At 32.7% G+C, this 56,522-nt stretch overlaps 3 protein-coding genes and 3 long non-coding RNA genes across 7 annotated transcripts; 3 read left to right on the top strand and 3 right to left on the bottom strand.

The window, feature by feature from the left end:
* The first annotated feature begins 11,736 nt into the window (after positions 1 to 11,736).
* LOC133701179 (uncharacterized) lies at positions 11,737 to 13,885 on the top strand. Its single transcript, XR_009843520.1, has 2 exons — positions 11,737 to 12,633; positions 13,497 to 13,885. It is a non-coding gene; the product is annotated as an uncharacterized LOC133701179 (long non-coding RNA).
* Positions 13,886 to 18,126: 4,241 nt separating this feature from the next.
* On the top strand, positions 18,127 to 22,758 carry LOC133702145 (pyruvate dehydrogenase E1 component subunit beta-1, mitochondrial-like). The gene is made up of 16 exons (XM_062126385.1): positions 18,127 to 18,334; positions 18,452 to 18,527; positions 18,645 to 18,710; positions 19,015 to 19,095; positions 19,178 to 19,204; positions 19,338 to 19,400; positions 19,508 to 19,594; positions 19,839 to 19,964; positions 20,430 to 20,563; positions 20,641 to 20,713; positions 20,842 to 20,907; positions 21,317 to 21,355; positions 21,442 to 21,566; positions 21,658 to 21,772; positions 22,195 to 22,301; positions 22,418 to 22,758. Exons 2-15 carry the CDS (start codon positions 18,477 to 18,479, stop codon positions 22,261 to 22,263), a joined length of 1,122 nt encoding a protein of 373 aa, XP_061982369.1. The 5' UTR covers positions 18,127 to 18,334; positions 18,452 to 18,476; the 3' UTR covers positions 22,264 to 22,301; positions 22,418 to 22,758.
* A 928-nt stretch (positions 22,759 to 23,686) lies between these two features.
* On the bottom strand, positions 23,687 to 25,612 carry LOC133702365 (uncharacterized). Its single transcript, XR_009843711.1, has 2 exons — positions 24,499 to 25,612; positions 23,687 to 24,347 (listed from the first exon to the last, which is right to left on the bottom strand). It is a non-coding gene; the product is annotated as an uncharacterized LOC133702365 (long non-coding RNA).
* A 6,682-nt stretch (positions 25,613 to 32,294) lies between these two features.
* LOC133701440 (uncharacterized protein At2g33490-like) lies at positions 32,295 to 39,272 on the top strand. The gene is made up of 11 exons (XM_062125356.1): positions 32,295 to 32,649; positions 33,068 to 33,140; positions 34,687 to 34,761; positions 35,497 to 35,558; positions 35,638 to 35,706; positions 35,910 to 35,938; positions 36,098 to 36,302; positions 36,378 to 36,608; positions 36,952 to 37,005; positions 37,570 to 38,581; positions 38,970 to 39,272. Exons 1-11 carry the CDS (start codon positions 32,533 to 32,535, stop codon positions 38,978 to 38,980), a joined length of 1,938 nt encoding a protein of 645 aa, XP_061981340.1. The 5' UTR covers positions 32,295 to 32,532; the 3' UTR covers positions 38,981 to 39,272.
* Positions 39,273 to 39,431: 159 nt separating this feature from the next.
* Positions 39,432 to 42,195, bottom strand: LOC133701441 (leucine-rich repeat protein 1-like). Of its 2 annotated transcripts, XM_062125358.1 has the most exons (7): positions 41,815 to 42,195; positions 41,600 to 41,732; positions 40,909 to 40,980; positions 40,358 to 40,501; positions 40,103 to 40,174; positions 39,949 to 40,020; positions 39,432 to 39,847 (listed from the first exon to the last, which is right to left on the bottom strand). In XM_062125358.1, the coding sequence occupies exons 1-7, from the start codon at positions 41,894 to 41,896 to the stop codon at positions 39,769 to 39,771; spliced, it is 654 nt and encodes a 217-aa protein (XP_061981342.1). In that variant the 5' UTR covers positions 41,897 to 42,195; the 3' UTR covers positions 39,432 to 39,768. The 2 variants fall into 2 exon arrangements, with proteins under 2 accessions (XP_061981342.1, XP_061981343.1); XM_062125359.1 differs by lacking the exon at positions 41,815 to 42,195 and having other exon boundaries at positions 41,587 to 41,726.
* Positions 42,196 to 50,348: 8,153 nt separating this feature from the next.
* On the bottom strand, positions 50,349 to 52,290 carry LOC133700980 (uncharacterized). Its single transcript, XR_009843495.1, has 4 exons — positions 52,059 to 52,290; positions 51,769 to 51,901; positions 51,621 to 51,675; positions 50,349 to 50,606 (listed from the first exon to the last, which is right to left on the bottom strand). It is a non-coding gene; the product is annotated as an uncharacterized LOC133700980 (long non-coding RNA).
* Between the last annotated feature and the right edge of the window lie 4,232 nt (positions 52,291 to 56,522).

The raw sequence follows: 56,522 nt of genomic DNA, 5'->3' as shown, positions 1-56,522 counted from the left end.
AGCAAAACATTTTTTATTTAAAATTTTTTTGAGGTTTTGACGAAAACTGGGTATTTTAATATTGTATTGGTATCTTTACGGTGTAAAAATACAAACCAATATTAAGCCATTTTGATAAAAATATGCAGGAAAATCAACAATATTTTTCAAGGATTTTTCAGAATTTTTTTTTAATTTTTTTTGGATATATATCTATATACAAATAATATAAAAAAACATTATAATAAATAATAAATAATGTTAGGTGGGTTGGGCCGGCCCAACTAACAGGGCTGGACTCAGCCCAAAAAAGGGTTGGGCCGATCTCGACCCAACAAAGTCTCATATTTTCGTCTGATCCGGACCTGGCACAGACAGCAGGGCTGGGCCAGAGTCAGTCTGCCCCACAAACACATCAGAACTGGGACATAACCAGCCTGGTCCAGTGAAAGGAACCCATCAGTGCTAGGCCAGAACCGGCTTGGCCCAGCATTAAAAAACCAACCAGTGGGGGGAATTATTTCCCCTATCCTCCTATATGCAGAACGAACGTTCTGCATGCAGAAAGAAAATGCAGACAACCAAAAGAAATAAAGGGTTCGTTCTGCATGCAGGAAGAAAACGCAGACAACCAAAAGAAATAAAAGGGGAAGAAAAATGTACCTGGTGCGGAGGAGGCGGTGCCCTGTTGGTTGAACTGCTTCTCTGGCAGCGCTGTGGTGGAGGTCGGTGGCAGTGTCGTGGCTCACGGACGACAGCTCAAAGCAATAACTTTACTGTTTCAAGCGGTGGAGAAAGCGGCTCTTATTCTTCCCCTCTCCTTCATTCTCCTCCTCTTCTTCTGTTGCGTTTCCTTTTCCCTTTGTTCTGGTTTCGGTGATGTTTCTTTCCAAGACCCGAACTCATCAGTACCGTTTTTCCCTAACCCTCACGGTCCACTCTCCTTTACCTCTCACTTTCCCTCTCGATCGGTTCTTTCTTTTCCCTTTCGGTTAGTTTTCCCTCTCCTCTAACCCTCACAGTCCCTCTCCTGTTTATGGCTTTCCTGATTTTCTTTCCTTTTTTGGTCTGTTTTCCTCTCTTCGGTTTGTGCCCTTCTCTCTTTTCCTTTTTTTATTTCTCTGTGTCCCTCCCCTCTTTTCTTCTCTCCCTCTCGCGTGCTGGCGTTGGGGGGGATTTATAGGGCAAAAGGGAGCGGGGGCATCCCTATTGCCACCCTATAGCAGCGCCTAGGGAGCAGGGTTTTGCTGCCCTGTCACAGCGCCGGGTTGGCTGGCCAATGGGTGGGGCTAGCAGGGCGCGACTCCCTTGGTTTTTTTTCATCATGAGAGTGCATGGGGGGCGGTTTTGACAGGCATGTGGCATGTGGGGTTTATTGAAGAAAAGAAGAAAAACCTGTCTTCCCCTGCTGCACGTCCATGGGAAGGATAAAGGGGAACAATGTTGCTCAAAACGACACTGTTCTGCCCTCTCTTTTTTTAACATGAAACGGCGTCATTTTATACAAAACGCGTCGTTTCATTTAAAGGTGGTGCCAGCATTTGTTTCCCAAATCAGTCCTTAATTTATCCTTTGTTCTTTTAGGTCCTCACAATGTAATTTTGATTTTAAGAATTAATTCAATTGCATCCCTGCCAATTTCAGTCTCTGCCCCTAGAGTTGGCCGCGCTTTTCACTTCAGTCCTTGGCCTCTAATTTATGCAATTGGACCCTCAATTGACCAATAAACTTCTAATTCCTTCAATTGGGCCCCTGATTTTGTTAATTACAGCCCCTATATTTACGCGCCTTTTTCAATTTGGTCCTTGGTTTCGGATTTCCTCAATTAAGTCCCTAATTGGTCATTAAACTTCAATATTTATGCAATTAAGCCCCTGATTTGACCAAATCAACTCTTAAAAATTATAATTTGACCCCAGAACTTTAATTTCTTCCAATTAAAGCTCAAATTGACTTAACAATCAATTTTTCTTACAATCAAACCCTTTATAAATTCAATTAAACCTTCAATAAAATCCAATTGAGTCCATAAACATTCAATTTTGGACTTTTCTCTTCAAATTAAATTTTCTTTTCCAACAGGGCTCTCATCATTCAAGTATATACTGTAAAAAATTTCACTCCTTGTATTTTTGAACCTCCTTAATCAATTTTTCTGATCCTTTTCTGAGCTCTACAACCTCCTATTATTTTTCTAATTTCTTCAGGCTATATATTTATATTTTTATTTTTATTTTTGTGTGGGGACCCAAAAATGGGTTACAACAACGACATTAGATTCAAGTATTATATTTGAATCAATGGATGTAGCAAATCCGACCATACCTGGGTTGTGATGAAAAAAATCCTCAGGCTCGACACTTTCAGGAAATACACGTTAAGCTCATCCAATTGGCATGGCAGCGCAATAGGCCAAGCTACTGGGCTTGGCAGCACCTACTAGACCCAGATGGTGTATAGGTCTGGTTGGCGCCAGACCTAGGTTACGCTTGGGCTTGATGTACTGTCAGACTAATACACTAGGTCTAACACCATTTGTTAGACCTACACATGAGGTATAGCAGCGCCAATCCTCAATATGAGTCTTGCGCTAGCCAGCCCCAAAAAACAATTGGGTTTAGCCCGTGTTAGTCCTGGTAACCTTTGGGTCTGGTAGTGGCCAGACTCAACGCGATTGGGCTTGACACACTCCAGGCACAACCATGGTTAGGTATGGCTTTGGCCAAACCTAACGTGCCTCCACTGTGTCAGGCCAACACACCTGATAATTCAGAAAAATTATACCTATATGTTTTTCTTGATCTAATATTTTTTGGTAAAGATATATAAAGATATACTGATGAAATCTTAGTTCATCAGTAACCCCCCAGTCTTTTGCGATATATTAATATATGGAAGACTTTAATTAATTTCTTAATTCGGTTAAAGTAGTGATTTTTGCTCATATAAAAAAGGGGTGTAACCCGGAAAAAAAATATGCATCTAGATTGAAAGAAATTTTTTCAGACATAAAATGTCAAAAATATATACATAAAAAAAATTTTAGAGATTGAGGATACCATACCCATCATTTATAAAAATCTCAAGTGATTATGTGGAACCCAATAAGGTTAAGCCATTATCTTAGATACTTTTGGAGTGGTGTGGGACCCCGTGACTTTCCCAGCATTATCAAGGGGCTTAAGAGCCCTCTACTAAAAAGTGGTCACCATGATATTTTTTTTACAGGGTATAAGAGCCCCCCCACTGAGGAGTGGTGATTAGATGGTGTTGCTATTGTATTAAGGAGACCATGTTCATCCCTTGGAGAGTGGAGCTATTGTTCTATGGAGATAGAGTTATACAAATGGCATTAGAAAGATCATGTTCATCCCTTGAAGAGTGGTGCATGTAGTACTTGAAAGACCACGTCCATCTATTGAAAAATGATGTACATAGCACTAGGAGACCACATCCATCCCTTGAAGAATGGTGCGTATACTAGGAAACTACATCAATCTTTTGAAGAGTGGTGCATATAACATTAAGAGACCACATCCATCCTTTTTTTAGGAGAATACACATTCTTAGAATTAATGTTAAGGGGCCTCCAGCAATTAGTTGGAAAGAATACAAAATTATTTTGAATAAATCATTAATATTCAGAAACTTATATTCTTATTAAGGATTATACATCCTGAGTGATATGTATAAGGGAGGTTCTTAAAAGGAACATGTGTTGGAGGTGACACTAAGATTTTTTATTTGACTACCTTGATTACTTTATTTGGAAGGTCATTCACGTTGGTTATCCTTATGAAAATAAAGAGGTTCATATCATAGCAAACTAAGCTCTTAAACCCGTATATGATTTTCCATGAATTGTTTCACTTTGGACAAGTTTTTATCTAGTAAAGCATTAAGTTTTCTCCAAAAGGCATGTTCTTTTACTCCTCATATCAAGGCTTCTAAGGTTACTGACTCAAACAATTCTTTCACCCTAAACATCTCCCCATTGAAACTCCTCAAATATGCCCATGTAAACTCACCATTTTATTAGGCAACACTAAAAAGTTGTGTGGAGTTTTTCTTGGCGGGTATGCTAGTGCTAAATCGTTCTACTAGCTTGGTGTAGAGATCACTAAACCTTTCAATAGAGTTTGGTTCCAAGTTGTTATATCAGGCATACACAGACCATCTGAAGGTTGTAGGGAGTATCTTGCACATCTAGTCACACTCTTGGATGACCAATTTTATGCTATTGGCATATTTTACACATACTCCCTTGAACTAGTCAAGCCATCATAGTTGTCCAAACTCATTTCCATGTAAATGTAGTCCTTGTGAAGTCAAGTATTCCATGTGCATTTAAACAAAAGGAACCTCGCCACTAATGGTAGCCATAGAAATTCTCATAGATATGCTCATGCAAAGATTATCTCCTAGTTCTTTGTTTGTTGAGCTTTTGAAAGCCTAAAGAGCTTGGCGTAGAATAACGATCACGGTGGTTAGTGTCTGCCCCATGGTAACTAAAGAAAGTTTATTTAGAGTATTTACTTTATGCATGGGTGTCACAATAGTGCGAGTGATCCCTTAAGGAACTCCTGTGAATGTCATTATTACTGGTCTTCTCTAGGTAGTGTAATCATATATGAGCTCTTGGTGCAGCCGGTGACCATGATGTTAAAGCTTTGTGTGTTGTTGAAGGTGTTAAGACTTGTTAGGGTGGCAATGTCTAATTTTGCCCTCAGGTCACCAACACAGTCTAGATGAATCATTGCACTTAACTAGTGAGTTGTTGGAGCTCTTGTTGGGCAGAAGCGTCCATGGAAACGAGTAGACTTGTCTTGCATCTTATCCTAGGTAGGCAGTGGTTGCGTGCCATAGAATAGTTTGGAAATGTCAAAAGCAAGCTTTAAAAAGAAACATATGGCTTTTTTTATCAGTTTTCCACAGACGACGCCACTAATGAAATCTTAAAAATCCAAGTAGCTTAGGAACAAATCTTCCAAGTTGGATAATCGATTAATGAATTGGTCCTAACAATCCCATATATTCTTCCTAGCCAATATGGTTGATAGTTTGTATTTGGTGTTTTGTAAATTAATGTGATTTGTGGCTAATACTTGCAAAAAAATCCTTTTTAGTAGAGGTGAGGACTCCCCAATACTTAAATAAGTATTTTGTTAGAGAAAAAAATTTAATAATATTCTAGAGAGAGATGCGCGGATAATATATATGCAATAGAGAATAAAGATTGTGAACATTTGTTCTAAAGATCTCATGGTGTATTTATAACTCATAAGTCTTGTTCTTTTGCGAAGAGGAAGGATTAAAATATAATTTTACCTTTATAATATTTTAAATTGTATTATGGATTATATTCCACTCATTTTATCCAGCTAAAAGATGAAGATATGACAAGCCATGAAAAACTTTAGTACACCTAATAGTGTTGGCGAAGTATATACTTGTTTAATTAAGCCTATTTGTTAAGAAATAAATTCTCTAAAATTTTATATAAAAATCTTTATAATTGAAGTTGTTAGATTTAAGTATTATGTTTAAATCCATGAGTATAGCGAATACGACCATACACTTTCAAGAAACGTGCACCAGACCCACCTTGCTGGCCTAGCAGCGCATTAGGCTAAGCTACTAGGCTTGGCAACACCTGCCAAACCCAGATGGTGCTTGGGTCTGGTTGGTGTCAGACCAAGGTTGCATTTGGACCTGATGTACTGTCAGGCCCACACGTTGGGTCTAGCACCATCTACCAGACCCAAACATATGGACTAGCAACGCCAATCCCCTATATGGGTCTGGCGTGGCCAGACCTAAAAGGCAATTGTGTCTGCCAACACCAGACCTAACAATACTTGGGTTTAGCCTGTGCTAGACTTGCTAACCTTTGGGCCTAGCACTAGCCAGACCCAACATGCCTGAGCTTAGCACACTACCAAGCCCAACATTGGCAAACAACACAAGAAACAATGATAACAGGTTTATTGGTGTTGGCAAACAGGGTTAACTAAATTTTGAATTACATGATCAGTAGGTGAAAGTACAAAGATTTAAAAAATACATAGATTCTTGGGCAAAGGGAGAATTTGAAATTCATATGAGGTCCCAAGTCACCAAAATCTGATGCTATGAGCTTATTAGATTCATAATCGTGGTTTCTTGCACCCTTTGAGAAAATATAGACTTTACAAGTTCGATAACTCCTCTAAAGAAAGGTTTAAAAATTCAAATCCTCCTCGCAAGCCATCAAATAACAAGAGAAAAGATTCCTTATCTATAAATATTTCAAAATGAATTTGTTGGACAGCACCGATCAGTTTTAAACAAAGAGATTCTCCCCCTATTTCCAACTACTTAGCCCCTTTAACTTGTTAATCCCTTGTATAATACTTTTAATAATTCTTAATCAAATAGCCTGCGTTGTACACATGTCATACATGCATAGGCCAAAGACCTGGCTATCGTTGACTTACTCGCCTAAAAACAAATAATGACACTCATTATCTAATCCTTGTCGATTACATTTATGCCATGGTAAAATATATAGCAAGAGAAAACTTGTAAGGGAGATTGCAGAGTACACAGACAAATCATAGTATCTAGATGGTTATATGGGTGGGCTAGAGACACTCCAGATGAGTGACAAGTGCACACTGAACTGAAAAAGAATGACATTTATGAACCTTATTATTACGATAATTAGGCTGATGTCATGCCATAACAGGAAGGCAGAGACAATATTTGAACTAATAATTAGAAAGCTAAGCAATAAGCCGTCTAGAGTTTCTTGTGACAATGGCTAAGCATTAGCTAAGGTTGTTGGAGTTCTTCACAACGCTTTTTCTAGGTATTTTTTTTATTTTTCACGAGAGAGAGGGGTTGCGTTGGGTTGTGGATTGCTAACTTAAGCTTTGAATTGTCAATCACGTGAGGAGCTCGTCGTGGTAAACCGCACACCAAGAGCACCACTCCTGTAGCATCACCTGGTTAGGTCAATCGCATAAAGAAAAAAACCTTACCCTTCCAAGAAGCATAAACACAACAAGGGAAATGGTGTCTCTATCTACGCAGATGGGCAATCTTGACATTTTGAAGCCACAATAACTTGCTGACAAGGTATGTGGCTCTATCAATTATGAATTTTGACCAGTCACAAAAACTAACCACTTTTTAATGTTGTTTTGTTTGGACCAATTCAAGTTTAAAAAGGTTGTTTGGGATCTCTGCAACAAGGACAACTGCTATATTTTTGCCACAATCAAGTTATATGGTATGATCAAATATGAATCTAGCCTAAGAAATATAAACATGTGATGGGTCCCTTGTCATAAATGAATGGCATGTTGCCCTCCCAGTCACACCAACAAGCAGATGTGCCTATCGAATAAGGACCATAAGTCATTTTAAACCTCTGCAGTTAATAAAGAGGGATCCAGAGCCCGAGAATCTCACAGGCACATCTAAGAGGATTAAGCATTCTTGTTTGAACTTACCTAAAGAATTTAAGATTATGTTCAGTTAAGTAGTTATATATACCTTTAAAATACGACAATTAGGTCACACACAACTCATACCCAACGGTTGTAGAAGTCAATAAACTATTATAAGGAAATATGGAGGAGTTCCTTGGACAGTTGAGACTAATGGTAAATGAATGATATTTCAGTGTATTAAAAGCTCGAGCTCATTCACAGATAAAAGCATTAGAGAGAAACATTTTGCATCATCGACAAAGAAAAGATTCTTTATGGGGAGTTGCAGCTTAAGCAGCCACAAAGTATAGATGAGTGGCAGCACTAACACGGTCCAACAACTATAAGAGTATTAAAATGTCAAGATCTTAAATTTCTACCCATATAAATATGCTTTTATGCATGTAAAAGACTAAAGGTACATGGTAGATTGACTAATTATGAGGGATAGATGTGAGTGCGAGTAAATGCAAACTTAAGTAAACGCGATTAAGAATCTCCTTAATTTCTCGGAGGTAAAATGACATGACAAGGGCAATTCAAAACTTTATTCCAATATGTTTGATGTCAAAATCAGCACTCTGGCCTGCAGAAAGGGACTCCAGGTGAGTTTTCAGACTTTCTGTTCATTGGCCTTCGGTGCTCACAATCCTATTTAGCCTCGAAGTCCCTTCCATACATGTATAGGTCATAAAATCTCATAGCAGATTCAGTGTTATCCACCCTGATGTTAACTCAAAGGCCAAAGGTTCCCCAAGAAAAATCATTTAAGATTCCATCAAGCCAGCAAATTTATAGAGGGACTTGAAATAAAATTTTAACAACATATATCTAGAGAGCAACTAAGATTTGCAGGGAGCAGCAAATTTCTAATCCAATCAAAATTTACAAAAACAACACATTAGCTTGCCCAAGTAAAGTTTGAAGCGTCACTAGGCGATATAGAAAATGTTTTTTACCATCTATTTGTGGTTTCGTATTGTTATCAGTTATACAGCCCTGTCGTGATTTAAACTGGGAAGAACATTGACTAAGTTTACCAACAGGCTCAACACTCAACAAATTAGGAGCGAAATAGCGTAGAGGTAAACACTCAAACTTATAAGCATTGTTTAATATTCACATCATTTTCAACCAGATTTACAGTCTAATTAGCTCATTGAAGTTCACAGAGAGAATTGACAAGTTTATTACAATTTTGAGAGTTGAATGAACAAAAATATGTGAAGAAAGTCTAGGATCATGAATGATTCGCATAGATAGTCACAATCTCTATCAATACAAGGATGTGCCATAGCTCTACTTCAACAAAAACGAAGCTAGATATCACAAAGTAGTTTTTTCATATTTGAGTCACATTCTTACTCGTTTATCATGTCAACTTGGTTACTTGTGAGGTCACTCTCACCTACTCCACCATCACCAATGACCAAAGGTTATGGAAGTTATGCAGCATATGCCTTTAAGAAAGCCTTATTTTGTGGGAGAAAAACACGTTTTTTTTTTTTAATATTGAAGTCCAATTACTGGCATGGAAATACATTAAAAGCACAGAAATGTGCTCTATACTATTTGTAAGCCAACAGGGTACACAAGGGTAGATATGTTCAACAAATATAGCAACATATAAAAATGGCAACCTGTACAGGCACCTGTCCTTGTTCAAATATGGTAGTATAAATCTTCAACCACCATCGTGCTTCCTATGAGAAGAACGTAGAATTTAAACACAAATCAACCAGAGCACACAGATAAGTTGAAATGGTGCTTTCACCATATGTAATGCAAACATATAAATACACCAATATGAGAAAGCAATTAGTTTAAATTGTTGGAGTGACAAAATAGGAAAGGTGAGCCAAAAATAGCTTGGAATTGGATTAAAGAAAGTAAAAAAAAAAAAAAAGATTGACTAAGATCACAACACACAGAAAAGTTTGATGCTGGACAGAACAACATAAAGAAGAATGAATTACCTAGGATGAAGTAGAATAAATCAGTGATGATGAAGTAACATGATGCCGGTAATTAAAAACTATACTCAATGTCTTAAAAAACATACAATATCTCTACCTTCTTAGCATTGTCAATGATTTCCTAACTTTCAAAGGCCTTAAAACACCTGAATTTTCTGGTTTAAGAATTAAATTAAGTGGTAAACATAATTAAGTGAATTCAATTAAGAAAGCAAGCAAGCTATAATTAATCGATGGGAAAACAGAATAAGCTGATGAAATGATGAGGTGAGGCACCTGCACATTTCTTCTTAACCATTTTTATTCTTTTGTGCTCCCGGACTGGCTACTGGCTAGTCTCTCTTCTCTCTTTCTACATCTCCCTCGCATCCATCTGGGTCTAGCCGTTTCGGATTTACAAGTTATGGGCTTCTAGCATTACATATTGGGCTTTGAGGCCTACTATTAGTACTTCGACTTTTAGAAATTTCATCAAGTCATTGATGTAGTTCATCACATTTTTATGTTTAATTATGTAATTCTTTTAAAATCATAATATAATTAATGGTTATTACATGATTAAGAGTATCATATAAGGATTTAATTGCAAAACGAATTTGGTTATAAAGAAAATTATAGTTCCTATAAACTACAAGAACAAAAAGTTTTCAAATAAAGGCCATTTTCAAATAAAAATAAAATATAAGGACTAAAATAAAATTTAAAATATATAAAGACTATTATGAAATTTTCTCTAACACTACCAAAAATCTTGCAACTAAACAAATAAATGTAATGAATCATTACTTAATTACATATTTGATTTCAATATATTGTACTATTCATATTGGGGTTTGGTGTAATTACTTCAAGATAGTATTTTCAATAGAATAAGTATTATTAGTTCGTGATCATTAAAAAAATAAATTCTTTACAATTTAAATAGTATTATTTTTCCTTCCTTAATGTAACAAGAATTATTTTTATTTAAGTTGTACATAATTGTTCGTAACCATCATAACTATAGATTAATCAGCTAAAATATGAAAGTAAAGTATTATTTTTTACGGTTTATTAGTGAAATATATTTAATAGTTCATAATTTTTTTTGTTACAAAGTAAATAGTATTATTATACACCATGTGGGTCATAATTATAAAATAATATGAATAATTAGCACAATTATGGGATAACTAATTAAGTTACATAGAGGTAAGATAAATTATTACTATACAATAAATACAAATATTTAATAATTTGTAATTTAAAAGTGTTATAATTATAACTCCTTAAAATAATTAACCATAGATACTGTCTATCCATGCACCCGGGGTTTATTTTGATCCAAGCTAATGGTTCCATGTTAGGTAGTTTATTTACAAAATAATGGTTTCATTTTAATAGTTGCTTAAACAATAAAAAAAAAAAGAAAATCCGGATTAAAAATAATGCGGATCATATTCTGATTGGAATCTCAGATATATTTGGTACAAAATAAAGAAGGATTTAATTGAAGGACTCCCCTCCTTTAAAATAGAGCAGGTTCCAATTCCTAAATTCTTAGTCAGTTTATTTTCATGCCCAAATTGGTATAATTAAAAGTTTTTTTTAACATAAGTATCTGAATTAACTTGTATGTACCTTAACTAATCTTATAGGTTCTAAGGTTAATAACTATATAAATCTTCAATAACCCTGAGATTTGTAAGTTGAAACTAGTAATTTCTATAAAATAAATCTAGAATCTAGTTAGTTGAATTATACATCTGCTAAACATTTGAAGGATTTATTTTTGCTTCCCTACCTGCTGTAGTGTAGAGAGACAAGAAGTTAAATCTACATTTGCAAGTTGCAAGGAGAAAATATTTATAAAATCTTGGAAGTTGTATCTACCTCCGAGCGCATGCAAAACTGGGATAAAGTGCCAAAAACTATACAAAAGCCACCGCCCGCTTGTCCTTCACGGATTGTTAAGGATTTTACTTTATAAATCAGCTCTCACATCTTGACAAAGCAGTAGCCCATTTGTCACCAGTTGTAGCGGCCCGCGTGTGCCCTACATTTGTACTGGGAGCTGTACAGTACATGAAGGAGGTATTTTTGTTTTTATATTTTAAAAATATTTTTGAAAAAAATTAATTTTTTTATTTTTTTATCTTAAATTAATTTTTTTTTATGTTTTCAAGTCAAACGATATCAAAAATAATTTTTAAAAATAAAAAAAATATTTTTTTAATATTTTTTTAAATAAAAATTACTTTAAAAAAAAACCACAACATAAATTTCAAACTACATTAAGCTCTGTCCGATGCACGGCTAAAATTTGGTCCTATCCTGGGTGATAATGCATGCGTTGTGTCCTTTACTCCCCTTGGCTGCCCCTCCTCTCGTGGGCACTACCCTATAAATCGTTATGAATAAAGCAATCCTCGTCCTCCATGATCCAATTCCATTCCTTACAAATAATGTAATTGAGATAGAGAGGGACTAAGGTATAATCGGGTGGGAGAGCCGAGAGCGTGAATGAGAGACGGAAGATTTGCAATTGGCAGAGAAGGGGGTGGTTTTAGACGCACGCTAGCGTTGCGCCACCAAAACTTGCAAGAGGAGTGATGGTGCCACGCTGCGTGCGTCTAAAGTCTTTAACCCCTTGATTTTCTTTTTTCTTTTTCATATAATTAACGCCAATTGAAGGAATTCAAACATCAAACCTGGATTGGAAGAAAAATGGTGAAGAGCTGAGATGTTAGCTTTCCCAAATTTTGTTTGAGTAACTAATTGTTATTACTTGCCAATTTAAATTCCCACCATGTGATCTTTATAATTGCCAAATGATTTTTTATTTATTTGCTTCCTTATTTTGATCATATTCTCCTCGTATTCCTTATTTTCTTATTCCATGCATTTTCAGTACTAGAGCATTTTAGCATGTGCTTGGACACTGGAGTGAAGCCGGTGCTTATATATAGCAATGTTTACGATTGCTCTATTTTTTTTAAGAAGGATTTCATGCTAATTTTCTAGCTAATTAATTTGAATCTTGGTTTTGGAAATTGGAATATTACTGTTTATTTTGATTTTCATTGTTCTAGTTCTCTGCATTTCTATCTTCCTGTTTTTCTTTTGTGTTAGTTTGACCCTACTGGTCTTGAGTTTCGATTGGCAGAGTGAAATGACAGGCCACATGACAAGGAAATGCAACAATGATCGTGCCTACCAAGCAGGTGAGTTCATATGCTCTTACCTCGCACTTAACATGCTTGTTGCTAGAAATCTGAACCATAAGATTGACCTGTCCGAAATCTCAATCCACTAGTTCGGTTCGATTTGAGTTTTATACATGAGTTGCGTCACTTTAAAACTTGGTTATATTTTATTAACCTAAGTATTTTTTTGGCCGAACCCTCTTTTGTGATGTAGAAATAGGAAGTTGTGGATTTAATACAAATAGATTGATAAGAAAAACCATAATTTTTTATTTCTTATTGTATCGAGTTTAAATTTTACTATATAAGTTTATCAGCTTAGTTTTATAATAAATCAACTCAAAAAAAACTCATTAAGGTCTAAAAAACTTAAATTTTTTTTTTTGAAGTTTCTAGGTTTTTATATTAATTTTGATTTTTGAGTTTTATATTGTCTATTCTATTTGAATTAGGATTATAATTTTTTCACATGTTGGTTTTTATTTTATTTAGGAGTGGTAAACCTTTTAAATAAACAAATTCGAAAAATCAATAATAAAGTATGAATTCAGTCCATTCTATCTTTTTAATTGTTGTTTTTTTATATTATTTTCATCCGCGTGACTTTGACGTTGAAATTTAGCGTGTGAAGTACCCTTGACGATCATTTTATTATTATTTTTTAAAGATATTTTTACGTTACATGACTAAGTACATGAAAACCAGAACAGTTTATTTCATGATTTTCATCAGTTCGATTAATTTAATTAGTAAGACAAAACAGGGTGGCTGGCTCGATCTAGTGCAGTACAATTGGCTTGATCTAATATGCTGCGAAATTTCTCTAATTATCGGAGTCGATGTCACATAATTGACTTCACTAATCCTGTTTTATGTTAAAGATAAAAGGCTGGTAGCTGTGTTTGCTTCTTATAGCAAGATATTAAGGTGCAGATCAAGACAAACCAAGTCTCGTGTTCTTCGAAGTTTGAACTTTTCAAAGGCCTCGAATTAATGGACTCTTGTAAGAAACAGAAGACTTGGCACAAATCTTTGATGTTACTTCAGAATTGAACCTGCTACTGCTTCAGCCGCCTGTAAAAGAAGATGAAAACCGTTGCTTTCTCTCTTGCACTGGAAAACGCATTTTTATAGCCCTGCATGACTGACTTTTTTATTGTTTCTGGATCTGTCTCCCATGTTCATAAATATATTTGTTTAGTGATACATGTTATTTGTATAAGGTAAATTTTTATCTAGTTATAATAAATTTATATTTTATTGTTTATAATCATTTGTTATCGCAAGTCAGATTATATTATTGATACTAAAAAGTAAAGGACAACTATTGCAGATAATAACTTTTAAAGATTTTAATTGGAATATAAGTTAAAACATGATAAGGTGAAAGAGTGTTATTTTACTACTTTTAAAAAATAATATTATTTTATCAAAAATTTTAATTTATTGTATTAATTTTAAAAAAAATCCAAGTTTTTCTTTCTATGCCTCTAAGATCTTGTTTGATATTATAGTATGAATTATTAAAACTTTTAATTTACTGTATTAAAACTTTGTTAATATCAAGGTGAACAAATGTTAAAATAGTATCAAAACTTTTAATTTACTGTATTAAAATATTTTTAAAATATAAAAACAAATGAGAGAATAGACGCATAACACTGATAGTAACTTGTGACACGTGACACTTTTCAAAGTGTTTGAAAAAGGTGATTGGGTGTTTAAAAGTGTGGTTATAATTATTTTTTAAAATGTTTTTTTACTTAGAAATGTATTAAAATAATATTTTTTATTTTTTAAAAAATTATTTTTGATATCAGCACATCAAAATAATTTTAAAATATCAAATAAATATTAATTTGAAGCAAATTAAAATATTAAAAAATTAAATTTTTTAAAAATATTTTTAAAACATAAAAATAAATAGGGCAATAGGATAGCCTGGACCACACCGAACTTTCTTCAGTTATCAAAGTGGGCTTATTTTATTCCAAAATTACTTTTTTTCTCTCTAATTTTGTTGCTTTTCTACAAGAATTTTTCGTTGTCAAAATTAGGCTAAAATACGCAATGGTTGTTGACGGTGGTTATTGTTTTTCAAAAATCAGTACTTAATTATACAATGTAAACTTGTAATCAAAATAATATACAACTTGCATTTCAAGAATGTATTAAAACTTATAAGAAGATCAGACTAAAAATCTAGCATGTATATTAATTATATAATATGTTAGACTTAAACTAAAACAATATAGTTACTTATTTCTTAAATCAATTAGAATATAACAAGTTGAGTATAAAAAAAAATTAAGGATAAGTTTTTGTCTTTTAAATTTTATTATTATTTACTCCATACGAACAAGATATATACAACCAACTTTACAAGATTCCAATAAAATTATCTTGTTTAAATACACTTTTAATTAAGATCCATGAATCAAAAAAAATAATTCTCAAATATTTCTTTACAAAAATTGAATTTGAGCTATAAAATTAAAAATTAAAAAGGAAAATAGAGCTTATATAAAAAAAACTAGGTTAAAACCAAGGTGAAGAAAAGTGAGAAATTTTTAGAATTTTATCCAACACACTCCACTTTCAGCTCATTTTTTTAAGAATTTTAGAACTAAAACTAATATGGAATTAACTATAGTAATTATCATAATAAATTTCCTTCCTTGTCAACCTTGATTATTCATCATTAGATATGACATTTTTTTTGTGTTGAAAAAATTATCTAAGTTGATGAAGAAGGAGACTAATTGTAACACCCCACCCCATTAGCAAGATATTGTCCGTTTTGACCTACGGGTCTCACAGATTTGTTCTTGGCAACCACGCATGATCTCAAAACACGTCTTACTAATCAAGGTGAGTATGCTCATATAAGACCCTCCTCTAATTCTTCACCCACCGATATGAGATATTACAATCCAATCCCCTTAAAGAGGCTGACGACCCCGTCGGTACCGCCGGACAACAAGTAAGTTGGGCTCTGATGCCAAATTGTAACATCTCACCCCACTAACAAAATATTGTTCGCTTTGGTCCACGAGCCTCACAGATTTGTTATTGACAGCCACACATAACCCTAAAATGCGTCTTACTAGGCAAGGTGGACATGCTCATATAAGACCCTCCTTCAAGTCTTCACCCGCCGATGTGGGATATTACAGTCCACCCCCTTTAAAGAGCACGACGACCCCATTGGCACCACCGGACAGCTAGTGAGTCAGGTTCTGATGCCAAATTGTAACATCCCACCCCACCTGCAAAAAATTATCCGCTTTGGCCCACGAGTCTTATGAATTTGTTGTTCTAATGTAACACTCCACCCTATTAGCAGGATATTGTCCGTTTTGGCCCATGAGCCTCACATATTTATTCTTGGCAGCCACACATGACCCTAAAACACATTTTACTAGTCAAGGTGAGCATGCTCATATAAAACCCTCCTCTAAATCTTCAACTGCCGATATGAGATATTACACTAATTGTCCACAATATTTATTCATGAGTCAAGAAAAATAATTATTTTTATTATTTTACAATAAATTCAAATTCAAACCTAAGGCTTGGAGCGTGACTTGAACAAGCATGTGATTTAAGCCTGAAACATATTTTGCTTATAAAATTAATTACGGCAATTACCTAAATAAATCTCCTTCATTCTTGGCCTTAACTACCCCCATAATTTAATATTAAACTTAAATTTCTCAGCTCTAAATATGACATGTTTTTGTGCTAAAAAAATTGTTTGGTTTGATGAAGAGGAAAACTAATTGTTCACACGGGGCAACAAAAACAACACTTTTGATTATTTCACAATAAACCCAGACTCGAGCTTGGAACTCGAGTCAAGTACGCGTGTGGTGAAAACCAAAGACTACTTTGTTTATAGAATTAATTATAGTAATTACCGTTATAATTTCTCTTAATTATCAGTTTCTATTACTCGCCACGAAACAATATTAGGCTGAAAAGTTTTGGATTTAAATTTATGTTTTTCATGCTAAAAATATTTGTTAAGGTTGATGAAAAAAAAAAGACTAACTGTTTAGACTTTTTTTATTCATGGGTTTACAAAGAATGATTCTTTAGATTATTTTAAAGCACGCCCAAACTCTGGCCTGGAGCCTGAGCTGCACGCGCATATGACTTCAAGTCTTCAACTCAAAATTCATTTTGCCTAGATCCATTATTTTCTAAAAGATTCGGTGATATTTGGGCTCAATTTTAATGTTTTATTTTTCTCTTACATAAAACAAGAAAATCTTATTTATTTTGCATATAAAATAAAGTTTTTGAATTTAAAAAAAATATGTCAATCAATTATTATTTGAGTTTATTTTTTATTTATCTATAATTTATTTTAATCATAATAATTTTTCTTCCTAAAAGGTTTAATCAATTTTTGTTTATTCTGTAATCCCAAACGGGCTATATCATTTCTCTTAAAATCTAATGGCTAATCAATTCAAACTTTCAGGGAGATTTTCAAATCTCGTGGAATTACTCTGGTGGATTATTGAAATAATATCGAATTAGTTCTGCTGTGGTTTCTAAACTAGTACCGTTGAATATCTGCGGTGGTTGGTGGGCTCGAGCTGCTCGCCCATCTACCGCATGGTGCGCCCACCTACTTCCACAATTCTATATGCAACAATAACCTGTGCACTCACTAAGCATTGGTATTTTAAAATAAATAAATAAATTGTCAATAACCATTGCTTTTTTACTTTTAGCAATTCTTAGTTTTTTTTTCTTTTTGATATTTGAGAATGTTATAAGTTATTTTTTAAAGAATTTTTTATTTATAAATATATTAAAATAATATTTTTTTTATTTTTAAAAAACTATTTTTTCACATTACCACATCATCAAAATAATTTGAAAACATTAAAAAATATTAATTGAAAATATAATAAAATAAAATAATTTTTTTAATTTTTTTTAAAATGCTCTTAAAATATAAAAACAAATAATTGTTTTTAAAATACTCTTAATAGAATTGATTTCAAATATTTAAATAAACTTATTTAATTCGCTAATTAATTTTTTTCTTGAAATAAATTTAATTTGAGTCAGTAAAAATACAATACATCTCTAATTCATATTTTCAAAGAAAAAGGACAGCGCCTCAAAACTGACCACCGGAGAAACAAGTCCCCGTCAGCAAGGATGTATATAGAGAGAGAATCTGTCAGCAAGATTTTTTTTTGAAAAGATGAAGATTATTTAATTGTGAGATCCTGTAACGAGAAACTATCTAGTACTTTACATTCTCTCAAACTAGTAACAGCAAACAATCACCAAAACCATCAGATTAAGACTTCATCATCGCCCGCCGTCCGATTCCCCACTACGACATCATTAGATGATCTCACAACACAAGTGTACCAGCTAACCAGGTTTCCAGTCATTATTCTATTCCAAATAGTAAAGTCATAGTTGTCTTTCGTGGATTCAATGAAAAACTAATATTATTAGTGCCCACCCTCTCAAATAAATAAAAATATCGGAAAAAAGTGCGCGCGGAGTAATTATCATTAATAATAATATAATAAGGAAAAAAAAAAAAAGTAAGTGAAGAAGGTGGTGGAGGTGGCTGTTTTGATCGCATTCCCTCATCTCATCTCACCTACCAGATCATCAGATCCTGCTCTGCCTGTGAGAAAAAAATTATTTATTTATTTCTTGGATCATCGCCTTAAACAAGGTGCTCTCACGGCTTCTGATTTTTTATTTTTTCTTTTACAGTTCTGATTTTATTTATTTATTTTAACTTCTCCTAAACTCTAGGTTTTTAATCATTTCGTTTTGTTTGGGGATGCAGTTTTTGAGATAGAGAAAGAGAGAATATGTTTGGAATTGTAAGGCAAAAGATTAGTTCCGGAGGTTCTCCGCTCCTGGTATTATTATTATTAATATTTTGTGTTTGTATTTTTACTTTATTTTTTGATTCATTTAATTTGTAGCTGTTACATTTGCTATTTTGTTCTTTGTAATTTTTGTTCGTTTGTGTGTAGGCTTTTGGGCAGAGGATTCGCCCTGCGGTATCGGCATGGAGAGGTTATTCATCTGCAGCAAAAGAGGTAAATGCAAAGCCATTTTCTTTTTCATTGTAAATTTATCGGTTGTGTTATATATCAGGAGAATTTACTTTTTTTGGTACCATAGTTGGTAAAATTATTTTTTAATTGATTGTTTGTAAATCTCTTGTTCAGTTTTTCGAAATTGTCTTGTATTGGGTTTTCAATCCCCCCCCCCCTTTTATTTGTTGGCGTTGTGGAGTTACATTTTAAATGCTGTTGTTATCTCTTAGCTAAGGTATGCTTAGTTTTCCTGGAGAAGATAAAACTGAGATTTTGCACTTGGTGAATCTATAATTGTGTGCAGATAACAGTTAGAGAAGCGCTAAACTCTGCGCTCGATGAGGAAATGTCAGCTGATCCTAAGGTCTTTTTGATGGGTGAAGAGGTGAGAATAGCCTCCAATGTTTTAATGGAGTTCTTTTTTTGATGTTCTCTTCTTATGTGTCTTGTGTTTATGTGAAGTGCAGGTTGGTGAATATCAGGGTGCATATAAGGTCAGACTTTCTTGCCAATGATATAAATTTGAGGTTTTCCATATTTGTTGCTATCCCTCTCTTTCATCATTATTATTTTTTTCTGTTGACGAGTCTGATGGTCCATTTACCTTGAAATTTTCATTTTCTGTAGATATCCAAGGGGCTTTTAGACAAGTATGGTCCCGAGAGAGTCCTTGATACACCAATCACAGAGGTTAGTTTTATCGCTGGACTTTATGATGTGGAATTTGATGTTTTGCTTCTATTCTTTGGTGATGGTTGTTCCCTGACCACCATCTGCTTTTCTTACATGTCTAACAGGCTGGTTTTACTGGCATTGGAGTTGGTGCTGCTTACCATGGTCTCAAGCCAGTTATTGAGTTTATGACATTCAACTTCTCTATGCAGGTTTGTTGGTTTCCTATGGTTTATAAATACCTTGTGCAAAGAGATTCTCTGATTCAATAGTGACAAATAAATGTTTGGATGCCAGATAGTACATTGATTGAACATGTGTTTTAGAGTGATGTTGATGGAGTATATTTCTTTGACATTTCAGATCTCTTATGCCGAAATTATATTTGTTTGGGATTTCAGATGGGTTTTGCTGAAATTGTTACTCATTGCTCTTCAATTTTGGCTTTTGATGCAGGCAATTGATCACATCATTAATTCGGCTGCAAAATCAAATTATATGTCTTCAGGGCAGATATCAGTGCCCATTGTTTTCAGAGGGCCTAATGGTGCTGCTGCTGGAGTTGGTGCTCAACACTCTCACGTATGGTGGCTGTGCTTTCTTATCTATCTGCCATTTTGCAAGCTCTCCCATCTTTTGTGTCTCTGTGAATGATGACTTTGTAGTTTGATACTAGAGTATATGGCTTGATGGCTTAAATCATTTTTGTCATGTGGTCATTGGTTGTTGCTCCAGAGTCCAGTGTATTCTGAAAAGAAGCTGCATGCCTTTTATTTTCCGTCTTATTGTTTGGGTTTTATAATTGATCATATTAAATCTTGGAGAGGACAGCAACATTGTTCTTTTGTTTTAGGAGAATCTTGGTTCAAACACAATTATTGATTACAACTGATTCCCAGTATTTGATAGTGGAAAGAGGGAAACATGATTGTTGAAGATGTTGTTTAGCAAGTTCTGTGTATATGCGTGTGTAATTGCCAAATTGTTCAGAGTAGTGATTGTAACTCAGTTTATTGAGGGCTAAATGCTCGATGACACTCCTTTCAGTGTTATGCTTCGTGGTATGCCTCCTGCCCTGGGTTGAAAGTACTGGCTCCTTACTCATCTGAAGATGCCCGTGGTCTGTTAAAGGCTGCCATAAGGGACCCTGATCCCGTTGTTTTCCTTGAAAATGAGTTGTTGTAAGTATCTTGATAAGTGGTGATTATTACATTTTCCTAGGTTGATGTCCATAGTTGATTGATCTTTTGTTATTCAGATATGGTGAGACATTCCCTGTTTCTGCTGAAGTACTCGACTCCAGTTTTTGCGTTCCAATTGGGAAAGCCAAGGTACCCCTCTTTGAAGTCTTAAAGATTATTCCTTTTAATGTTTCTGCAGTTATCTGCTATTCTGTTGTGCTCTTTAATTATTTATTTCTGCATTTTCATTTTCCCTTCAAATTGTTTACTTTCAACAGATTGAGAGAGAAGGGAAGGATGTGACCATTACAGCCTTTTCAAAAATGGTTGGCTATGCTCTCAAGGTTTGTTCTGTGCTTCAAATGTTCTCCTCTCATTGATTTAATATTTTTTTACCATCACCTATCAGGAGGAAAAAGATGATGGCTATTATAGTGGTCTTGCTTCTTTTAATGATGTGGCATTGCATTAATATTCAGGCCCCCATAACTGATGGAGTTGAATTTGGGTGGAGGTTGTGGATGCTACTTTTACTTTAATGTTGTGATGTGACATTGTATTGTTATTTTGTTGAGCCCCTCTTTTGGGAGGCATCCTGTATTTATTTTGTAGTGCAGAATGGGATATGTTTAACATTCTGATATGAAGCCATTTGTTTGGAGAATTCCCTGTGCCAAGTTTTTATATATAACACATGCCATGGACAAAACATTTCCCCTTCCATCTGAAATCACAAGGTTGTTTGTTTCTCAGGCTGCTGAGATACTCGCAAAGGAAGGAATCAGCGCTGAGGTAAACCGTTGCTAGGACAGTCAAGCCCATACAGCTTATAGCACTTTCAGGTCTGATGACAAAAATAACTGATCTTGTTAATGCAGGTGATTAACTTGCGCTCAATTAGGCCGCTAGATAGAGACACAATCAATGCTTCAGTCAGGAAAACTAACAGACTGGTGACAGTTGAAGAAGGGTTTCCTCAGCATGGCGTTGGTGCTGAAATCTGGTTCGTATTCTTTCCACTAATATATTTAATATCTCCTGGAAAATTATTCTGGCTCCACATGTATTTACACATTATGCTATTTTGTGGGCAGCGCGTCTGTTGTTGAAGAGAGCTTTGGTTATCTTGATGCCCCAGTTGAGAGAATTGCTGGAGCTGATGTTCCCATGCCTTATGCAGCTAATTTAGAGAGATTGGCTGTTCCACAGGTCTGCTGTTTCTTCTTTTTTGGTTTTTATATATCAATTCTTCTAGTTTGATCATTTTCTGGCGCGTGCCATAGATGTGCTTACTACCTTAGATGTTTAAATTCTTAGCTGTTTCCACTGGACTGCCAAAACCTATTGGTTAGTTAGAATCCTTTCAACATTTAATAAAATTGTATCCATATAAACAATCTGTGAATTAAATCAGATAGATGTCTTTGCTACTTTCCTCTCGACAAAAATTTTTCCCCTATGAATCCTTTTCCTCCAAGTACCGTTTTCCTCCAAGTACTGCTTTTATATGGCCTTTTGTTTTGTTCTCTTTATAGCTAAAGCTTTTATATGTTGACTTATTTGCATGATGGGAATTTCAAGCACGCTGCATTTTTGGGTTTTTTTAATCTTTTGGTTCATGCCATGTGCAGGTTGAGGATATTGTTCGTGCAGCAAAGAGAGCTTGCTACAGATCTGTGCCAATGGCTGCAGCTGCTTGATGATACTCATTAAAGTCTAGAAACCCTCTTAAATTCAGGTCAGTTTACTGCTGGCTGTTTGTCCATCACTGGTTAGTTTTGTTTTGTAATATTTTGCATAATATCTTCACTTTTATTTTGTTATTCTCGTAATGACAAACAATGATGCTTTCAGGAATCTGAGAGATGTACATTTTTCCCCTTCTGGTTTCTGCTGGGAAGGAACAGCTCATTGAATAACATGGAGCGTGTTGATGACAGCGGGAATTTTTGTCTATGTTTTTTCGAATTTGTTACCTGATATGAACCCGTATCACACGTGAGCCAATAAATATGTTTACTTGTGGATTTTTAGAGCGCATTCTCCTTTGAATGGTCTGTGATGTTTCCAAGTTTATCTTCATATGATCAATTTGATTCCCTTTTATTCATAAATTGATGTATTACATGCTCTTCATGACATCAGCTTGAATTTTAGAGCCCCTAGTTAAATAAATTAACGTGTTCTGGGTGTTACTCGAGTATATAATGTGAAATGCACGCATTAGAGAAGTTTCATCTGCTTTTCTGTTTAACATTGCTAGAAATACAAAGGTCATTGAGATTAACACATGGTCTCTTCTGGTTTTTCTTGACACAAAGGCACAGTTGCACAGTTATTTAACCAGTCACAGCCTGCACTCAACCTATGTGTTCCAAGATATTTCATTGTTTGGAGCTTAACTCCCTCCTAAGTTATTCCTATATCTAGATATTAAACCATTTAGCCGCTCCTTTTTTGTACTTAAGAATCTTGTGATGAACTGGATAGTACATGGGGTTTATCAGGAAATGACCAAAATCAAAGTTATCTAATCAAGTTGGCAATGTTTAGCTGTTCTCCTTTATTCCTTCCAATCTGCTGTCCTCTTGTCTTCTGTCTGGATTTGGTTAATTAAAGATTCGGGTGGGTTTAGGTGGCCTGGATTCGTCTTGTCAGGTTCCCCACTGAATAGGATATTATTACGGTAATGTCCAGGACCCTTCCCGGTATAAACGCTCAATTTAATCATATTTCTTGTAAGTTGTAAATAAAATATAGATAAACTTATTAGTATTAGATTTTTAAATGTCCAAAATGTTCGACTCTGGTTTAGCTGCACGAATGAAAAAACAGGGGTCATTGCTTGCTCGACTTGTAAGTTTTTAGCATGGAAATGGTCCAAAAAAGTGTCAAAAACAAATATAGTGCGCGCTTGTTTGGTTTTGGATGAATGGTGCTCTTGTTTTTGCTATTCAACCTGCTTTTCATTTGAATTTTAGATATTTTTATTATTTTAATTTTAATGTATTAATCTTACAAGTAAAAATAAAAGTTAATTTATTTTTAATTAAAAAATATTTTTACAAATCACACTGTCGTTCATTACTAATCAAATAATCAAATATTTTTTTAGACACATAATGCAGTTAAAAGTGTTTTTTATTTTAAAATATATTAAAATAATATAAATTTTACATGAATTAGCTGGCTTTTCCAAACGACCACACCCCCACCCTGTATAAATCTTTTGAAAGCATCTGTCTCGCGCATCATCTTCCTCGGACCTGTAAAGCACACATCAAAGGCTATACGCGTAGTCTGAAACGCTGGCAACTAGGCCATCCCATAGTTTTTGTCGGATTATCTACCACAATAATAAATAATTCTTGTCAGTTTGAAAGTGACCAAACATCTAACAGTGATCAACAGTGTTATAAGCAAACTCTGGTATGCCTAATTTCGGCATAACATTTAAAAGCTTTTGCCATAAACCATAGCATTGATGGACAGCAACAGACCATAAATGCCGTGATCTTGATAGAATGATCTTCAGAAGCAGTCCGGACGCAATAAACCAATGCATCTGAGACCAACAAATGAGCTGAGGTTCTGGTATCAGAGGAAGAAAAGAAGTTTTCCTCCAACCAGATCGCCAGCAAGGGAGTCTGGTGAGGTTTTTCAACAATGAGATCCATGAACTCTGAAAGTAGCTCCAACAGAGGACTACAAACTTGGGTTATAACCCTCAGGTGCAAAAAAGGTCTTTTGAAATGCAAGGTTACATGAGACCAGATCAACTTGCCTGGAAAAATGAAAATCAAATAATTTGTAACAAGCAGATGATCTAGTATTACTCAAGAACGCAATACGAAATTATCATAAAGAAAAGCAAAACAAGGAAATTGCTACTCCTCACTGGTAGTTTCCAAAATAATAATGCTGGGGGCTGATACCTACTATCTGGTTGGCTTGACCCTAGCTGCCTCTCATCAGAATTGAGCTAAGAATGTCTGATATAAACTCCAATTCTATTCTTATCTCTTTGTCTGCACGGTATCTTGGAACAATTTCATCTGGCTCTGGCAAATTAAATCATTCTTCTATGTTTACTCATGACGGGCCTTCTATTCAGCTGTTTTCCTTTTCTCCATCCCTGAACCTCCCAAATATTATAAGTGATGGGAAGCAAAGCATCTAAGCATGAAAAAAGTTGCGGAGAAGGGAAGCAATAACCAGGAAGTTCATTGGTTGTGTGGAGTCACAGTAAGAATAGACAGAGCAGTAAACCAGTTAGTGCAGCCCATGTTAATACAGTGGCTTTAGCATTGTTTTATCGACAAGCTTATTAAAAAAAATGGCTTCCTACTAAATTTTGCCAGCCTTCCAGACTAAAATTCAGGGTGCTTATTCTGCCATTGAAAGAAGCTTGTTTCAGCACTAAATTCCCCTTCACGACCAAGATTCTTGTTCTTTAACGAACTTGGCCCTAGAAGTTCTCAAACGCACAAAGTCTTTGATGTGTGCTTTCTCAGGTCTGAGGAAGATGTGCGTGAGAGAGATGCTTTCAAAAGATTTATCTAAGGGCAGGTGCGATTACCTGATTAAAAGTCAATTTCCAAAGAAGTGCATTTTCGATTCCGTTCCGGTCAGTAGAGTCCTGATACCTTTTCCTTCCAGGAAAGAGCTCCTTGGGCTGAAGTCAATGAGCTCTTAGTAACAGGTGGTTTGAGTTGGTGTTAAAAGATAGGAACGAACGAAGTTAGTGGTATGAGATGATAATGGAAATGCAGCTGGTGATGCAGATTACAGCCAAGTCTATAGCTTCTATGGGGATAGCATCGGACGGTTGATTTTCATGGATGAAGAGAGAAGGCCAAGTCGAACTTGATAAAGGAGCCGAGGTTTACTGGGTCATAGGCTAACGTGGTTACATGGCAGCTATGCTTGATGGGCACAGCAGGAATGGTTTTCTTAACATCATCACCAACAGGAAGGATTTTCAAGACTGCCCTTTTGGCCATGAACGTGTTAGGAGGAGTGTTGGTTTATGGAGATGAGTTTGGTGGTGTCAAGGTAGTGTCCACTGTGCTTTGTGGGTGGGGTTTTTGTTGGGGAATAAATAAATAAATTACGCTTGCTCAACACTAGTAAAAAATCTATTTAATTGTTTTTAATGCTACAAGGATTAATTAATTTGTTTTGATAAATTATAAATAACTCTTATTATTATTATTATTTTGTCGAAAGTGGCCTCAGGTCCTAACAACTAGACAAGATCAAAGAGGGAAAGATTATCCCTACAATGCCATCCCTCAAAGCAGATTTTCTAGCAGCAATAAAATTTTTAATTATGAATTGAAAATTGGATGCGTTTGTTTAATAAAAAAAAACCTAGTGAATTATATGTTTCAATAAATATTAAAACAAATCATTAAAATTAATAAAAAAACAAAATTGAAAAGTAAAATGATAGATGCAAGTTAAGAAATCTCATTTCATGAGGAGCTTTTTTAAAAAAAAATTATTTAATCACATATAATAATTTCTTTTTATGAATAGTGATAACTTAAATTCCATTAAAACAAAATAATTTCTCATTTTCTTATCAGTTCTTTTCACTAAAAAAATATAATTTTTTCTATGTTTTTTATTTAATAAAAATCAAAAGCAACATGGACAAGTATATTTATAAAAAATAACTACTTGCAGTGAAGATAAGAATAAAATCTCTCTAATTAAAACTCTTTTATTTTATTAATTCACTCTATTTTTTTGGCATTTTGTTTTTACCATAATATATGTTATTAATACAACATCTTATCACAATCATCAAAGCAAATTTTAATTCAAAAAATTAATATTATTATAAGTTTGACACAAATTTATTAAAAAATTTAATAACAGTACACTATCTACAAGTTGTTGCGATGAACTTTTTTAAATTATTGCCTGGCTCATGTTTAAAATTAATTTGAGTTAGAGCTGACTTGATGAGATTCAGTCAATCTAACTGGTTAAAATACAAATTGTTCAAAAATAATATGACTTTATAAAAACATTAAAGACAACATTCTTTTAACTCTTTTTCTATAAGATGATGATATTTTAGATCGACTTAGGTTCATCCATCAAATCTATGACTTAAGTTATAGATCTAGTTGGATTTAATAACTTTATGTTTTAGAATTATTTTTACATACAATCACACAATAATAAAAATCAACATGTATATGGAAACAACATAATAAATTTTTTTAAAATACAAAAGCATTACAAATGGCAATAATTTGTTTTTTGCTAATGTTATAAAAACAAATGCTACAATTGTACTTGAAAACAAAATAAAACTTGAATGATATTTAATAAAATAATATTCAAAATATAATTTTAATTAACTTATTTAAATGAATTATAATTAAGATTGAAGAAAAAAATAAAAAAGTTTAAAAAATGCCCAGGAATTTGGGATTAGATAGGACGATACATCTGGCCCATGAATCCATATGCCAAGCTTTCTTTTTTCTTTTTTTTATAAAATGTACAGTCCAATTATTTTTTTAATATATAAAAAAATAGATAACATGTCATGTACTTACCCAAATTCCAATCACGATAATGATATCTGAAAAATTATGTTGTGGATTCTTAGACTTTAAGAATTATTTTTCAATTTGTTTTCAATAAAATGTTTTACAAACATCATTAAAACTTTAATAAATCAATTTATTAACTTAAAATACATTTAAATCGATTCTAAAACACAGAATTAAACAATGAATTCTCTTCTAATCCTAATTTTTTTTGGCTAAACAAAAACTCAAAAACACCTTAATAACACTCAACTCTCCAAAATAAACACATTGCCACAAATTTTGTTTTTTTGGTAATGAAATCTTGCCAACCGATTACCTTACATTTCCTTCATTATTTTTTAACATCTTTCTACTTAAACTTAGACAAATAAATGTTAATAAAATAAAGTTTTGAATTAAAAGTAAAAGTTTTAAACTGAAGGGCTAAAAAGAAAATGAAAAGTCTCTATAGGCCAAAATCTTTGAAAAGGTGATCAATGAACAGTTAAAAAAATTGTGAATAGTTACCTCACTATCTTCTTATTATTTAATTTTTTGCAAGTAATGAAAACAATTTTTTTTTAATAAAATCAAGTATCAATCCAGTATGAAAATATTTTTTAACACCACGATGACCACATAAAAAATAAATATAAACAAACTATCAAGCATAATTATCCTTTCAAAACAATGTAGAATAATGATTTTTTTTAAAAAAAAAACTTTAATGATTGGGGTAGAAAAAAATCAAATGACTAAAAAAACATAAAGGAAAATACTATTACAATCTATAGTATTTCTCCTTACTTGCTATGGTGAATGCAGAGTAACAACACCACACCAATTAGATTTCTTTTAATAATACATATATGTACATTCTTACAATTTATTGAGGCTTGAAGCATTTTTAAGAGAATACTAATATATATTAATTAAACATTAAAAAATATTGTATGAAGAAAATAAGAAAATACACATGGATCATTAGATTACTAGTGAAACCTACAAGCAAGTCCAAGTTTATTTATTTATTTATTTTGACAAAGATAGGTATTTTATTAAATTAAAATTGGAGAAGACTTCTACATCTAGATATGAAGTCAACCCTAATTAATACAATAAAATTCTCAGTATAGAAAATGAAATGATTTAACATGTTATTACAAGGACGTCCAAATAAACAAAAAATACAACGTGAATTTTGCAAAGAAAACTAAATTAAGATCTAAAATTCAAATATAAAAAAAAATCAAAATCATCTTACAAATGGACGAACAATTAACATTTTTTTTTTAATCAGTATCGATCTATCAGTAGGTATATATACCACCTTGATCTTCCACTTGATACGCCTTTTTAGTCAAAGGATCAAAAATTAAAATATTAGCAATCTACATAAACCTTCATTACATTCCAAATTAATACCCATAAAAGGTCAAGAGGACACACAGGAAAAACAAATAATAGGTAAGATCAAGACCAAGCATTAAACTAAAGAAAATATCAGATAAGCTAGACAAATATGATATAAAAAAACATTAGATCTAGAAGAAAGAATACTAAAACTAGGATTATTGAATGAAAAATAAACAAAAATAAAGAAGAAGAAGCCTTGCTGTCGAAAACTACACCAGGACAACACATAATTAATAAAACCCTAAAAGAAACCCAGATTAATTACAGAGAAAATGAGAGTAGGTCCCAATTTAAGATTATAATATATTAGTTTATATTTAATTTGTATTATCTTAAATATATAGCCAATTATTTCTAATATATATTTAATGAAAATAGATCTAATTAATGGCATTTAATTGGAGCACATGCTACTAAGTTTTGTTGGGATTTCCATAAAAGCTCTTACATCCTCCGTTGGTAAAGATATATCATGAACAAATTAAAAGGACACAATCTGCTGTATAATTTAATTTCATGAATAACTAAAATGACACATTAATCTCCTCAAAGTATAATTAAATCTGCTTATCTACATTTTAAATTTATATTTTAGCTCATAATTTTCAAATCTAGAAACTATAATGGGACAAATGGCTCAATTTGTATCTATATAATAAGGATATAATAGAAAATTTTATGTAGATCCCTTAAGAAATAAGAAAAAAAGTACCCGGTCGTCATTTTTTTCTTAAATAAAATTATTTTCTTATGTTGCTCAAGGGGATTTTTGAAATGTAATGTATAATTTTATGAAATGACAGTATAATTTCGGGTCAGCGAGCATATTGGATTTTTATCTTTTCACATCATCAATCTCCTAGTAAGGTAAACGTCAGTCAAATAAGACATACCTGGGACTGCTTTTGACTCATCATAAGAAATATTACCGGAGTCGCCGACGCGGCAGATTCATCGTTGGAATCTGAAGTGGAAGGTCGTGGACATGGAGGTTGAGAGGAGGCTCCTTAACTTAGACACCAAGGAAGGCGATTTTGTTGACCATAGAAAGTCTACGTCTCCTGGCTTTAATCATTATTATAATAAAAATTTAAAGAAATATACATGCAAATAATTGAGAACCGTAGAGTACACATTAGTGTCCCCTCCAGCATCTCAACAACAATTCCCAGGCTTCCCGTCTGTAGACTTGTTTGATTGGGGAAATGAGAGATTAAATGACCACTTTCCCTCCTCTGTGGTCAATATTTCGGTTCTCGAACGCGGGACGTGATCCATTAAAATTTAAGTTTTCAAAGCTCCGACGTCAATCCTACATCAAACCGTGTCTCCATCTCCACGGTTTCTAGTTTAGTTGCGTAGGATTAACCAAAAAAAAAACATAGTTTAGTTTCATCCCAACTAAGCTGTCGCTAAATCCCATCTTCATTAATTTGAAATTATGAGGTGGTTGTGGCACGACTGGTAAGATTTTGATATAAATTTAAAGGCTTGAATAAAAAATATTATTTTAATATATTTTCAAATAAAAAACACTTTAAAAAATAAACACAATAACATATTAAAAAACATTATTTTAATTTTTATGAATTTTCAGGTCAACAACAGAATCCACAGTCTAAATAATTATTGATGATCACTTTACTCTACACAGTTTTGAAAATCTTTTTGACCCTTGTATTTATCTATAACTGTTTCATGTGTCTCCTGGCTCCTACAATTAGAAATTTGTATGGACAAGATTTCCGTTTAAGGAAATGTTCTTCTTACCCAGTATTTGTTCGATTAAGATTCTCATTTCAAAGGATCTAAAATGGAAGTAAAGATCTCGACTTATTATTTTTGAAACAATAAAAGGGCTAGAAGGAGTACACTCGCACACTCACCGCTTTCCGGATATTCTTATATAGACTCTTGGTTTATGTTTATTGAGTGTATAGCATTTTCCCTTAAACTCTATGATATTAAAGGTGGTGTGGGACTGTGGGGTGCAAGATTCAAAAGGGTGAATTATTAGAGAAATATATAACAATTATAAAAGTAATATTTAATGATGTGAAAGTCAACTTTTAAGATTGATTGCTTGGAGGCTAAAATCAAGTGTATTGGCGAGATCATTTACAATCAAATATAAAATAATGAATATCAAACAATGTATACTGTTGGAGAGTATGATTTAAAAGAGAGGAAATTTAGTTAATTATAATAAATTGGAAGAAAAAAAAGATAAAAATAATTTTCTCATTAAAAGGGTATTTAAGAGCATGATAGTGATTACTTTTTAAAGTGTTTTTCATTCAGTAATGCATTAAAATAATATTTTTTATTTTTTAAAAATTATTTTTAATATCAATATATCAAAACTATTCAAAAACATAAAACAAATAATTTTAAATATAATTTTTAATTTTTTTACCCCATCCCTGTTTAGAACTCAAAACAAGAGGGGGCTAAGGTTACGTTTGGGCCCAAAAAAATTGAATTTTTTTTTTGTTAAAATTTAATATGGTTTTTATATTTTGAATCGTTTTGATGTGCTGATGTCAAAAATGATTTTTAAAAAATGAAAAAACATCATTGACATGCATTTTGACACGAAAAGTTATTTAAAAAATACCCGCAATCACACTGCCAAACACGCTCTAAGTTTACTTACCTTGGAGGTTAAGTTTCAACCTCATTAAAACAAAATTAACAATTACCTTTCTCAAATTTAATTCCACTCATCCCTTGTCCAGCATATCCTTAATAAAGATATGTGTGGCATTGTAGAATCATGCACAGTAAGTGACGGAGATAGGATATAACTATGGGAGGGCTTGGTTGAATTGACCTCTATATAGTCGCTTGCAAAATATCTTAATATTTTATTTGAAACATCAGCATCTTAAATACACGATAAATAATAATATTAACAAGTAAATCTTAAACTTACAAAATCTCTGATGAAGTGAAATCTTTTCATTGGTGTTGTTGCTAGATACCGCTTGGAACACGTTTCTAAAAACATTAATTTTTTTTATTAAAATTTAATATGATTTATATATTTTGAATTGTTTTGATGTGTTGATGTCAAAAATAATTTTTTAAAAATAAAAAAAAATTATTAGCATGTATTTTAGTACGAAAAGTTATTTGAAAAACAACCACTACCACACTACCAAATATAATCTAACGATGATCATTTCAAAACTATATAACACCAACAAGACAGATGAATTGTTTTTTTTTTTTTTTGTTATTGAATGTTTGAGATTCTGGTCAAAACTGTTTTTTTTAATTATTTAAAAATAAATTAAAATAATATATTTTTATTTTTTATACCAACAAAACGATAAAAAAATATCAAATTTTTATTTTTCAAAACTCCTGGGCCAAACACCCTTAATGCACGGGAGTTATGGTGATCAGTAAGGATTAAAATGAAGGAGAAAAACCGAGATTATAACATAGTCATCATAAAGAAAAAAAAAAATTGTTTTTGTCCAGGGGGAGAAACGAGAAGTAGTGAGATTTTGACCGTGGACCAAAGATGAGAAAGTATGTTTCGTAATTGACCAATATACTACTTTAAAATTCAAATAAAAAATAAAAAATAATACATCATTATTAATTATTAATTATTAATTATTAGCGTCCACAAACAAAGAAACAATCGAAGGAAGAGGAGAAACAAAAGAAATTGTCTTAAAGTAATTCTTAATTTTTTTACTGCCCTTAAGTCGTTTGTTGATTTAATTTAAATAAATAATGAAATGAATCGTCGTCATTTGGCGAGACTGAGATTTCTTTGCTTTGATCTTTCTTCTCTTCCTTCCTGTATATATTCCATAAAAAAAAAAAAAAGGGAATATTATTCATTCCCACTTCCTCCATCCCATTCACTAGTTACGTTGTAGACTAAAGAAAAACTCTTCAATTTTTATTTTTTTGGGATTTTAACACCAGCTAGAGAAACGAATTCAATTCCTGCCCTCCCTCATCATCAAAGGCAAGGAGATGAAATCATTTAGGAAATTGAGAGGATTTGCTTCACTTCACAAACAAGTAGTACATAAAAACCCAAGGGATCTTCCCTCTTTCTCTCAATCACATGAGCTTGCTAAAGCCTCTCAGGTACTCTTCACTCCTCTCCCTCCCTCGTTCTTGCTTTGCCTTGATTTCGCAGCAACCAAACACGACTGCTGCTTCTTCTTACTTAAATAATTTACATTTTGTGTCGGTCAATTGCAACTTTTTGTTGTTGTTGTTGTTGAATAGATAATTGAGGATTTTAAGCTTAATCTGATCTGATCAGAGTCTTTTGAGTTTGTTTGGATAAAAATAATAATAGTAGTAATAATTGTAATAAAGGGAAAGCATAAACAATGAAATGATTGGTTTGGTTAGTGAATAGATTATGTATAATTACTTTAATAAACCATTATTTTAAGCTATATTAATGATCGAATGTTAGCTACTTTTTTCTGCTTTTGATCTCTTGGGATTCTGCTTCTGTTTCTTATAAAATTTGGTTGCTTTTTATTATTTTCAGGACATGAAAGATATGAAAGATTGCTATGATAGCTTACTTTCTGCTGCCGCTGGAACCGCCAATTGTGCCTTTGGTACTCCTCGTTTTTTTCTCGCGCTGTATTTTACTTGAATTCCTTGTATTCTTTTTCCATGGATACCACCGTCAATTCATAAGAAGGGGCATCGAGTTTGATATTCTTGTATCGGCCTGGGTATTTACAGTTTTACTAACACTATCATTTGATTGTTAGTCCACTAGTGCCATTCTCATTTCCCCTCAACAAATTGTCTTTTGCTTAAATGAATGAAGCGTAAAACTCGCATTCATTTTACTAATTTTTTTTCTTTTTCTGGGAGGGGGAACTTGAATTGTGAAACTAATAATGATAATGTTTTGGTGGAAGTCCTTTATTGATAGTTGGTGGTTCAATTAGAACGAAGTGGCAGCCATATAGTCCCTTAAGAAATGAAGCTTGAAGTTTTTTAAGGCAATGTTATGCTATAAATTTGAAGAAGTCTCAGCTCCCAGTCATCGACTAACATCCAATGGCAACATTGCAAAAGCTAATTATTATGGTTCACAGAACAAAACATTTAGAAAGGAAAGGCTTAGTAGTTGCGATTAAAATATCTTGTTAGCTTTGTTTTGCGGGCACTGGGTATGGAGTTATTTAGATCACATGAATCATGTTTTGAGCATGACGATTGCTCTGCAATGAGTGAGTTGGAGGTCTGTGGAGTACCCAATTTCATGAACAAACTTGGTACATAACAAATGGGCATGAACTAAATTTTTGCATAACACTGGTGATACATAACATAACGGAAATCAGGCAGCCTTTATCATTACAAACCACTTCTGCGGCATTTTTTCATTTCACACCACCACAGCCTATTACATAACCACAAGAGCTATCATGCATATTCTGGCTGTTATGCTACAGAAAACCTCGGTTTTGCAGCCAATTTGTTTTTTGTTTTGTCATTGATAGTCCCCAACAACTCTTCACATTCACTTTTAATTTTGTTCAATAATTTCACCAATATCAATCTTCACTCTTCAGATTCTGCATCCAAACTAAACATCCTAGTGATCATTTTAAGATCTAATCCAAATACCTCAACTCTCTTCCACATTTGATTTTGCAAATTATTTGTACAAATTAAGAATCAACAAGATTATGTAGCATCTTATATTGCTTTTTTTTTTGTGATATTAATTACTGAATGTATTTACTACAATGACCATTTGTTAAAATTATTAAAAATTATGTTGATTGCTTAACAAGTTTCCTAAATAAACCGTGACTGTTATGTGATACCTGGGGGGTGTTGTGACTCAAAATATTATCCAAAAGAAAGTCATCCCTAAGATTAAAACCTGTTTTGGAAGCTTAAGTTGCAATAGATTCCCACCAGATGAAACCATGACTGGCAGTAGCCTAAGTTATGCACATGTGGCACTTTCCAGCATTTTAGCTTGCTGTTGGCCTTTTGGTTTATAGATTGTGAGGATGTAAAATGAGTTCATTAGTGAACATCACAGTGTTTTATGTGTTGATTCAGAGCACTTGCATGTTTTGAAGGATCCTGTTTGGTGTGTGATTCTAGAATGTTCTCACTTCTATCTTTCCTCAGAATTCTCAGAATCATTGCGTGAAATGGGTGCTTGCCTTCTTGCGAAAACTGCATTGAATGATGATGAAGAAAGTGGTAAGTTAATGAATACTTTCTTTACTCTTCTTGTTCAGTAGATAATTTGAATAGATTGTAGGTGACTTAATTTACTAAGGATCTTAATAACTTCAGTGTGGACAGGTTTGTTCATCATGATATTGGTGTTAAAAGTTAAAAGAAAATTGTTAGTGGGGACTAGGACTTCTTTTCAGTGTTTGTTGTAACATCTGAGTTGCATTTCTTTTGTATAGATTTATTGACATTTGCAATGAAGATATAAAGCTAAACCATCCTAATCCTTTTCTACTAATTCTTACTTCAGAAAATCACATTTGACTGAGAAATACTTAACTCACAGTCAATATTTTACTGTCTTGATACATGCTACAGATCCAGGGTCCTAACTAGATTTGTTTTCATGAGCCTGTACTTTGGAAACTGTGTTTTTATTAACATCTTTGTTTTATTTAAGTAATGTTCAAATTGATTCTGCTTTCTCTTCTTTAAGTTGCTAGAGAATTTACTTTTGCATTTGTTACAGAATCAACAATCTAATCTGTTTTTTCATCAGTTTTAACTGAAGATACCATTTCAAGTTTCAATTTTCAAAAAGATTATGGTGATACATTTAGACAAACTTTAATGCAATGATAATAATTGGTCTTTAATTCAATGAATTTTTTCCTTTTGAGTGCATATTCAATTACATATAGTTGCATTCCAAGAAGGTGACAGGAAGTGAAGCTGAAGTTGGCTCTGTTTTCTTTGCAGGCAGGGTCTTGCTGATGCTGGGAAAAGCGCAATTTGAACTCCAGAAACTTGTTGACTGCTACGTGAGTTGTTGTTTTGTAATAAAAATTACTAAGAGTCCTGGCTTTGTTGTGGTACTGATTTTTAGTTTGATATTTTCAGCGTTCTCACATAAATCAGACAATCATAAGCCCGTCAGAGTCTCTTCTGAATGAACTTCAAACAGTTGAGGTCATCTTACAAGCTTTCATTAACTTAGACTATCTATAACTTTTCATGTTAAATTATCTTTGGAAAATGCTTAATTTCTTAATGATTGAAATCAGTGCTCACACTTAAACATTTATTTTATTATTTTTTCTATTATCTTGTATATGATAGTTAAAGCATTTTACTGAAGGAGCAGTCGCTGAAGACTTTTTTCATTCATACAGGAGATGAAGCAGCAGTGTGATGAGAAAAGGTTTGTGGTACTATTTCAAGCACCTTTCTAAACTTGCACCTGCACCCACACACTCAAAAAAAGAAAGAAAGAAAAAATAAAGAAGGAAGACAAATAAAAAAAAATGAAAGCCCTGAAATTTGATATAAATTTCTTCTCCCCGTGTTACTTGGTTTACAGAGATGTATATGCTCACATGGCGAGACAGAGAGAAAGAGTGAGTGGAAGAAATGGAAAGGGAGAGTGTTTTTCTATGCAGCAAATACAAGCAGCTCATGATGAATATGATGAGGAGGCCACTTTGTTTGTTTTTCGTCTTAAATCCCTGAAGGAAGGACAATCTCGCAGTCTTCTTACACAGGCGGCTCGGCACCATGCTGCTCAGGTTTTTTTTCTTCAAACAATTTTGTTTTTAAACCTGTTGGTTTAATAGTTAATTCTTTTTCTTTCTTGAAAGCAGCTCTGCTTCTTTAAGAAGGCTCTTAAATCTCTTGAATCTGTTGAGCCGCATGTCAAATTGGTCTCAGAACAGCAGCATATAGATTACCACTTTAGTGGCCTTGATGATGATGGGAGGGATTATGATGATGATGAAGATTATGATGATGCCATTGATGATGGAGAATTGAGCTTTGACTATGGACAAAATGACCAGGAGCAAGAAGTTTCCAAATCAATAAAGTCAATGGAGGTAAGACTTCAATGCACTTGTCATCAGTGGAGCCAATCAGCTTACCATTTCTTTTCAGAAAAGCAACTATAATGCATTGTGTTTTAGGATTTTATGAATAGCATTACCTTGTAAAGGAGGAAATTTGCACGTTTCACTTGTGGTTTCTAGTGCATGAATTCTGAATTATAGGATTGGCCTTTCTGTGTTATCTGTTCATGTTGAAACTTATTCCACAGGATAAACAATTTAAGACGATCTTTTATAGTCACTCGTCATGATTTCCATTTTTTCAATCAATGCATCCTTCAACTGAATTTCTATTCCATTTTAACTTCAACTTGCTGTGTAACAATTTGTGCAGTTGGATTTAGAGGACATTACATTTCCCCAAGTTGTGACATTGGAAATGGCAAAGGTAAACCTTCATATTATGGACTTGGGTGTTCTGAGTGATCATGCTGATTTCATATCTGTGTAATGCAATTGTAGGCCTGTTAATGAGTGATCTAATCTGCCTGGCCAGGCTTTCTAAATCTAAGAACTACTATCATATTTCACCATCCTTGCACGCTTGAACTTTTTTTCTTCAAAATGATTTGTGTGCTTGAACTAATAACCTGGCAAAATCAGTATGAAAGCCTTAGCATGGATAATCTCAATAACAAGTAATGTAATGGAACACAATACATGCCGTATCTGCTCTTAGTGTTTCCTGCTATTAGATAATATTATTTATTCCTTTTGGATATCCACTTGAACGTGTATTTATAGATCTCCCATTTTGAGTAATTGAGTTGGGTTGGATGTGTTGACAGATACATACAGACTTTCACCCTTTCTACTCATAGAGCACCGCATATCTTGCTCTATTTCAGCGCTAACATGAATGTTTGCTGTAATCTATTTCTATAATGCAAAACCAGGACATCAGATCTTTGACTGATGGTGAGTTTTATACTTCTCTTTGGACTGCTTGCAGGAAAATCCAGATAGAAGTTACAGGACATCGTTTCCTATTAAGGGAGAACTTAGTGCAGGCACCCAATCAGCTCCACTTTTTGCTGAAGTGAAATCTAATCCAGCTGGAAAAACAAAACAACTGATGCCATCATCCACCCGAAAGTTCAACACTTATGTATTGCCTACTCCAGCAGACCCAAAGAGTTCAAATTCTACAGGACCTGGTAGCCCGGTTACTCAAACATTAAAGACAAGTTTGAGTGGACGTCCTCCGAATTTGTGGCACTCATCCCCTATTGGCCATAAAAAAAATGATAAGTTACTAGGAGTTGAAATGTCTAGCAAGCCCCCTGCTATAAATTCGCAGTCAGTACTCAAGGAGAGCAACAACAACACTGCATCCACCCGATTACCTCCTCCTCTAGCTGATGGACTCTTTTTTTCAAGGCTTGAGCCACCGGCTGGCGCTGAATCTAAGAAAATCAAAAGATATGCCTTTTCTGGTCCTATTACATCCCAGCCATGGTCTACCAAGGCAGTCTCCGCAGAACATCCACAATTGTTCTCTGGACCCCTTTTGCGAAATCCAACTGCCCAATTATTTTCATCACCTCCGAAAGTGTCTCCAAGAATATCACCAAAAGTATCTCCTAGTTCTTCCCCTCCATTTGTGTCCTCACCCAAAATCAGCGAGCTACATGAGCTTCCCAGACCCCCAGTCAGTTCAACCTCCAAGTCTCCGGGGGCTGTAGGTTTGGTTGGTCATTCAGCTCCACTGTTTCCCAAAGGCCACATGCTTCCTGGTACAAGCAAAACGTCAGCATCAAATGTAGAATCTCAACTGCCTACACCTTCTCAAATTGTCCCTCGCAGTTTTTCAATACCCTCTAGCAGACATAGAGTAATGGTCGCTCAGAATTCAGGGATTGTTGAGAATGTTGCCTCACCTCCTCTAACCCCAATATCTTTATCTAACACCCAGCCATCATCCACTGGTTCCCGGATCGTCAATCAGACAGTTCAAATCAGAGGTAATTCATAATCAAAAGCATTTGAATGGTTATTTAGTTTAGGATAAGTTATGCTCACGCATCACTGTCACGCTGGGGTTATTAGTTCTGGGGGTTAGACTGATCTAGGTACATTTTTGGATCGCATAAAACCATTCTTATACTAGCTGAAGTCCCAATGAGAACAAATTGTATGCATCTGAGAAACTCTTGCATGTTTTTTCATCAGTTGCAATTTTCCATTTAAATAATTTATAGAGATGCATAATTTTAGTTACTTAGATAGACATGTACATGCACCAAATGTAAATGAATTTAGTTTTTTAATGCATACATGCTCATGCATCCGAGCTTTGTTTTCATTAATGACAGTGGTATCATTTCTAAATCTCACATTTGGTGAATGCAGGTGCAGTTTGATTCTATTCTTTTATAGTGATAGCTTTGCTTCAAGTTCAGCAACCAAAATTTGAGCTCACACAATTCTCGCATCATTTGGTACAGGTGGAGAACTGTAAATATAATCCTTGTCTACTGATTTCTGGCTTGCATTGTTATTTTTGTTAATCCGTTGATTTTATTTTATTTTTTTGCTTTTTTTTTGCTCGCCTTGGAAGTAATAGCCAAATTCCATTTATTTTCCCCTTAAGCATTTCCCCCATTTGTATAATCTCATTGATTTCTTGTCCTTAATTAAGGACCACTTCGCATAGCATAGTTGAGTTGTCTAGTGGAGTGCTAACCGGATAGATTATTCTACATTTCCCGTGATTTATCATGTTCACTCGAGTGATTTCGCTGTCCCAAAGGAATCATGTTCCATGATGTTCACCGACTTGCCAAAGATAAAAAAAATAAATAAAGACCTCCATTTCTGACAGCAGAGGTTCGTTCCCGCTCTTTTTATCTCCACCATCTTGTTAATATCATCAAAGAGTGGACTACATGTTATCGTTATATTGTGTAACCGCAAAAGGAACTGCAGTTGGGTGATAGTAACCGCAAGATCTGGTGTCTTGGAGATTCTACTCTGTTTTTTTTTCTTTTTTTGATGGAAGGCGAGAGATTCTTCTCATAATAAAGATGATTTCTTGGTGTGACTTTAACTAGATGCATCTAATAATTAATTATACTAGTAAACAAGCACACAACCGTTGCCATATAATGAGTTAATATATGGAATTAGGTAACTGCCTCTTAGTGGCCTGTCATTTACAGCTTCCGGCAGCACCGTATCTCACAAATCCCATCAGTTCCGGTCCTTCCAGTCTTGAGTTATTCACAAAACTGCTTTCGAAAAACCAGCATCAAGGAAAGAACAATTAAAAGACACTTCCAACAAAGAAATTAAACGAAAGCTTTTGATTCCAATAAATCAGTCTGTTTACCTTTCCTCTGTGAACTTGGAGAAAGAACCTGAGGCAGGTATGGTGCCACATAAATCATTGTTTGACACGTCACTGCACAGAGAGGTTAGATTGTTGGACGGGCAAAAGATTGTGTAGAAGAAAAGGTGATTTGGAGATCACAAAGAAGACTCACATGATCTTTAGGCTCTCCAATTTGGTCAGTTCTCTTGGTATCCTTCCAGTCAGTCTGTTGCCGTTCAGTCTCCTGCGTGGTAATTACGTGACACACCAGGCAAAGATGGACCATCAGCAATACGTTAGCTAGGTCGTCATAAAAGTGAAAACGAACCTGACAATATTAATGATTTTATCCACTTGATTCTGATCAAGCATCTGTAAATGAAAGGGTAGGTAATTAAAATTAACACAGATCTGAAAGAATGCTTACAGGAATTTAAGATTGGAAAGCTTAGAAAGTGAAGCAGGAATGGTCCCAGTGAGGTTGTTGTGATATAGATCCAAGCTCACAAGGCTCTTCAGGTTTCCAAGTTCCCTTGGTATAGGACCCACCAGTTCATTCATGTACAGTTCCCTATATAGGGAACATAAACCTAACATTAGTATTGTTAGCATTAAACTCTTAGCACACTATAAATCATGTCGAATTTAATGCTAGTATCCGTTTGATCACAAGTCCACCAGATGGTAGGTGAGGTGAATGTTGTCTTGATCTAGTCCTGGATAAACTAGCAACAAGCTGATAAACTACTAGTAAAGAACCCTATTGACCGTACTCGATTGATAAAATCCAGTTAGTTCATAGACTGATAAAACCCGATTTCGCTTACGTTTTAGCCCAATTTGCTGTGCTCTTTCAACGAATTCAAATCACTTAAACATCAAACGTTTTGATGGTTAATCTATGTAGTTAAGAAAATGAAAAAAATGGTGTTGCTGCTATGGCAGGTTTAAATTCTCTGGATAGTTTGAAGTGCTTACAGATACTGAAGACGGACGAGCTTCCCCAACTCAGGAACCAGACTGCCTGAAAGCTTTGCGTTTCCCAGGTCTCTGCAACAGCCAATATTTTAGTACTCACTATTTATTACTTCTATAATTTGTCGAGATAATTACTTCCTTGACAATTTAACAGATAATTATTTCTGTTGAGTTACTTCTTCCATGACAGAATTTATGCTACTCTTAAATTTACATGTGCATGTATATACATAGCAACGACTTTCATGTTTGTTTCTCCCTGTCTTCTCCTTTATTACTAGCACATCAGAGTCACACAACCTGTTTCAAAGATTTTGAGTTGTAAAAAAGAAACAAAAATGAGTTAAGGATATAGTAGTACTATGATCTTCGAACATCATATTTGAAAAAATTGTCCACCCAGGAGATTATCATGTACAAATAGATGTCACGCACGCATGCAGATTAGTAAATTTGGTCAGAAATGAGGGGCTTGTCTCTAGTGCCTAATTAGATGTCTTGGACTATTTAAGGTCTAGATAATTGTTTTGAGAAGCAAAAATATAGTCATAGTTTTCTAACCTTAACAACCAGACAACACACAAACTACAAAAATTAAAGCAAACATGCACAAAGGCTCAAATAAAATGTGAAAAAAAATAAAAAATAGGGATACTGGAAGATTAGTAGTAAATATACGTATGCTGCTTACAGTCGGGTAACCCGATTATCACCATCGCAGGTAACGTGGAACCAAGTACATGGATCCACCAAGTTTGGGTCCCAGCTCTGGAGAACATGCCCTGGATCCTTCACTGCTCTCCTCAGAGCGTACAAAGCATCCCCTAGTTCATGGACCAAAAGGTTAAAATCACAGTTCAATTATACTCACAGTTGGTGAAAGATGAAAGAAAAACCTATGTGTACCTTCTAAATTTGCATTTGTTAGTGCTAGAATGATTGATGGAAGAACAAGAACGAGAAGATGTAACACAGTACAGCTTGCCATTTAGGGAACTTTAGGCCTGGGTAAAGAGTCAAGATGTTTATGGCACTTTTACAGGAGGGGGGGGGGGGGGTAAAGAGTTCAGTAAGTTTGTATAAAGAATGGAAGCACAAGGGAAACAGCATTTGTCGGGGAATTTATAGAGCTCATAAAAGAGTTTGGTTACTGTGCATTAAGAAAAAATAAATAAAGGAAAACAATTTTCTCCACTGCAAAGTTCTTAAGAAGTGGGTCTATCTCTTCAATTGTTTAGTTGCTCTGTCTGATGCTGCCAAGAGTCCTTGCACGTTCTAAATTACCCTTATTCATTCACTACGTGGACGATTCTGTCCTCATCACCTGTGCAGTGCCTATATTCCTATTCCTTTTCAGCCATTGCTGGCCATGTCAGAACTTTGAAGGTAGGAGAGTAGCAGCAGAGAGAGACCTGGCAAGTAAAACAAGACTAGTCCAGTTCACTGAGGACCACCGTATGGTCCTCATACTTGACCGACCATGACACTTTACTAGGGAATACTTTAACAGATAAAAGATGCAAATTCAATCAAATTGAACTATGTACCTATTAATATCTTGCATTTGGATGCATGAGGAATTTCCTATTTTATGTTCCACAGAGTAAGGTTGAAACTCGAAAGAAGCAAACACGCATGTGTAGTGTTCACTAGCCATGTAATAATGATAATCGCAAGTGAAGACTTCTCTGTTAATTATCATCGAGTTAGTAGTGATTGCTTTTTTTGATAAAATTAGTAGTTGTTAATTACTTATGTAATTAGATTTAATTAAATCCAAGCACCAAGCAGTTTTTCAATGCTATTTGGTAATCATATTTTTTTTTGAACAAATCATAACGACAGTAGCTAGTCATAGAGATTGCAGAGTGCTGCGTGCATGCAGCGTCGGAATGAGCGAAATCAACAAACTTTTTTTTGAATAAGAGAGCCAAAAGGCCCAAAACAAGATAGAAGAGAATATTTGAGACTCATTAAGCTTGTCTCTTTCCCACTTCCAAGTTTCAAGTTCCCCGAGCATGAAAAAGAATATTTAAAGCATGGATTTTCTTAATGAACTTCTTTTTCTGCGTATCTTAAGAGGTGTTAAAAATATAGATATGGACCAGTCCGAAGAGCATAAGCATAAGAGAATAATATCACTTGGAAATATATACGTTGTGGTCGAGCAAACGCCTCCTATGTATTTATTTACTGTTTTCCTCCCTCTAGTTGCTTCAATAACGTATATTTAATGCGTTTCGAGGACAGAAATAGATTCGGCACTGAAAGGCCCAGTTTCAGAGGAGCAGAGTACTCTCTCAATTCACTAATGGCGAAGGAAGCATCGTTCTAGTAATTAACCAAATTGTAAGTCAACCAATTTAGAGGAGATTCGTTGGCTCTCGAACATTTTTCTATTCTTGTTAATCCAACAGTCTTTGCATACGATCGAGTACAGTTGTCTTTGGATAGATATGCTCATATGGGACCTAATTAATTCCCCTTCCTTACATTTAGAAAAGTTTCAGATAGCTCTGAAATATTTTCTTAAGTTACAGAATAATCAATAGGAGTCTAGCCCAACTATGTCAGCAATACTCCTGACTCCACTTTAAAAATGGGAGGTGCCTGTTCGACTCAATAAACGGAGATAAACCTACAAGAGTGTTTTAGCTATAATGTTTACATATAAATTAATCACAACCTTTGATTTTTTTAAAAAAAAAATCATGATTTTATACCTGATTTTACGGTTTCATCGCCAAACTGTCTTTAGTGCAATCTGAGGTAGAATTAGATTCACCATTGACTCCATGTGAATGGAATCAATGAACTTTCTTCGTCTTTATCACAAAACGAAAGGTCATTGATCTTGTTTGCTCTCATTACCATTCTCTGCGTCTACCCAATCAATGGTGTGCCTAAATATCCAATTAACCATCTTCTCCCCTCGGGTGAAACCTATCTATCCTTTCGAACGTCAGAGAAAATGCTAGAAGAAGAAAGAATTCAAACTATATGAGCAATGCTAAGATTAAAATTTCAAAAGTTTCAGAGGATGATGATCTTTCCAAATCTTGATTCTTTTCGATTTCCATCGTGGTCATTACCTCGGAAGTAAGGTGTTGCTTCTCGGGTCGGAGAGGCACTTGGAAGTTGCGGCTAGCTGGTTAATGGACCACGTCCACTAGCAAGGAGGAGATGGGACTGTGTGGTTGGTGGCATGTGAGACTCGACTTTTAAAGTTTGACATAATTGTTCGTTTGGGAGTCCGTGGTTAGTTTTCCAGTGCCTTTTTACTTGGATAGTGTTGTATTTTATTTTATTTTTTAAAATATATTAAAATAATTTATATTTTTAAATTTTTAAATTTTAAATTTTAAATTTTAAATTTTAAATTTTATTTTTAACATTAGTATATCAAACAATTTAAAAATATTAAAAAATTAATTTTAAATAAAAAATTTAAATTTAAATTTTTAACAAATACGCAGACAACCATCTCACGAAACAAGTTTTTAATTCGTACTAGATCTCCACATGCATGGTTTATTTGTCTCCCTGTTCTTGATTTTATACCAATGTAAACTTTTTATTTTTAAAATTATATTTATTTTGTCGTTATTTGATTAGAAAATCATTAACTATATGAAATCATATCATGTTTTTATTTTGACTTGTATAATATAAGAGTGATTTAAACTTAAAAAAGAAAGCAAAAGTAATTTTAAAAATAAAAGATTAACATTAGTATAAAAAGAAAACGGAAGGCCAAACCAATATAAAACAAAAGGTACAGTAACTCGCGAAGAAGATTTTAACCGTTAGTGGAAAAGACACTAGAGAACAACTTTCAATGTAGGGTTACTGAGGTAGGGTTACTGGGTGGTGTTTGAGGGTGTAATAAAAAAGTATTTTTAAAAAGTTTTTTATTTAAAAATATATTTAAATAATATTTTTATTTTTTAAAATTTATTTTTCATATCAAAACAATACAATAACACTAAAAAATAATTTAAAATAAAAAAATTAATAAAAATAAGTTTTACCATGACTAGAAATAGAAGAAAGATATAAGAAAAAACTTTTTTTCTTAAAAAATTATTATCTTAATATCAAAATAATCTAAAAATATTAAAAATTAATTTTAAATAAAAAAATTTAAATTTTACTCGACCATCATTTAAAAAACAATGCCAAACAGGTGCTACAAGCACTAGGTTTGATTAATTGTTTTTTAGTAAAAACAAATACTGAGGTATTACCAACGTGTTTTTAGTAAGATATTTATCATGAATTTAAAATTTAATGCACATTGGGTAATGTATTTTTTAATATTAAGATAACAATAGATTAGATGTAAATTTTTTAAAATACTTAAATAATAACATATTAGATTGAAATAAACTAATTTTAAATAACATGCTAAATTCATAAGACCGCGATAATTTCATAAAAAACAAGTCAAAACAAATTAGAAAGTCAATTCTCAGCCAACAAAATGTTGAAGGAGAAATAAACCATTTAATTTTTTAAAAAATGACAAAAAAACCTATTCAACCCGGTTTAACCTTTAAAGCCCATAACACATGTCATGAAAACGCGATAACTACATGAAAAGAAAATATGAAGTTCAATTCCCCACTAATCCAATATTAAATGATAAATTGAAAAAAAAAAACTAAGTCAGCCTTGATTAGCTTATCAATAGGTTACGAGACTGGGGTAAGTCCACGAAAAGCAAATAAAAAAATTACGAAGCCCGATGCTTAACCAATCCAATATTAAATGATAAATTTAAAAAGAAAAATCAAATAACAATAAGTACCAAAAAAATAATCTAAGTCAACCCGAGATAACTTGTCAAATTTACAACCATTGTCACAATGCTAAAATAACCTTATAAAAAGTAAAAAAAAAATCAATAAAAAATAACAAAAAAAAATGAGGCAGCCCAGATTTATCTGCTAACCTCGCAACTCGATTAATGATATTGAGATAACCGGGTATAGCACAAACAAATGAAAAATCACGAACCCAATTATAAGAAAACCCAAGTCGCGAGCTAAGCTAGTTGACTCAATTTTTTTGTTTTTTTTAGTTGATTTTTTTTTTCGATTTCACATTTTTATATTGAGTTGATTATGAATCAAGTTTTATAATTTATTTAGGTTTGCATTCTATGAGGTTATTTTAATATCATAATTTAGATTTAACAAGTTAACTCAAGTTGACTCGGCTTATTTTCTTGGTTGAATTATTTTTAATTTTATATTTTAACATTAGATTGATAAATAATCAAGTTTAATAGTTTAATGAAGCCGTCTTGATTTTATTTTTAAATTAAACTATAATTTTATTAATTCTTCAAGTTATTTTTAAACATGTCAATATAATTAAATCACGTGAAATCAATTTCTTTATAATTTTATATTTTTACTTAAAAACACTTTAATAATATCTGAGAAAGAATTTGATTCAACGCGTAAAAGAATCTAGTAAAGTTTTCTAAAAAGCCTAGAACTAAAGAGTCTCATCATCGAGATTCGCTGGGGACTTTCTTATCCTTTGACAAGGGATATTTAGATTATAACTAATAACTAAAAATCATACTTCGATTTTGTACCAAACGTCCCGAGAATTTCTATACAAGGAATTTGTTAACAAATATTTTTTTATTCTCTGTAGTTATTTTTTCTTAAGTATTTTTTTTTCTTTTTCTTTCTTATTTTCAGTTTGAATGTTTGGTGCAGCGATGGCAAAAAATGTTCTTTTTTCATATTATTTTTTTCCTTCTCACCCTTCTCATTGAAGGTGTTATAATTTAATATAAAAAATATATACGGAGTTTTCCTCAACGAAAAAATAATAATAAAGAACAAAAGAGTACTGATTTTTGTACTGGTACAAGAAATTCCTAAAACATCCATAAAAGGAGGAGATTTAAATTGAAAACCCTAAAAAAATAATGGTCATGCTATCATTAAAAGTAAAAAAAAAAAAAAAACTTTTAGAAATGAATTAAAGGTCATATTAGTGAATTTAAATTTTAATAAAGGGGTTTTAATAAATAATAATTATCCCTTCTATTCCCCGTGGCAATCAACAATAATTAGCCTCATTAAATATTTATCAACAGATGCCCCTTGATCACCTGTTAGCTTTATTATTTATATAATTACCTCAGACAATATATTTGTATTTGTTTTTGCTTTTTTTTTTGCCCTTTCTCGGAACCCCTTGCTCGAGGCTATTCTCCCTCGTTTATCTCCAATGCACATTACAAAACACAAGCCCGACGCTATTAATTTAATTACTCACCAGAGAGTCCTCCTAGCCTAGGTGTAATAAACAGACCCATATCTACCTTTGAGAGAACGATAGTTGTATAGTGAAGGGAAAAGCTGAGTTCTATATAACCCAGAATTGACAAACTATTTATTAATTAAATTATGCACTCTTGGCCCCATGGAAAAGCTGAATTCACCATGGCTAGCTTGAATAAAGGAAGAATTGGGGGTCAAAGATATCTTTTTAGTTTGAATTATGTTTATAGTCCAACATGTCAACAATAAAGCGAGCAAGTTGTAGCTGCTTTTCTTTCTTTCCATCTCCTTTTTCCCTCCATACTTCAATTCAATTACTATCTTTTTAAAGCTTCACCCCATATATTAACCTAGGGTTGTGTTCATCCATGATTACTTTTCTTGGTGTTTTGGGGTCGTCCAAATCAACAAACTCAATCGGCCTCTGTGATGCGTTGCCAGAATCAGAATAAAAGGTGGCAACCACCATATGATATATCCGATAAATTCTATAATATTTTGGAGTAGAGAAATAGAAGAGAGATTTTATAGGTAAATATACTTAAATCAATTTTTGCGATGCTTGCTATGATTTTTCTTTCATCTTTGTATACACGTGTCTTGTACATCCATGAAGTAATATTTTATTTTTTAATAACCTGTCCCCTAATTGATTTGTTTTCTCTATTTTTTCTTTATTTTGGATAGTTGAAATTCATTTTACAGCAACCTGAAAACAATTTAAATAACTTCAACAACCAAAATAACCAGTTAGTTAATATATGCAAATTAATATCTTCAACTCCTGACCATTTATTTATTTATTACAATGCTCCATAATTCTCGTACTTCCACTGCATGTTAGGTACGAGTAGTGGTGTATTTGTAGATAAAATTAGGGAAATTAACTCGGTACATTCTTGTATTTTATGAGTTGTCTCCAATATATTAGGGAAAATATGAAATTTATAGGTCATTAATTGTTGAGAAAAACGCTATTATTTTTAAGTGAGATTTTATAGCCTTTTAGTTTATGTGATTGATTTCCGATTTTTTTTCATGTCTAAGCATCACGTTTGGGTTTTTCAATATATTAAAATATGTTTATAAAAAATCATAATGATTAATTTATGAGCTTTGAAAAAACAGAGAGGCAAAGAAAATGAGTAATATTTAGGTTCATTCTTTGGACTAGTACAATAGCTAGGGATGCCCTTCCTGTCTTCAATGTATATAAAAATGGGAAATATTGAGGGTTGATTAATAATATTAAGTCAGGGATGTCTTTAAAAATAATTTATTTTAAGCCTTTTGACATGTTTAGATATGTGCACATAAGCTTTGAATGTAATATTAATAAATATATCAACTGAAAAGGTAGATAAACATAATCTTTGTTAATAAACATTATTCCAGGGTGGATATTATTTTTTAAACAGTTCAGGTTGCAAAACATTTAATCAAGTGATAAATATCAATTTAGATGGATAATACTTTATTTTAAATATATATTCATTATAAAACCTATGTGTAAATGAAAATCAACTGCATTTACATGCGCATATATTTATATATATATTTTTCAATCCGAGTTGTTTGTATCATAGTTTTAAAACTTGGCCAGCCTGACAGGTCGACTCGGGGTTGGAACCGGACCGGGTTAAAGAAAAAACAGAAAAAGAAAAAACTCGGTGTGACCCAGTGGGCTGACCTAGCAAGACCCAGTAAAAAACATGATTCAACTCGTTGACTTTTTTCTTTTACTAAAACAATATCGTTTTGATTTTTTTTTTTTAAAAAAAAAGAATTGACCTGGACTACCCGGTGACCCGGTCAAAACCCAGAACCCAGGCCTATGACCGGGATGGCCACCGGGCCGGGTCTAAAAACTATAGTTTGTATAATTTCTTATATGATAGATAGGTGCATGCTTTAATGAGTTTTAAAAATGGTGGCATATGGTGATGGTTGCTATGTTTGCAGACCGAATATTAAAAGGTAAGCCCATAATTTTTATCCTTTGATTTATATAATTCAAAAAAATAAATCTCAACAAGTAAGAAAAACCGTTGGACACGAATTTTTTTTTTGTTTTAGTTTAATATGGGTGTCCGGGCCAGTTTGCTCGCACCTCGACTAATTCCACGGGCCCTGAAATTAATTACCATATAAGCCTCTAGTGGCTATCATATGAGCAACCACAGGGCTCGAACTTGAGACTATAGAAAGAACAAACCTCTTGGTCCCAAGCTCTTATCACTGGGCCACCACCTAGATGGTTATTATATCTAGTAAGTTTAATTCAAACTTTTATAACTAAAACTTTTTATTTCTAATTTCATATGATAAGTCGAAATAATTTTCTTTGTTGCAAATGAAACGAAAAATCTTGTCATTATACTTGGTAAGTTTAACTAAAACTTTCTTTTTGTAGTGCCAATCTTAAAAGGATCGAGCGTCTTTATGTCATCATTTTATTAGGAAATTATTAGGTATATATTTAATTTATTTATTAGGTATATATTTAATTTATTAACTTATTCATAGGTCATCTACTTGTAACAATTTCTAAATAAAACTAGCGGGCCACATCAAAATTTCTTCACTCTAGAAAACAAAATGAGGGACGATTATGTTTTTAAAAAAAATGAAAGAAATTTAATATCTAGGTTAAATATTGATTAATTTAATAATATGATAAAAAAAAAAAAAAAACAAGGCTATTGCTAGGCTACACGGCAGTCAACTTTCACCGGTTGACGAGGATAGGAGGGATAGGTGGGCATGCAGTGAAGGGCTTCGGCTAATCACCATATCATATGAAGCCCGGCCTACTAAAACCTCTTATTTAAACTAGGAATTTTCTTTGAAATTAATTAAATTCAATTCTATAAGTAAAAAAAAAATCAACCTCTTCTATCGACGGAGAAACCATAATTAAGCCCATTTCAATAGGCACACGGGCTGTCGGGCTCACGGCAATGGCCTCGCCCAAATGGTTTCCTCATCAGCGAACTTTTGTCTCTCATTTCATTATCTCAATTAATTAAACAAGCTTGTAACCAAAAAATAAATTAATAAACAAGCTGAAATAGAGTTTCATGCACGCAAAACTTCTGTAAAGTAAAAATAATTATGAAAAAAAATAAAATATAGCATCGATAAGCATACTAATTCTTCATAAAATTCAGGTGTAAATCCAATTGTACAGATAAACTTTCATAAAATAAAAAAAAAACTGCCCATGCACTAAGAAAGAACATGTTTTTATTTATTACGGTGCAGAATAGGCTAAAGGAAAAACACAATTTATTTTGGAACAGTGGCATTTATGCTGGTATTTTGTCCCCCGTGTTCAATTAGAGTACCTTGAAGCTCCAGCGTCTTGTATAATCACTGTAACTTCAAATGCTAATAGAACAAAAAGAAAAGGAAAAAAAATGTAAAAATTGAATTAAGTAGATACTCAAATGCCTAAGCACAACGATTAAATTAAATAATTAGTAACAAATAGGAGTGGACTATAAGTTAAAAGATGGGGGCGCTGACTTTAAAAACATTAGGATAAGCTTAAAAATCAAACAACAAATGAAAGATTATAGAGATAAAACATAATTCTTGGAGGTTCAAAATACATATCTTGTAAGAAATAAGCCATAATACTAATAAGGGTATAACAAATGAAAGACGTTTCATGATGTCTCCCACTTCCTCTCTCCCGAATTTCTAACAGTGATGGCAGACTATAACCATCTGTGTTCGTTTTTCGAGACTAATTGATTTTGGGGAAAAGAACAGAAGAAGACTAAGTTAATCACAGCAAACAATGGCTCGAGGAGATGGCCGATTGGCACCTCATAGTGACTCTCATACATGAAACGAAAACATCTGCTTTTCTTTAGTTTTAGGCTGCTGACAACAATGCATTTTTAGCGTTTGAGGAGGCTCGGAAGTGGAATAACAAAAAAGTGAATGAAGTCACAAGAACCTCAAGTTGCCCTCACTCATGAACTGCTGGTATTTGTCCACTCAGGTGGTTACAGTTCAACCTCCTACAAACCATATCATGCTATAATATTTGTTGTCATTTGATCTAGGTTTCCTCAACCATTCAAGAGATATGTATATGTATGCTTACATAAACCTCGAAGATTTTAAATGGCCAAGAGACTCCGGAATTTTTCCAGTAAGTTGATTCTGGTGCAGGGCCAAGCTTCTCGAATTTCTCAAATTACCAATTTCAGTTAGATGGAAGCATCAATTAGTCTAATAATAACATCGTGTCCTTTTTTCACCTCTTATCATAAATCTAAACTGGTTCAGTGCATGTTAGACGACGGTGAATGAAAAGAATTTAGACTCTACAGGTCAAGTAAACTAGTTCTTATCATGAACATGATATGCTAATAAAAGTATTTAACTTACCAATACTGAAGATTGGTGACAAGTCCAAGCTCACTGACGAGTATTAGCAAGGTCCCTTCAAATTCAATAATCAAATCCAATTTCAAATTACCAAAACGTAAATGGCAATGACCTAAAAAAGAGTAAAGTTCGGAAAGATGGCACATACACCCTGCCGACACTGTTATTGCTGTTGCTAGTAGCTTGAAACCATGTACATAGATTGACTAGTGTAGGAGCCCAGCTCTGCAGCAAGTTGCTTGGATCTGCCAAATTTGCTTTCCAAGCAGAAAGAGCATCCCCTGTTGAGCAAGAAATTAACTATCATAAGCAGCATTCGAGTACCATATCCAAAGAGAAAATATTGAATTTAACAGGGATTTGATATCATCGTTAGGAAAGATCTTTATAGCCCCAGAATTTGGCTTGACCAAAAGGTGCGTGTTTCAGTTCTGATACCCTCTTTGTTGCAGTCTACAGACGATGCCATCAGGATTGATTAGAAAAATCTGAACAGGAGAGAACAAAGTATTTTGGAGTAGAATTTCCATGTGAACATTTTGATATGTATAGAACAGAATTTGGCAGTTTCCCACGATCCCTACACGCAATAAAGAATAGAAATCTAAAATATTAGGTTTGAATCAATATTTCAACTTTAGTGAAGTTCCAGAGAAATTTCACCATTAACTTTATCGAAAGTGCCAGGAAGGCCTCATCATTTTAAAATTCAAAAGTCAAGTTTGAACAGTTCAGATCTTGAAGTGTAATATGGGTAATTTTTATGTGATTTTTATTTAAAAATTTATTAAAATAAAATTTTATTATTTTTTAAAATTTATTTTTAATATTAATATACCAAAACCATGTAAAAATATAAATAACAATAATTTAAAGTTAAAAAAATAAATTTTTAAAAAATTATAATTAAACTACCCTGTCAAACAACAAGAAGCATGATACTCAAGGATCTTATAAATGATTTGGTAGATTAAGGAAATTTTGATGGTTTAGATATTATTTGAAATTATATTAGTGATTATTTTTAAAAAATATTTGTTTAGAAATATATTAAAATAATATTTTTTATTTTTTAAAATTAATTTTTTACATAAATAAATTAAAATGATCTAAAATTATATAAAAAATTAATTTAAAATAAAAAAAATTAAAAACAAGTACTCCTCGTTTTCTAAGGAGTTTTTTTTAAAAAATTCTTCGTCTGCAATCTACAGTCCATAATTTGAAGCAGGCCTCTGCTGCGTTTTTACTTTTTTATGGGCCCACGGGCTCATACTCCTTGGACATAAACCCTCGTACAATACAATATTGGGCTGGGTATAAACGCAGGCCTAAAATCATCGTAAGTCTCGAAGCTTACCCAAATGAAAATGCATAAACTAGGTTCGTGTGCTAATAGGCCATATATTGGGTTCAGAGGTGCCTTTGTGACCCAATATTTGTCATAAATACAGCCCTTGACTTGGGCTTGTGATTATCTTGGTGGCCCATGCTCAAGCACTAGAAATTGTTTTTTAACATATTATCCTGAAAAATGAATTTTTTTTAATATTTGACAGTGTAAGAAGAAAATAAATTAAAAATAAATTTTATAATATTTCGCTATGCCATGAAAAAATAAACTGAAAAATAATATATTTTTTTGAATTTATTAAAAGAAAGGAGACCAAAATTCACAGATGAAAAGGTTGGAGGATGAAATTAAAAAAAAAATCTAATTTCATAAATTATTTTACATAAAATAAACTACAATCAAAAGAATAAGAACCAAATCTGAAAAATAAAAATGAAGGAGGATAGAATTGAAGAAAAATTAATTTCATAAATTGTTTCAAATCAAATAAATAAAAATTAAAAGAACGAGGACCAAATTTGACAGATAAAGATTTTTAAAATGATGAAATTAAAAAAAATTATTTCATAAATTATTTCAAATAAAATAAATAGCAATAAAAAGAATGATAACCAAATTTGATAGATAAAAAAATTAATTAAGAAAAGGATAAGAGAAAAACAAATAACTACTAAAAAAATGAAGACCAAAGTTAATATAAAAATCAAATCAAATCAAAATTTAAAAGATGAAATTGAAAAAAAACAAAAAAACATAAAATATAATGCAATCAAAAGATTGATGATAACATTTGATATAATCAACAAATAACAATATAGTTTTGAATTTTTTGCAACTTCTGAAAATTATATCCCGTCTAAAAAAAAAAAAAAATTTTCATACAAACGAAGACAATTTTTTTTTATCTGAAAATATTTTTCATTAACCAATTTTTTTACTAACAAACAAACACGAAAAATTTTAGAAAGTAATTTTCAGGAAACCACTTCCCGTGAATCAATCAGGGCCTTAGGTTAAAAGTTATAGTACAATAGCACTTGTCAAAAATTATAATTGAAAAATAATATACTTTTAACAAAGATACAATTGAGAATAAAATGATAAAAAAAAAGAAGAATCAAATCGCAAACTAACCTTAACTCTAACTTCAAATACAAACTTTAAATGACACCCTAACTCTAAATCTCAAAAACAAACGCTATAACTAACATTAATCACTAACAAAAAAAACACTAATTAATAACCCTAAAAACAAAATCTATCTAAATATAATAAAACCTTTTGTGTTCTTTCGTTTTGGTTTGTTTAAGGTTTACCATTAATTCAATAATAAATGGTAAAATTTAATAAAAACCCTACATTGAATTGAATGATGGAATTAAAAAAAAAACACCAAAAAAGAAAAAATCAAATGGTTTTATTATATCTAGTTAGGGTTTCTTTTTAGAATTATTGATTAGTATTTGTTTTTAGGGTTAGTGTTTAAGGTTTGTTTTTTATATTTAAAGTTATGGTTTGAGATTAGGGTATTGTTTAGGGTTTGTATTTGGAATTAGAGTTAAAGTTAGTTTGTAATTTGATTTTTTATCTGTTAATTTAGATGTTTCTAATTGTGTATTTGTTATAGTTGTTATTCTCAATTATATACTTATTAAATTTGTGCTATTTATCAAATATTTCTTTGGTATGTTTGCTAATATTTTTTGTCTTTGCTAATTTTCAATATATTCAATATAATCTCCGAAAAAACTTGTAAAATTAAGGTGGTATATATAGAATATGAAGTGGGGTTTCCTTGGATTATAGGTTATAGTTCACTGTGACACTGGCAACAACAATTGCCTAACTAGAATGCTTGATGCCACAGTGGACTAGTAAATAAATAAAAGTAGGGGTGTTTATAAAAATATTGGCTCATAATTATCTCAAACCTAACTTTTAATAATTTACCAATTATAAATTTGATCTAATTAATTTTTTTTCCGTCCAAATGGACTTATTTTGTTAATTTTTATAGGTCCTCATTTATAGACAACTTGCATCATGGACTTAAGGTGCTATGACACCTATAATATTAGGTCTAATTTTCATATATTATACCATTATTAAATTTTAGTTATCTCTCTCTTTTTTTTAATAAAAAGACAAGTCAATTTTTTTTTGTGATGCTAAAGAAATCTAAAAGGAAACTTACTAACAAAAATTTTAGAGCCAAAATATTTATAGATAAAATAAAAATAAATATTTAATTTATAAACTATCAAATATAAAAACAAAAAAAAAAGTATAGAATATAAGGATTGAGATGTCTCTGGATAAGAGAAAAATCAAGCAAGTTGGAATACCTGTTATATAATTTAATTTTAAATTCAAATTAGATAAGAATTAGATCAGAAAATTTTAAAATTAACCTTCTAAATCAGATTTTAATAAAAAAATTCAAAAAGTTATCACGTTAAAAAAAAAACTTTTGTTCTGCCCGCAGTATAGAGCGCGGCTCCAGCATCAAACTAAAGAATTTTCAACACGCTTTTCTTTAATGGAAGAAAGAATGAGTTTTAAACAATCAGCTCGTTACACAACAATGCGTTCACGCAAAATACTACTGCAAAGGGACATTTGCAGCTCCAAAGTCGAGTCGATAATATAAAAAAGCGAAGAGTATTCTCACCCCAGTTAATAAATTATATGTTCCTGCTTTCACTTTTAACTAGTTATGCATCCGATTTTGTAATCTCTATGTAAATGCTTTGACTGTAAAATTATGTATTTTCATTTGATGTTTAAATAGTTTTTTGAGTTTTCTTCTAAAAAAAATTGATTATAATCAAATCAATTGATATTTTTTCAAAAGGATTTTTATATATGGTTTAGAGTGCTTGAATTCTTGAGTATTTTACTTCATTTTTTTTTAAAAAATATTTTATAAGAATTTCCTCTCTTAATCTTGTTATAGACTCTCATGTTATACAACCAATGACGGAAGGAAGGGGGCAAGCAGGGACCCGGCCCCCCTTAAAATATTTCGCCCCTCTAATATATATATATATATATATATATATATATATATATATATATATATATATATATTAGGTAATTAAGTGTGGAGGATTTTTTTATTCTATAAAGGTGAGTTTTTTTACTGTAATTAAGTGTGATTTTTCAATTTGATTTTTTAAAAAAATTAATTTACGTAGCACTAATATAAATCCTATAAATATAAAATCATTATTTTGTGCAATAAATTTTGCAGCCGGTCAAAAAAAAATATAAATCATAAGCAAAATTTTTCAGCGGAAAAATTGAAGCAGAGCCATCAATTAATTTTTTTTCATCAAACAAAACAAGGTAATTTAAATTTAAAATCTATTTTTATTTTGTTTTGAGATGTTTGTTAATAATTTGATGAGGTTTTTTTTATAATTCTACCATTTTTGCTTCATTTTTTTCTTAGATCTGCTAATTTTACCAATTGTTTTTTGAATTCTTGTTATAGTGCTTTTTTTTTTAATTAATTAGATATATTTTATTGGTTTGTTTTGATTATA

Source organism: Populus nigra, chromosome 8, assembly GCF_951802175.1.
Source record: "Populus nigra chromosome 8, ddPopNigr1.1, whole genome shotgun sequence".
Lineage (NCBI taxonomy): Eukaryota > Viridiplantae > Streptophyta > Magnoliopsida > Malpighiales > Salicaceae > Populus > Populus nigra.
Note: the sequence above shows the minus strand (reverse complement) of the source record. Positions and strands in the feature narration are given on the sequence as shown.

Coding starts and splice junctions, on each gene's coding strand:
- LOC133702145 (XM_062126385.1), top strand. CDS start 18,477: ATGTTTGGAATTGTAAGGCAAAAGATTAGTTCCGGAGGTTCTCCGCTC. Junction 19,595..19,838: donor CATTCAACTTCTCTATGCAG/GTTTGTTGGTTT, acceptor CTTTTGATGCAG/GCAATTGATCACATCATTAA. Junction 20,714..20,841: donor TTCCAATTGGGAAAGCCAAG/GTACCCCTCTTT, acceptor TACTTTCAACAG/ATTGAGAGAGAAGGGAAGGA.
- LOC133701440 (XM_062125356.1), top strand. CDS start 32,533: ATGAAATCATTTAGGAAATTGAGAGGATTTGCTTCACTTCACAAACAA. Junction 36,303..36,377: donor CTCGGCACCATGCTGCTCAG/GTTTTTTTTCTT, acceptor TCTTGAAAGCAG/CTCTGCTTCTTTAAGAAGGC. Junction 36,609..36,951: donor AATCAATAAAGTCAATGGAG/GTAAGACTTCAA, acceptor CAATTTGTGCAG/TTGGATTTAGAGGACATTAC.
- LOC133701441 (XM_062125358.1), bottom strand. CDS start 41,896: ATGGCAAGCTGTACTGTGTTACATCTTCTCGTTCTTGTTCTTCCATCA. Junction 40,502..40,908: donor CTCGTCCGTCTTCAGTATCT/GTAAGCACTTCA, acceptor TTCCCTATATAG/GGAACTGTACATGAATGAAC. Junction 40,175..40,357: donor CTTTCCAATCTTAAATTCCT/GTAAGCATTCTT, acceptor ATTACCACGCAG/GAGACTGAACGGCAACAGAC.